General features: G+C 40.8%; 1 non-coding gene and 1 pseudogene across 1 annotated transcript; one reads left to right on the forward strand and one right to left on the reverse strand.

The window, feature by feature from the left end:
• Positions 1-18,184: 18,184 nt before the first annotated feature.
• Positions 18,185-32,539, reverse strand: LOC110138906 (neurabin-2-like; annotated as a pseudogene).
• TRNAC-GCA (transfer RNA cysteine (anticodon GCA)) lies at positions 27,797-27,868 on the forward strand. Its single transcript has one exon. It is a non-coding gene; the product is annotated as a tRNA-Cys (tRNA).
• Positions 32,540-72,089: the final 39,550 nt, after the last annotated feature.

Genomic DNA, 72,089 nt, shown 5'->3' on the forward strand with positions numbered 1-72,089 from the left:
ATAAATAAATTAAAAAATTTAAACTCCCTAGGTATTTTAAAATTTATAAATCACTTACTAAATAAGTGTAGGTTCAAAAAGGTAATCACAATGAAAATGGCCAGCAATTTAGAAGATGGAAACAAAGCTTATGGACTCCAGCCAAAAATAGTATATCAAAGAAAATATTTTATTAAATTATAATTCAGAAAGATTTTCTTTAAAAAACTTAGATAAAACTGCAGAAATTAGACAAATGAAAAAAGATTAAAACCAAAAAAATGTAAAAACAAATGATTTAGAACTGATAATCAGCTTCTTTGAGCAAAATTAATAAATTTAAAATAGAAAAACCTGAAGAAGACACATGTACTTCTTTAAATTGAAAGAATGCATAAATATAGAAATAAGGAATGTGAAAAAATATCTGGAAAAATGGCCAGAGCCAGAGAAATTGTTGTTGTTCAGTTACTCAGTGATATCTGACTCTTTGCAACCCCATGGACTGCAGCATACCAAGCTACCCTGTCCTTCACTATCTCGAGGAGTCTGCTCAAACTCATGTCCAACCACTGAATGACCTAGTAATTTTCCCTATCTTCTTCAATTTCAGTCTGAATTAGGCAATAAGGATTTCATGATCTGAGCCACAGTCAGATCCTGGTCCCTTTTTCGCTGACTGTATAGAGCTTCTCCATCTTTGGCTGCAAAGAATATAATCAATCTGATTTCAGTATTGACCATCTGGTGATGTCCACGTGTAGAGTCTTCTCTTGTGTTGTTGGAAGAGGGTGTTTGCTATGATCAGTGCATTCTCTTGGCAAAATTCTGTTAGCCTTTGCCCTGCTTCATTCTGTACTCCAAAGCCAAATTTGCCTGTTACTCCAGGTGTCTCTTGACTTCCTACTTTTGCATTCCAGTCCCCTATAATGAAAAGGACATCTTTTTTGGATGTTAGTTCTAGAAGGTCTTCGAAGTCTTCATAGAAACCATTCAACTTCAGCTTCTTCAGCATTACTGGTCGGAGCATAGACTTGGATTACCATGATAGTGAATGGTTTGCCTTGGAAATGACAAGAGATCATTCTGTCATTTTTGAGATTGCATCCAATACTGCATTTCAGACTCTTTTGTTGACTATGATGTCTACCTCATTTATTCTAAGGGATTCTTGCCCACAGTAGTAGATATAATGGTCATCTGAGTTAAATTCACCCATTCCAGTCCATTTTAGTTTGCTGATTCCTGTAATGTCAATGTTTACTCTTGCCATCTCCTGTTTGACAACTTCCAATTTGCCCTGATTCATGGACCTAACATTCCAGGTTCCTATGCAATATTGCTCTTTACAGCATCGGACTTTACTTCCATCACAAATCACATTCACAACTGGGTGTTGTTTTTGCTTTGTCTCCATCTCTTCATTCATTCTGGAGTTATTTCGCCACTGATCTCCAGTAGCATATTGAACATCTACCGAATCAGGGAGTTCCTCTTTCAGTGTCCTGTCTATTTGCCTTTTCATACTGTTCATGGGGTTCTCAAGGCAAGGATACTGAAGTGGTTTGCCATTCCCTTCTCCAGTGGACCACATTTTGTCAGAACTCTACACCATGACCTCTCTGTCTCGGGTGGCCCTACACAGCATGGCTTATAGTTTCATTGAGTTAGATAAGGCTGTTGTCAATGTGATCAGATTGGTTAGTTTTCTGTGATTGTGGTTTTCATTCTGTTGGCTTTTTGATGGATAAGGATAAGAGGCTTATGAAAGCTTCCTGGTGGGAGAGATTGAGGGGGAAACTGGGTCTTGTTCTGAGGGGTGAAGCCATGCTCAGTTCAGTTCAGTTCAGTCATTTCATTCACTCTTTGCGACCCTATGGACTGCAACACGCCAGGCCTCCCTGTCCATCACCAACTCCCAGAGTTTACTCAAACTCATGTCCATTGAGTTCGTCATGCCACCTAACCATCTCATCCTCTGTTGTCCCCTTCTCCTCTCACCTTCAATCTTCATCAGGGTCTTTTCAAATGAGTCAGTTCTTCACTTCAGGTGGCCAAAGTATTGGAGTTTCAGCTTCAACATCAGTCTTTCCAATGAACATTCAGAATTGATTTCCTTTAGGATGGACTGGTTGGATCTCCTTGCTGCCCAAAGGACTTTCAAGATTCTTCTCCAACACCACAGTTCAAAAGCATCAGTTCGTCGCCAATCAGCTTTCGTTATAGTCCAACTCTCACATCCATACGTGACCACTGGAAAAACAATAGCCTTGACTAGACGGACCTTTGTTGGCAAAGTAATGGCTCTCCTTTAAATAAGCTGTCTGTGTTGATCATATCTTTTCTTCCAAGGAGTAAGCGTCTTTTAATTTCATAGCTGCAATCACCATCTGCAGTGATTTTGGAGCTGAGAAAAATAAAGTCTGTCACTGTTTCCATTGTTTCCCCATCTGTTTACAATGAAGTGATGAGGCCAGATGGATGCCATGATCTTTGTTTTCTGAATGTTGAGCTTTAAGCCAACTTTTTCACTCTCCTCTTTCACTTTCATCAAGAGGCTCTTTAGTTCCTCTTCACTTTCTGCCCTAAGGGAGGTCTCATCTGCATATCTGAGGTTATTAATATTTCTCCTGGCAATCTTGATTCCAGCTTGTGCTTCATCCAGCCCAGTGTTTCTCATGATGTACTCTGCATATAAGTTAAGTAAGCAGGGTGACAATATACAGCCTTGAAGTACTTCTTTTCCTATTTGGAACCAGTCTGTTCCATGTCCAGTTCTAACTGTTGCTTCCTGACCTGCATACAGGTTTCTCAAGAGGCAGGTCAGGTGATCTGGTATTCCCATCTCTTTCAGAATTTTCTACAGCTTATTGTGATCCACACAGTCAAAGGCTTTGGGATAGTCAATAAAGCAAAGATAGATGTTTTTCTGGAACTCTCTTGCTTTTTTGATGATCCAGCAGATGCTGGCAATTTGATCTCTGGTTCCTCTGCCTTTTCTAAAACCAGCTTGAACATCTGGACCTTCAGTGTTCACGTATTGTTGAAGCCTGGCTTGGAGAATTTTGAGCATTACTTTGCTAGTGTGTGAAATGCATGCAATTGTGTGGTAGTTTGAGCATTCTTTAACATTGCCTTTCTTAGGGGTTGGAATGAAAACTGACATTTTTCACTCCTGTGGGCACTGCTGAGTTTTCCAAATTTGCTGACATATTGAGTGAAACACTTTCAAAACATCATCTTTTAGGATTTGAAATAGCTCAACTGGAATTCCATCAGCTCTACTAGCTTTGTTCATAGTGATGCTTCCTAAGGCCCACTTGACTTCACATTCCAGGATGTCTGGCTGTAGGTGAGTGATCACACCATCGTGATTATCTGGCTCATGAAGATCTTTTTAATACAGTTCTCTGTGTATTCTTGACACCTCTGCTTAATATCTTCTGCTTCTGTTAGGTCCATACCATTTCTGTCCTTTATTGAGCCCATCTTTGCATGAAATGATCCCTTGATATCTCTAATTTTCTTGAAGAGATCTCTAGTCTTTCCCATTCTATTGTTTTCCTCTATTTCTTTGCATTGATCACTGGGGAAGGCTTTCTTATCTCTCCTTGCTATTCTTTGGAACTCTGCATTCAAATGGGTATATCTTTCTTTTTCTCCTTTGCTTTTCACTTCTCTTCTTTTCACAGGTATTCGTAAGACCTCCTCAGACAGCCGTTTTGCATTTTTGCATTTCTTTTTCTTGGGGATGCTCTTGATCCTTGTCTCCTGTACAATGCCACCAACCTCCATCCATAGTTCATCAGGCACTCTTTCTATCAGATCTAGTCCCTTAAATCTATTTCTCACTTCCAGTGTATAATTGTCAGGTATTTGGTTTAGGTCATACCTGAATGTTCTAGTGGTTCTCCCCACTTTCTTCAATTTAAGGCTTAATTTAGCAATAAGAAGTTCATGATCTGAACCACAGTCAGCTCCTGGTCTTGTTTTTGTTGAGTGTATAGAGCTTCTTCATCTTTGGCTGCAAAGAATATAATCAATCTGATTTTGGTGTTGACCATCTGATGATGTCCATGTGTATAGTCTTCTCTTGCATTGTTGGAAGAGGGTGTTTGCTATGATCAGTGCATTCTCTTGGCAGAACTGTAGTAGCCTTTGACCTGCTTCATTCTGTACTCCAAAGCCAAATTTGCCTGTTACTCCAGGTGTCTCTTGACTTCCTACTTTTGCATTCCAGTCCCCTATAATGAAAAGGACATCTTTTTTGGATGTTAGTTCTAGAAGGTCTTTGAGGTCTTCATAGAACTGTTCAACTTCAGCTTCCTCAGCATTACTGGTTGGAGCATAGACTTGGATTACCATGATAGTGAATGGTTTGCCTTGGAAATGACAAGAGATCATTCTGTCATTTTTGAGATTGCATCCAATACTGCATTTCAGACTCTTTTGTTGACTATGATGTCTACCTCATTTATTCTAAGGGATTCTTGCCCACAGTAGTAGATATAATGGTCATCTGAGTTAAATTCACCCATTCCAGTCCATTTTAGTTTGCTGATTCCTGTAATGTCAATGTTTACTCTTGCCATCTCCTGTTTGACAACTTCCAATTTGCCCTGATTCATGGACCTAACATTCCAGGTTCCTATGCAATATTGCTCTTTACAGCACTGGACCTTGCTTCCATCACCAGTCACATCCACAACTGGGTGCTGTTTTTGCTTTTTCTCTGTCTCTTCATTCATTCTGGAGTTATTTCGCCACTGATCTCCAGTAGCATATTGGTCACCTACTGACCCGGGGAGTTCCTCTTTCAGTGTCCTATCTTTTTGCCTTTTCATACTGTTCATGGGGCTGTGAGGATATACCCCATGTCCACGGGCAAAGGAGAAGCCCCAGGAAGATGGTAGGGGGGCGGGAAAGTAGCATTTAGAATCAAACCCCATTCCCGCCAGAGATGCTCAGAGCGGTGAAACAAACCTTGTGGGCACCAGGACCCAGGGACCCCACAGAGACTGAGACAGAACTGTGTTTGAGCATCTGCTGTGGGGGTGTGGGTTGGCTGTGGTCTGCTACAGGGACAGGGTATGGGTATGGCAAAAGACCCCTTGGAAGAGGTGGCCATTAACCCCACCATAGAGCTGCCAGAACTTACACAGGACTGGGAAATAGACTCTTGGAGGGCACAACAGAACCTTGTTCACCAGGACCCAGGAGAAAGGAACAGTGACCCCACAGGAGCCTTGCCTGTGTGTGTCCAGGGGTCTTCAGAGAAGGCGTGGGCTGCTGTAGGGTTAGGGGCACTGGGTGTAGCAATACATGCATAGGGTCTTTTGAGGGAGGTCACCATTACCTTCATTACCTCCTCCATAATTTGGCCCCAGGTAAATATCAGGGAGAAATCACAGCTTCACCTATCAACCGAAAATTGGATTAAAGATTTACTGAGCATGGCCCCACCCATCAGAACAAGACCCAGTTTCCCCCTCAGTCAGTCTATCCCATCAGGAACCTTTCAAAAGCCTCTTATCCTTCTCCATCAGAGGGTAGACAGACTGAAAACCACAGTCACAGAAAACTAACCAATCTAATTACATGGACCACAACCTTGTCTAACTCAATGAAACTGTAAGCTGTGCCGTGTAGGGCCACCCAAGATGGACGGGTCATGGTGGAGAGTTCTGACAAAATGTGGTCCACTGGAGAAGGGAATGGCAAACCACTTCAGTATTCCTGCCTTGGGAATCCCGTGAACAGTATGAAAAGGCCATGCTCAGTAAATCTTTAATTTAATTTTCTGTTGATGGGTGGGGCTGTGTTCCCTCCCTGGTGTTTGACCTGAGGCCAAACTCTGATGGAGGTAATGAAGATAATGATGACCTCCATCAACAGGTCCCATGCATGCATTGTGGCACTGAGTGCCCTTGAACCTGCAGCAGCCCACTGCTGACCCACACCTCTGCTGGACACTCCTGCACACTCACGGGCAAATCTGGGTCAGTCTCTTGTGGTGTCACTGCTCCTTTCTCGTGGGTCCTGGTGCACACAAGATTTTGTTTGTGTCCTCCAAGAATCTGTTTCTCCCGTCCTGTGTAAGTTCTGATGGCTCTAAGGTGGGGTTAATGGCGGCCTCCTCCAAGAGGGCTTATGCCATACCCAGGTCTGCTGCACCGAGAGCCCCTGCCCCTGTGGCAGGCCACTGCTGACCCATACCTCCACAGGAGACACTCAAACACAGTTCTGGCTCATACTCTGTGGGTGTTTTGGGTCCTGGTGTGCACAAGTTTTGTGTGACCTTAGGCAAGCTTTAATCCTTGTGAGACTATATTCTTATCTGTAAAATAAATAATAACACCTCAAAGGGTCATTTTAAGAATTACTTGAGATTTTTACACGTCACATGCTTGGCACAATGTCTTGTTGTTTGTTCAGTCACTAAGTAGTGTACAACTCTTTGCGATCCCATGGGCTGCAACACACCAGGCTTCCCTTTCCTTCACTATCTCTCAGAGTTTGCTCAAACTCATGTTCACTGAGGCAGTGATGCACAATGTCTAGTACATGGTTAAAATTCAATATGCAATAGCTGCTATTATGTGTACCAGACTGCTTTTACAATTATGAGAGCAGTGATTGTAATTTTACACTTAATATACTTCAATATCAATGAATACACATTATTAAAATGGCAGATTAGGCAAATAATGTGAATATTACTAAGTTGATTATTGCCACTATTAAAATAGTATAACTCAGATGGTTTGAGGGGGGGTTATTTCCCAAGAAAAAACAATTCCCAGTAAATTATTGACTATTCCAAAGCATAAGAGAGACAACACACTAATTTTCTATAAAGCTAGCATATCTGTAAAGCTATCATAGAAGATTTTAGCAAATGCTAGTAGAAAAATTTTAAAACCCTGCAAACTACTTTTATTTATGAATATTACTACAAAAATCCTAAGTAAAATTACTAGAGTACAAGTTAGAAATTTCTTAGTTATAAAAGGCAGACTTACTACTACTTAATACTTACCACAGATTTACCACTAAAACCTGGCTTAAGCAGAAAGTGGATTCAGGGTGACACACAATAAATTAGGGGTAAGTGAGATTTCAGGCATGACTAAAAACAGAAATTCATACCGTCATCGGGGTCAGTTTTTCTGTTTCTCCATCTCTCAGATTTACTTCTGCATTGAGTAAAAGCAGAATTGGTAATTCAAACTAAGTTGCTTACTATAGACAACTTTAAAAACTGGTCAAAATATCAAGCACCATTTCTATACAAGTATCACAGAGCTAACAAGATAGTGAGGAATGGCTGGATTAACATTCTGGGGAAAAAAAGGAATCCTGAAAAGTGGAGGGGGACCTATCAATCAGGTTTACTTCTGTCCTGCTTACATTTGCCAAAGTAAAGAGGTACTTAAGAAGACTGGACTCTGCCTTTTGAGATTAGGGGGACAAATGTTCAGGAGTTCAGGGCACACTGAGGATGAGAATTCTGGTAAACGATAGCCCATTTGTTTTGGCAGGAAAGCAGAAACCTCTTCACATATTTACAACAAAGGGAACATACTTCAGGGAACTGGCACACAGGTGATGGAGCATCTGAAATCCAAATGGGATACGACGGATTAATAGAACAAGATGCCACAATCACTCTTGGGCTGGAGATACAGAAGTAAGAGACAATGTCACTGGGGCTCCGGGGTGACCTAGTGGAAGCTAGAACTGTAGCAGGCCTGTCCAGTTGGAGCCACAGAGAAAATGGAGCCACTACCAGAGAAGATGCCCAAAGCAGAAAGAAATGCTCTGACCTCTTTCTTCCTCCCAAACATGGAGGCTTGTCTCCAAGAGGTTGGGAGTCAGGGAAGGTAGAAGAATAGTTTGAGAACAAACACAGCCAGAAGAACACAGACCCCGAAAAGCTGCACTCCAAGGATGAAAATGAAGCAGAACTAAAGCATCCTCTTCCATTATAGCTTATTAGACTACTGTTCCACTTTAATGCAGATAACTCAAGGCATCAGGCCACTTTATTCATAGAAGAATACTAGTTAGAACATCTGGTACTAATTAGAAGACCTAGTTTTGTGATTATTAAGATGACTGACCCAGTATCATACATTTTCCCCAACTTTGCTCCTAAATATATATTCATAGTCATGTATTTACCATGTTACACCTTAGATAACTATTGAAAAAATTTTCCAGGAGTTTTTAAAGTTGTGATTAAAAAAACACACAACATAAAATTTACCATCTTAGCCATTTTAACTGTATAGTTCAGTAATGTTAAGTATATTTACATTGCTGTGAAACAAATCTCCAGAAAATTTTCATCTTACGAAACAGAAATTCCATTCCCTTCAACAAGAACTTCCCATTTCCCTCCTTCCCTAAGTCCCCAGTAACCACCATTCTACTTTCTGTTTCTATGAATTCTCAAGAGACTTTCTGTGTGCACATGTACATGTACACACACGAATGCAGACGTTAAATTGAATATGACAAGATGTTAACATTTGTTGAATCCACATCATGTATCTATAGAGTACACTGAACTATTTTTTCAACTTTCCTGTGTGAATTTTTTCATAATAAAAAAGATAAAAAGTAAATGATTAGGCAAAACAGAAATACCAAATAAAAATGGACATTTTCAGGCAAACAAAAACTAACAGATTTTTTGTTCTCAAAGAGGGAAAATGATACCAAATAATAGGTCAACTATACAGGAAGAAATGGAGAGCAGTGAAAATGGTGTGTGCTGCTGTGGAAATAATGTCGTTGACACTAGAGATGAGCAAAATGTATTATTTGAGGGAAGAAATGACTCAGTTTTAAATTCAATGAATGCCTAAGATTAAGAAAGTTCTCTACATCGACTGGTGATGAAAAACCTTTGTGTTCTAGAGGCAATAATTATCTGAGCTTTCAGGATGAAGATGAACACTTTTGAATACTAAAATAAAAAATAAAAGTATAAGCATGGCAGTTCCTCAAACAATTAAAAATATTACCATATGATTCAGAAATTCCACTTTTGGGTACATAACTAAAATAATTGAAAGTACTACACTGAAATCAGGTTGATTATATTCTTTGCAGCCAAAGATGGAGACGCTCTATCTAGTCAGCAAAAACACGACCAGGAGCTAACTGTGGCTCAGATCCTGAAATCCTTATTGCCAAATTCAGACTTAAATTGAAGAAAGTGGGGAAAACCACTAGACCATTCAGGTATACTGCTACTGCTGCTGCTAAGTCACTTCAGTCGTGTCCGACTCTGTACGACCCCATAGACGGCAGCCCACCAGGCTCCCCCGTCCCTGGGATTCTCCAGGCAAGAACACTGGAGTGGGTTGCCATTTCCTTCTTCAATGCATGAAAGTGAAAAGTGAAAGTGAAGTCTCTCAGTCGTGTCCAACTCTTAGTGACCCCATGGACTGCAGCCCACCAGGTTCCTCCATCCATGGTATTTTCCAGGCAAGAGTATTGGAGTAGGGTGTCATTGCCTTCTCCAATTCAGGTATGACCTAAGTCAAATCCCTTATGATTATACAGGTGAAGTGAGAAATAGATTTAAGGGACTAGATCTGATAGAAAGAGTGCCTGATGAACTATGGATGGAGGTTGGTGGCACTGTACAGGAGACAAGGATCAAGAGCATCCCCAAGAAAAAGAAATGCAAAAATGCAAAATGGCTGTCTGAGGAGGTCTTACGAATACCTGTGAAAAGAAGAGAAGTGAAAAGCAAAGGAGAAAAAGAAAGATATACCCATTTGAATGCAGAGTTCCAAAGAATAGCAAGGAGAGGTAAGAAAGCCTTCCCCAGTGATCAATGCAAAGAAATAGAGGAAAACAATAGAATGGGAAAGACTAGAGATCTCTTCAAGAAAATTAGAGATACCAAGGGAATATTTCATGCAAAGATGGGCTCAATAAAGGACAGAAATGGTATGGACCTAACAGAAGCAGACGATATTAAAAAGAGGTGGCAAGAATACACAGAAGAACTGTACAAAAAGATCTTCATGAGCCAGATAATCACGATGGTGTGATCATTCACCTACAGCCAGACATCCTGGAATGTGAAGTCAAGTGGGCCTTAGAAAGCATCACTATGAGCAAAACTAGTGGAAGTGATGGAATTCCAGTTGAGCTATTGCAAATCCTAAAAGATGATGCTGTGAAAGTGCTGCACTCAATGTGTCAGCAAATTTGGAAAACTCAGCCATGGCCACAGGACTGGAAAACGTCAGTTTTCAGTCAGTGACTGAAATCACTGAACTGATAATCCTGAAGAAACATTGGTACATAGCATATATAATTCATACCAGAGTTATTCACATCAGCCAAGAGACAGAATCAACCACAGTGTCCATTAACAGATGAATGGATAAACAAAATATGTTATGAATATGCTATGAATGGTTATTCAGCCATAAAAAGGAAGGAAATTCTGATACATACTATAACATTAATGAACCTTAAAGACATTATGCTCAGCAAATAAGCCAGACACATAAGAGCAAATATTGTATGATTCCCACAGTATGAAAAGCCAATCTACAGAATGGGAGAGAATATTTGTAAACTGTATGTCTGATAAAGGGTTAATAAAAAATATATAAGGAACTTACAGAATTAATTCAATAGCAAAAAGAATAACCTGATTAAAAATGGGCAAAGGACTTGAATAGACGTTTTTCCAAAGAAGACATTCAAATGGCTAACAAGTATATGAAAAGGTGTTCAACATCACTAATCATCAGTCAGTTCAGTTCAGTCACTCAGTCGTGTCCGACTCTTTGCAACACCATGGACTGCACCATGCCAGGCTTCCCTGTCCATCACCAACTCCCGGAACTTTCTCAAACTCATGTCCAACGAGTCAGTGATGCCACCCAACCTTATCTCATCCACTGTCATCCCCTTCTCCCACCTTCAATCTTTCCCAGCATCAGGGTCATTTCAAATGAGTCAGCTCTTTGCATCAGGTGGCCAAAGTATTGGAGTTTCAGCTTCAGCATCAGTCCTTCCAATGCATATTCAGGACTGATTTCCTTAAGGACTGACTGGTTTGATCTTGCAGTCCAAGGGACTCTTAAGAGTCTTCTCCAACACCACTGTTCAAAAACATCTGTTCTTTGCCAATCAGCTTTCTTTATGGTCCAACTCTCACATCCATATATGACTACTGGAAAAACCATAGCTTTGACTAGACAGACCCTTGTCAGCAAAGTAATATCTCTATTTTTTATTATGCTAAGTTGGTCATAGCTTTTCTTCCAAGGATCAAGCATCTTTTCATTTCAAGGCTGCAGTCACCATCTGCAGTGATTTTTGGAGCCCCCCAAAATAAGGTCGGTCACTGTTTCCCCATCTATTTGCCATGAAGTAACAGGGCCAGATGCCATGATCTTAGTTTTTTGATTGTTGAGTTTTAAGCCAGCTTTTTCACTTTCCTCTTTCAGTTTCATCAAGAGGCTTTTTAGTTCCTCTTCGCTTTCTGCCATAAGGATGGTGTCATCTGCATATCTGAGGTTATCAGGGAGATGCAAATCAATAACACAATGATATATCACCTCACATCGTTAGAAAGTCTAATATAGAAAAAACAGAAGATAACAAGTGTTGCTGAGAGAATGGAACCCTTGTACAATGGTGGAAATGTAAATTGGTACAGCCTTTATAGATACACTATGGAGTTTCTTAAAAAATTAAAAGTAGAACTATTATATGATCCAGCAATACCAGTTCTGGATATACATCTTAGGGGAAAAAAAAGCAGAATCTCAAAGAGATATCTGCACCCCCTGTCCATTGCAGCATTATTCACAATAGCAAATTTATGGAAACAACCTAAATGTTACAGTATCTATATACCATAAAAATGGTATATTATTGGTATAATGGAGTATTATTCAGTCATGAAGGGAATCCTACTGTTTACATCAACAAGGATGAACCTGGAAGGCATTATGCTAAGTGAAAAAATCTAGATAAGGAAAGACAAATACTGAATGGTATCACCTATATGTAAAATCTAAAAAAAGTAAAGAAAAGTTGAGCTAATAGAAATAGAGAGTAGAATAGCTGTTACCAAGGACTTGGGTGTGGGGGATATGGAAAGATGTTGGACAAAGGGTACAAACATACAGTTATAAGATGGCTAAGTTCTGAGGATCTAATGTACAGAATGGTAACTATAGCTTAATACTACTGCTGCTAAGTCACTTCAGTCGTGTCCGACTCTGTGCGACCCCAGAGATGGCAGCCCACCACCCTCCCCCATCCCTGGGATTCTCCAGGCAAGAACACTGGAGTGGGTTGCCATTTCCTTCTCCAGTGCATGAAAGTGAAAAGTGAAAGTGAAGTCACTCAGTCGTGTCCGACTGTAGCCTACCAGGCTCCTCCTTCTATGGGATTTTCCAGACAAGAGTACTGGAGTTGGGGCCATTGCCTTCTCCTAGCTTAATACTACTGTATTGTATACTTTAAATTTGCTGAGAGAGTAGATCTTAAGCACTCTTACACACAGAAAAAGGTAACTGTGATGTGATTAGCTTGATTGTGGTGATTGTTTTACAATGTGTATAAATTATCAATTTGTACATTTTGAATATATATAATTTTATTTGTCCATTATACCTCAATAAATGGAGAAATAAATGGCAACCCACTCCAGTATTCTTGCCTGGGAAATCCCATGGACAGAGGATCCTGGCAGCTGCAGTCTATGAGGTTGCAAAAGTGTTGGACATGACTTAACAACTAAACAACAACCTCAATAAAGCTGGGGAAAATTGTTAAGATAGTAAATATTATGTTATATGTATACTACCACAGTTAAAAGTAAATAATAGTAAAAGTAATATCTCTAATTGTATCTCTAGTAGTGAGTAAATATTGATTTGATATTATTACTTAAGCTATACATGTTATATGTATGAAATACTTAATGATATTTTTCAGAAAGCTAGTAATTTATAAAGATGTTAATTTCACCTAATTTATAAATTTAACAGAATCCCAACAGATAGACCTACATGGTTTTTTATTTGATTGTTAGTTTTTAAGTAGACAATCTGATTTCTTAGGGAAAAAAAATATATATATATGTAAAAAAATGCAGAAAATCTCTGAAAAAGAAAAGCAACTAGGAAGAAATTTTTACTCAGTGCTTTTATTGTTAAAGGGTGTTGGACTTTGACAAATAGCTTTTCTGCATTAATTGAGATAATCATGTGCTTTTCCCTTTAATTATCTTAATATAAATTATGTTAGCTTTTTTGTGTGTGTTGAACCACTCTTGCATTTCTAGAATATTTCCTACTTGGTCATAGATATAATCATTTTAATACCATACTGGATTATTTTACTGAGGATTTTTGGATCTATACTTATATGGGATATTGATCTGTTATTTTTGTTTCTTGTAATGCTTTTATCTGGCTTTAGTGTCAGGATAATGCTAGCCTCATAGGGTGATTTCCAAAATGTTCCTTCCCTTTCTCTTTTTGGAAGGATTTGAAAAGGATTGGTGTTATTCTGTTTTAAATGTTTGATAGAATTCACTAGTGATGTCATCTGGTCCTAGACTTCTCTTTGTTTGGAGGTTTTTATTACAAATTCTAGCTCTTTATTATTAGGACTGTTTAGATATCCTATGTCTTCTTGAGTCAGTGTCTATAGTTTGTGTGTTTCTAGGAATTTTTCTATTTCATCTAAGTTATCTATTTTGTTGGCATATAATTGTCCATAGTATTTCCTTATAAATCTTTCAGTTTCTGTAATGTCAGTACTAATGCCCTCACTCTCATTTCCAATTTTTTAGTAATTTGAGTATACTTTCATTTTTCATAGTCAGCCTAGCTAATATTTTGTCAATTTTATTGAGTTTTTGAAAAAAAAAACAACTTTAATGTCTATTGATTTTCTCCATTCTCTCTTCCATTTATCTCTAACCTTTATTATTACCTGGCTTCTGCTATCTTTGGATTTAGTTTTCTCTTCTTTTTCTAGTTCCTTAAAATCAAGCAATGAATTTGAGAACTTTCTTCATTTTTAACATAGGCATTCATAGCTATAAAATCTCCCCTGAGCACTACTTTAACTAAATCTTATAAATTTTTCTATTTTTGCATTCATGAAAGTATTTTCTAATTTCTTCTTTGAATCCTTGATTATTTAAGAGTGTGATCTTAATTTCCACAGAGTTGTGATTTTCGAATTTTATTTGTTATTAATTTCTAATTTCACACTATTGTGGATAGAGGAGATATTTTGAATGATTTCAAACTTTTGCAATGTATAAGACTTGTTTTGTGGTCTGACATGTCTATCCTGGAGAATGTTTCATCTACACTTGGGAAGAATGTGTTCTTGTGTTGTCAGGAAGAATGTTCTGTATACATTTTTTGGTCTAGTTGGTTTATAGTGTTGTTAAAACCCTCTATATCTTTATAATTTAGCAGCTGTCCTATTCATTATTGAGTGAATTATTGTATTCTTCAACTACTTTTGTAGAAGAGTCTATTTCTTCTGTAAGTTTTTGCTATGTGTTTTTTGGACTTCGTTATTTGGTATATGTATGTATTTATCATTGTTAAATCTTCTCAATAAATTGACCATTTTATCAATATATAATGACTTTTTAGACTCAGAAATTTTTATTCTTAAAGCCTACTTTGTTTTATATTTCAAAACTGAAACTCTGTACTAATTAAAGAATAACTCCCCATTTCCCCTTACCTCAGGTCCTGGTAACGATTATTGTACTTTCTGAATTTATGAATTTAATTCTTCTAGGGAGGGAGGCCTGGCATTCTGTGATTCATGGGGTCGCAAAGTGTCGGACACGACTGAGCGACTGAACTGAACTGAACTGAACTGAGGTACATAAATGAAATCATATATTATTTGTCCTTTTAAGTCTGGATTATTTCACTTAGCATAATATAGTCAAGGTTAATCCATGATGCAGCATGCATCAGAATTTCATTCACTTTAAAGGCTGACTAATATGTCATCATATGTATATACCTCATCATATGTATATACCACATATGTACATATGTGAGGTATGGACATAACAGAAGCAGAAGATATTAAGAAGAGGTGGTAAGAATACACAGAAGAACTGTACAGAAAAGATCTTCACGATCCAGATAACCACAATGGTGTGATCACCCACCTAGAGCCAGATATCCTGGAATGTGAAGTCAAGTGGGCCTTAGGAAGCATCACTATGAACAAAGCTAGTGGAGGTGATGGAATTCCAGTTGAGCTATTTCAAATCCTAAAAGATGATGCTGTGAAAGTGCTGCACTCAATATGCCAGCAAATTAGGAAAACTCAGCATTGGCCTTAGGACTGGAAAAGGTCATTTTTCACTCCAATCCCAAAGAAAAGCAATGTCAAAGAATGTTCAAACTACTGCATAATTGTACTCATTTCACATGCCACCAAGGTAATCCTCAAAATTCTCCAAGCTAGACTTCAATGGTACTTGAACCGTGAACTTCCAGATGTTCAAGCTGGTTTTAGAAAAGGCAGAGAAACAAAAGACCAAATTACCAAAATCCGTTGGATCATAGAAGAAGCAAGAGGATTCCAGAAAAACATCTACTTATGCTTCATTGATTACGCTAAAGTCTTCGTGTGGATCACAACAAACTGGAAAATTCATAAAGAGATGGGAATACCAGACCATCTTACCTGCCTCCTGAAAAATCTGCATGCAGGTCAAGAAACAACAGTTAGAATTATACATAGAACAACAGACTGGTTCCAAATTGGGAAAAGAGTGTATTAAGGCTGTATATTGTCACCCTGCTTATTTAACTTATATGCAGAGTACATCATGTGAAATGCTGAACAGGATGTAGTTCAAGCTGGAATCAAGATTGCCGGGAGGAATATTGATAACCTCAGATATGCAGATGGCAGAAAGTAAAGAAGGACTAAAGAGCCTCTTGATGAAAGTGAGAAAGGAGAGTGAAAAAGTAGGCTTAAAACTCAACATTCAGAAAACTAAGATCATGGCATCTGGTCCCATCACTTCATGGCAAATAGATGGGGAAGCAATGGAAACAGTGACAGACTTTATTTTTGGGGCCTCCAAAATCACTGCAGATGGTGACTTCAGCCATGAAATTAAAAGATGCTTGTCCTCAGAAGAAAAGTTATGAGCAACTTAGACAGAATATTAAAAAGAAGAGACATTACTCTGCCAACAAAAGTCTGTCTAGTCAAAGCTATGTTTTTTCCAGTAGTCATGTATGGATGTGAGAGTTGGACAATAAAGAAAGCTGACTGGTGAAAAATTGATGCTTTTGAACTGTGGTGTTACAGAAGATTCTTGAGAGTCCCTTGGACTGCAAGGAGATCAAACCAGTCCACCCTAAAGGGAATCAGTCCTGAATATTCATTGGAAGGCCTGATGCTGAAGCTGAAACTCCAATAATTTGGATACCTGATGTGAAGAACTGACTCATCTGAAAGCTGAAACTCCAATACTTTGGCCACCTGATGTGAAGAACTAACTCACTGGAAAAGACCCTGATACTGGGAAAGATTGAAGGCAGGAGGAGAAGGGGACGACAGAGAATGAAATGGCTGGGTGGCATCACTGACTAGATGGACATGAGTTTGGGCAAGCTCCAGGAGTTGGTGATGGACAGGGAAGCCTGGTGTGCTGCAGTCCATGGGGTCGCAAAGAGTCAGACATGGCTGAACTACTGAACTAAACCAAACTGATACACCACGTTTTGTTTATCCGTTGATTTATCAGTGGAAATTTGGGGTGTTTCTACTTTTTGGCCATTGTGAATAAATGCTCTATGAACATTGGTGTGCTAATGTCTGAATCTTTGCTTTCAGTCCTTTTGGATATATACCTAGAAGTGAATTTGTTGAATCATGTGGTCATTCTATATTTGAATTTCCTAGGAATTGCCATACTGTTTTCCTGCACCACTTTACATCTGCACTACACACAAGGATTCCAATTTCTCTATATCCTCACTAACACTGGTTATTTTCTGTTTTTATTTATTTTATTGTTTTAAAACAGTATTCATCCTAATTGTTATGAAGTGGTATCTAATTGTGCTTTTGATTTGTACTAATCTAATAATTAGTGATGTTGAGTGTATTTCTGTATGTTTATTGGCCATTAGTATATCTTCTTTAGAGAAATGTCTAATCAGGTAATTTGCCCTGTGTATTTGTCTTTTAAATTATGTCAAAAAATGTCAAGGTTCAAGCCTAAAATACAATACTGACTCTTATTTCTACTTATATCACACCTTTACCAGTGTTTTTTTATCTCTTTGTAGTCTTAGGTTACTATCTTTTTTTTCAGTCTGGGTGACTCCCTTTAGGCTTTCTCATAGTGCAGGTGTGCTAGTGACAATTCTCTTAGCTTTTATTAAAGAATGTCTATTTTCTTTTTTTGTTGTTGTTTCCCTCTTGGGCCTGCTTTTATGAGGGCACAGCCTGTAGAAAACTAGGAACAATACATACATATATATTATACATAGAGAAGCAATTCTGTAAAGTCAGGCCCCGCCCCCTCCACCTGCTGAGGCTGAGGACTTAGGCACTGAGTCAGTCAGCAGCCCTTTCGGTGGGTACGCGCACATCTGAGGGAAGGAAGAGGGTGCTGAGAAATGCTGATCAATGGCATGACCTATTTACAGGAGATGAGGAAAAGCCAAAATGAAACAAGGGTTTTTTTGTTTTTTTTTTTTTTTTTTAAGAAAGAACAAAAACCCGGCTGAGGCAGGGATGTGAGGAAAAGGTAAAATGAGAGATGGATTCTGAAAGGGAAGGGGACCTGAGAGGGGTCTCACTTCCCTTGGTCAAAGCCCCTTTAACTTTAGGGTTAAAGTGGGGAAATGGAGTTGATATCACTTGGAAATCAGGCTGCCAGCAACACAGCCCTGGTCTCCAAAAGATGAAAAGTAGTAAAATTTTGCCCTCCAGTCAAAACATTGGAATACTGTGTGTGTGAGTGGAGTGAGGCTGAATCTCTGGGGTGTCAGTACAAGGCTTCCAAGGTGTGGGCCTGGTAGGGCAAGAAATCTGTCTCTAGGCTGGTAGAGGGCAGGGTGAAGTATTGATGACAGGGGAGGAAGGACAATCAGAGGGGATTAATTATTGTTCAGTCAAGGGATGATTCCTGTTAAGTAGAATTGGAATTCCTCAGTGTTTGCAAGTTTCCTTCCAGTTCCAAGATCTGAAAAATAAAGGAAAGAAGGAGTCAGGCTTAGGTATGGACATGGGCCCCGCCCCTCCTACCCCCCTGGAGGGGACATGACCTTGAGCTCCCAGTCAGCAGCATGACTTCTCTTTCTCCCTCCAGGATCCACAGGATGGGTGCTAGAGAAGGGCTGACTTGCTGCTGCCTCCTGCCCCTAGGGCACCCCTGGGCCTACTTTGTCCAGGAGCTTTTCCATCTCCTCCTTCCTTGGCAGCTCTGACTCCTCCAGAACCCAGTGCTATGCTGTCTTCTTTTTTAGGAAATTGGTCTCCTTGTGCTGGTAGTCCTTGATGAGGCACTCAGCCTTGCTGTACTTGTGCTCTAGGGCCTGGTACTGGGCCTGAGTCTCCTGCAGGTGCTCACTCACAGCATTTCATGGGCCCTGGGCCTTGCCCCCGTAGCCCTCCAGCCTTTCCATGTGATCCTTTTTCTCCTTCACACTCTGTTCCAGCTGGGCCTTCTCCACCCACCAATGCCCCTTCTCCTGCTCCAGGCTCTGCAGTTTCCTTTTCAGCTGCTGGATCTGTATCTCAGTCACAGCATGCTAGATCTGGAGCTCCTTTAACTTGTGCACAGCTTCTCAGGCTCCATGCCCACAGGGGACAAGGCATCCTGATTCTCTGCCAGCTGAACACCTCAATGGCCATGTTGCCACCTGGGAACATGGGGCTCAGCTCCTCAACCTCATCAGTGGCACACTCTCCCATCTCCTTGTTATCCTTCCCCTCCCCATACTGGGCTTATCTCTGCTCCATCATTTTCTGCTGCCATTGCACCTATTTCCAGGGTCTGCTAAGTTAGCTGGGCCACCTCACCTGACTGCTTCTGGCCAATCATAAACTGTATGCAGCCCTTGGTGTTCCAGAGCATGGAGGCTGCAAAGTTCTGGGTCACTCCCACCAGATTCATTCCATCCATCTCCATCAAGAGATCGTTCACCTGGATCCTGCTGCCCTGATGGACCACACTGCCGTCAGTCACGGTCTTCATGAACATGTCCACCTTCTCCAGGCCCATGTCTGTCCATGCCCCAGGCCAACAATGCAGATGCCCAGGCCCTTGGCGTCCTTCTCCCACTCCACAGGATACAGCTCTAACCTTTCTACCTGCTTCTCCAGCTGTACTCAGCAGAGGCCACCATGGGATCCACGTCCTTGTTGCAATGATGGTCATCCTTGTTGGAGTAGGTGCTGTACACTTGAATGGTCTCCGTGCTGAAATGGGCCTTCTGGCTCAGGGATGGGTCCTTCTCCTCTGAGAGTCCTGGGATCTCCATGCACCCTGATTTGGCTCATAGAGGGGCTTCCCTTCCTCCTCGTCTTCTTCATTGTCCTCCTCCAGGGTATTGCCCCCCAGGAGTCCTCCCCAATCTCACTATAGGCACTCATGTCCACCAAGTCCTCCTTCTTGGACTCGTACCTCTTTGGGGATCATGTCCTGGCTCAGCCATCACCTACCCCTCTCTCAGAAACCACCAGGGTCGCCACCTCCTCCTCAGGGGTTGCCTGGGCCATCTGCCCCTCTGGCAGGTGCTGGCAGTAGTTGCCAAGGTACAGCCATTCTCCAGGGCTGCATGGGCTGTAACCTCCTCCTGGATAATTTCCACGGGTGTCACCTCGGCCTCCAACTCCCTGCTTCCCTCCAACTCCACAGGCTTAATGAAGCCCCTCCTGGGGCTTGAGAGGAACCAGGCAGGGGCCACTCGGTGCTGCAGAGGCTGTTGTCCTTCAGAGACACACTCCTGGGCTGGGATATTCCCCGATGGGACAGGCAGTAGCAGAGGAGGCTGAAACACAAGGGACCACTTGCTAACCAGCTTCAAGTTGACCTGGGGAGCCCCCTTGGCCCCTGCCCTGGGCAGCCTGGACCCACAATGGAGCCCAGTCCTTGAGTCAGGCTCAAGGTCTCTATTTGGTTTATTTTTATAATTTTGATATTCTCTATCTGGTGACACATCATTCTCCTGGGTTTCTCTAGTTCTTTATTTATGGTTTCCTCTAGCTCTTTGAGCATATACAAAACAATTAACTTAAAAATCTTTGTCTAGTAAGTCCAATGCATGTGCTTTCTCAGTGCTATTAATTTCCTTTTTTTCTCCCTATGAATGTGACTTTTCCCCCTATGAATGCAGGCTTCCCTGGTGGCTCAAATGGTAAAGAAACTGCCTGCAATGCAGGAATCCCAGGTTCGATCTCTGGGTCTGGAAGATCCCCTGGAGAAGGAAATGGCTACCCACTCCATATTCTTGCCTGGAGAATTCCATGGACAGAAAAGCCTGGCAGGCTACAGTCCATGGGGTTGCAAAGGGTCAGACACAACTGAGCACCTAGCACTTTCACTTCCATAAATGTGACCTACTTCACTGTCTCTTTCCATAACTTGTCATTTTCGTTGTTGAATACTGGACATTTTGAATATTATAATGTGGTGACTCTGGAAATGAAAGTAATTCCCTCCTCAGGATTTATTTCCTGTTTTCTGTATATTCTTTGTTGAGTATGGCCTCTGAAATCTCTGTTCTGTTAGCCTGTGGTCAGCTAGTGATTTAACAGAGATGTCCTTAAACTCTCAGAGTTGAAAGAACGATAGTAAAAGGAGAAAAGAAAAAAATCTACCCTGGTCTTTATAGATTAGTTCTGTGTCAGGACACTCCTTTAACTCTTAGCCAGTCCATTTACAACTCTGGCTTAGTTTTTACTTCCCCCTTTCTATGAGCCTAAAGATCAGTGGGAAGTAAACATTCAGGGCTTTCTCAGGTGTTTTCTGAGATATGACCAGCCCTGGGCATGGGATGTTGTTGTTCAGTTGCTAAGTTGTGTCTGACTCTTTGTGACTCTATGGACTGCAGCATGCTAGGCTTCCCTGTCCTTCACTGTCTCCCTGAGTTTGCTCAAACTCGTGTCCATTAAGTTGGTGATACCATTCAACCATCTGAACCTCTTTTGCCCCCTTCTCCTCCTGCCCTCAATCTTTCCCAGCATCAGGCTCTTTTCCAATGTGTGGGCTGTCTGCATCAAATGGCCAGAGTATTGGAGCTTCAGCCTCAGCATCAGTCCTTCTAATGAATATTCAGGGTTGATTTCCCTTAGGATTGACTGGTTTGATCTCCTTGCAGTCCAAGGGACTCTCAAGTATTCTCCAACACCACAGTTCAAAAGCACCAGTTCTTCTTCACTCAGCCTTCTTTATAGTCCAACTCTCACATCTGTACATGGCTACTGGAAAAACAATAGCTTTGACTAGTCAGACCTCTGTTGGCAATGATGTCTCTGCTTTTTGATATGCTGTCTTGGTCTGTTATAGGTTTTCTTCCAAGGAACAAGCATCTTTTAATTTTGTGGCTGCAGTCACCGTCCACAGTGATTTTGGAGCCCAAGAAGATAAAGTCTGTCATTGTTTCTATTTCTCTCCCATTCTACTTGCCATGAAGTGATGGGACAATATGCCATGGTCTTAGTTTTTTGAATGTTGAGTTTTAAGCCAGTTTTTTCATTCTCCTCTTTCACCTTCATCAAGAGGATCTTTAGTTCCTCTTTGCTGTCTGCCATAAGGGTGGTGTCATCTGCATATCTGAAGTTATCAATATTTCTCCCAGCAATCTTGATTCCAGCTTGAGCTTCATCCATCCAGCCTGGCATTTTCATAATGTACTCTGCAATAAGTTGAATAAGCAGGGTGACAATATACAGCCTTGACGTACTCCTTTCCCACATTTGAACCAGTCTGTTGTTCCATGTCCAGTTCTAACTGTTGCTTCTTGACCTGTATACAGGTTTCTCTGGGGGCAGGTAAGGTGGTCTGATATTCCCACCTCTTGAAAAATTTTCTACAGATTGTTGTGATTCACACAGTCAAAGACTTTAGCCTTATCAGTGAAGCAGATATTTTTCTGGAATTCGCTTGCTTTTTCTATGATCCAATGGATGTTGGCAATTTGATCTCTAGTTCCTCTGCCCTTTCTCAATCCAGCTTGTGCATCTGAAAGTTCTCGGTTCACATACTGTTGAAGCCTAGCTTGAAGGATTTTGAAAATTACCTTACTAGCATGTGAAATGAGCACAATTGTGCAATAGTTTGAACATTCTTTGGCATTGCCTTTCTTTGGGATTGGAATGAAAACACCTTTTCCAGTCCTGTGGCCACTGCTGGGTTTTCCAAATTTGCTGGCATATTAAGGGCAGCACTGTCACAGCATCATCTTTTAGGATTTGAAATAGCTCAACTGGAATTCCATCACCTCCAATAGCTTTGTTTGTAGTGATGCTTCCTAAGACCCACTTGACTTCACACTCCAGGCTGTCTGGCTTTAGGTGAGGTGATCACACCATCATGGTTATCCAGGTATTAAGACCTCCCCCCCCCCTTTTACAGTTCTTCTGTGTATTCAGAAATGGTAATGATGTAACAGAAGCAGAAGGGCATGGGCATGACTTTTCATCTCCTGTTTATAAGTGGATGCTTTTGAAGGCCCTATTTCCCAAAGTTGTTCCCTGCCCCAGCTTTTCCTCCCAGACTTTTAGCATGCGTATTTTCTAATGGAATTGTACTCTTTTGTCACAGATAACAACAACTTGCTCATTTACCTTTCAATACTTTCCAGGAATGACCTCTATTTAGCCACTTTTCCAAACTGAGATTGTTCTGAGTTAGGAAAAATAAAGGCAATGCCTGCTCTGTTCCTTCCAGAACCAGATACCCACAAGAGGAACACAGACTGTCATCAAGACAGTCACTGCACCTGGGAGGAGTTTGGAGCAAGGCTAAGTTAAAACTAAAGAGTTCTTCTACAATGTTAAAATGGACTTTTTCCCGATTCATCATTCACTTGGTTGCTGCAATCCATTGACTACTTTCCAGAGTTCTGACAAAGTTGATTCAGACAACTTTGCCTAGTTTTCTTTTGGTGTTTCCAAGAAGTGATAGGTGCTTGAAGCCTTCTACTTTTCCATTTTCACTAACATTTGAAATTCTTTTTTCTTTAATTATTTAATTTATTTTAAGTGACGGATAATTACTTTACAATATTGTGGTGATTTTTGCCATACATCAACATGAATCAGCCACTGGTACACATGTGTCCCCCCATCCTGAGCCCGCCTCGCACCTCCCTTCCCACCCCATCCCTCTGGGTTGTCCCAGAGCACCAGCTTTGGGTGCCCTGCTTCATGCATTGGTCATCTATTTTATAAATGGTAATATACATGTTTCAATGCTATTCTCTCAAATCATATCACCCTTGCCTTCTCCCACTTAGTCCAAAAGTCTGTTCTTTACATCTGTGTCTCTTTTGAGGCCTTGCATATAGGATCATCATTACCGTCTTTCTAAATTCCATACACATGCATTAATATATTGTATTTGTGCTTCTGTTTCTAATTTCACTCTGTATAGGCTGCAGTTTCATCCACCTCATTAGAACGGATTCAAATGTGTTCTTTTTTATAGCTGAGTAATATTCCATCATGTATGTGTACCACTACTTCTTTATCCATTCGTCTGCTGATGGACATCTAGGTTGCTTCCGTGTCCTAGCTATTGTAAACAGTGCTGCAATGAACATTGGGGTTACATGTGTCTCTTTCAATTCTGGTTTCCTTGGTAACACCTGAAATTCTTAATAATATTTGAATTGTGAGTCTCCCACTTTCCTTTTGTATTGGGCCCTGCAGGTTAGGTAACCATCTTTGCCCCTAAAACTTTCTAACCATTTTAATAATTTTTCTGCCTCTTATTCTTGTCACTATAGAGCATTCTTATAAGTAAGTCCATGCGGTCATCTTTCCCTGGTGCTAGATTAATACTCAACTGAGAATCATCACAACTATGACAATGAATGCCCTCAGTAATAGTGTGGATAATATCAACAATATTTATTCTTATGTCCAAGACAAATTTTGGGAATTTTTAAGGTATCTTCTGAAACTAAAGAGTAACCCTCAACTGAATTTGCTAATTCCAACTAGGATCCTGGATATCCTCTCAAGGAATGAGGATTTTTAATTTAATGCTATTATATGACTTTATAGATCAGCTTTCATAGGCCTCTGTGTTCAGCAACTTCCCAGGGAATTCTTTTATGTAACTGATAATCCAAGACACTTCAAATAAAAGAAAGTCTTACCCTCCTGATTGTTCATCTAACTCCATACCACACATTCTTCCCTCCTTCTCCCCAAAATATTTAAAGGTTCAAATTTTTCTTTGAGTGTCTCCAGCCTTTTCATTAACTTAGTCACAACCAGTGACTACCACCACCATCACCAGCAACAAATTATAGCATGAGATGGGTTAATTTCGACTCCACTTTGTATCAGTTAAGATACTTTCAGCTGAAAATAGGAGAAGACCAACTCAAATGCCCTACATGATGAGGAAATTTAGTATCTCACATACCAAAGTCTTCAGAGATAGGATGGTCTCAGCACTGGTTAACTGAGTGATTTATGACATTATGAAATACCCAAATTCTTTCTGTATTTCTGCTATGTTATTCTTACTCTGTTGATTTGTCTTCTAAAACTGACTTTCATCATGACCCCATAATAATTGCTACCAACATAGGCATAGCATGTAGATGGCAATATCTCAAAGTAGAAAAAGTTTTTTCTCCTCAATCTTGGTAAGCTCAGGGAAATTGTACCCAGAAACCACTTCCTTAAACCAATCACTGACCAAGGAAATGAAGTTACCATGATTAGTTTAGATGAAGCAAAATTTATTCCAGTTTTTTAAAGAATCTCCACACTGTTCTCCAGAGTGGCTGTACTAGTTTGCATTCCCACCAACAGTGTAAGAGGATTCCCTTTTCTCCACACCCTCTCCAGCATTTATTGTTTGTATACTTTTTAATAGCAGCCATTCTGACTGGCATGAGATGGTACCTCACTGTGGTTTTGATTTGCACTTCTCTGATAATGAGTGATGTTGAGCATCTTTTCATGTGTTTGTTTGCCATCTGTATGTCTTCTTTGAAGAAATGTCTGTTTAGTTCTTTGGCCCATTTTTTGATTGGGTCGTTTATTTTTCTGGAATTCAGCTGCAGGAGCTGCTTGTATATTTCTGAGATTAATTCTTTGTCAGTTACTTTGTTTGCTATTATTTTCTTCCATTCTGAAGGCTGCCTTTTCACCTTGTTTATAGCTTCCTTTGTTGTGCAAAAGTTTTAAGTTTAATTAGGCCCCATTTGTTTATTTTTGCTTTTATTTCCATTACTCTGGGAGGTGGGTCATAGAGGATCCTGCTGTGATTTACATCAGAGAGTGTTTTGCCTATGTTTTCCTCTAGGAGTTTTATAGCTTCTGGTCTTACATTTAGATCTTAATCCATTTTGAGTTTGTTTTTGGGTATGGAGTTAAAAAGTGTTCTAGTTTCATTCTTTTACAAGTGGTTGACCAATTTTCCCAGCACCACTTGTTGTTAAAGATATTGTCTTTTCTCCATTGCATATTCTTGCCTCCTTTGTCAAAGATAAGGTATCCATAGGATTTAGGTGCATGGATTTATCTCCGGGCTTTCTATTTTTACAATGAACAAAATCCTCTGGTGAGCATTTCCTTTTGTAGAGCATGAGCAATAAATAAACTTTTGTTATACTAAGATACTTAAATTTTGGGCTTAAGTATTTGTTACAATAGAATAATTAAACCTGTCCTGAGTAGTAATAAGTATAGTAACAGGGTGTATATTGTCACCCTCTGTATTTAATGTATATGCAGAGTACATCATGAGAAAGGCTGGGCTGGATGAAGCACAAGCTGGAATCAAGATTGCCGGGAGAAATATCAATAACCTCAGATATGCAGATGACACCACCCTTATGGCAGAAACTAAAGAAGAACTAAAGAGCCTCTTGATAAAAGTGAAAGAGGAGAGTGAAAAAGTTGGCTTAAAGCTCAACATTCAGAAGACTAAGATCATGGCATCTGGTCCCATCAGTTCTTGGCAAATAGATGGGGAAACAGTGGAAACAGTGGCAGACTTTATTTTTTTGGGCTCCACAATCACTGCAGCTGGTGATTGCAGCCATGAAATTAAAAGACGCTTACCCCTTGGAAGGAAGGTTATGACCAACCTAGACAGTATATTAAAGAGCAGAGACATTACTTTGCCAACAAAGATCCATCTAGTCAAGGCTGTGGTTTTTCCAGTAGTCATGTATGGGTGTGAGAGTTAGACTATAAAGAAAGCTGAGCACCGAAGAATTGATGCTTTTGAACTGTGGTGTTGGAGAAGACAATCTTGAGAGTCCCTTGGACTGCAAGGAGATCCAACCAGTCCATCCTAAAGGAGATCAGTCCTAGGTGTTCTTTGGAAAGACTGATGCTGAAGCTGAAACTCCAATACTTTGGCCGCCTGATGCGAAGAGCTGAGTCATTTGAAAAGACCCTGATGCTGGAAAAGATTGAGGGCAGGAGGAGAAGGGGACAACAGAGGATAAGATGGTTGGATGGCATTACTGACTCAATGGGCAAGAGTTTGGGTGAACTCCGGGAATTGGTGATGGGTAGGGAGTCCTGGTGTGCTGCGGTTCATGGGGTCGCAAAGAGTTGGACATGACTGAGCAACTGAGCTGAACTGAACTGAGTAGTAACAAGGGAATGGAAGCCAATCCCCTCCATGTTGTTGAAAGGGTTCCAGAGAGAAACTGAAAGTGAAAGTGAAGTCACTCAGTCGTGTCCGACTCTTTGTGACCCCATGGACTGTAGCCTACCAGGCTCCTCTGTCCATAGGATTTTCCAGGCAAGAGTACTGGAGTGGGTTGCCAACTGAGGCACATTCTAAAACTGGGAAAAAATCCTACTAGAAAGGATGATATCTTCTTAATTTTCTTTGCTATGCATGATACTCACTCCTTAGATCTAAAACTGAAAGCCTCTGGCTTTCTTCCAGACAATTTACTGAACACAAATAATGGTATCTTGATCAGTCTTAGCCTACTTGGTTAGTGTATAATATTCCACTACTAGCTTACCTTCCCAAGCTTTCTATGCATTGTGTTTAAATTAAGAATGCATAAGAACTTTAAGATTTGAGTTTAATGCCCTAAATAAAAACTTTAAAAATGTACTTCCTTAAATGATTCTTGAACGTTCCTGTAAAGGTAAGGACCATATAATGCTATTTGTACTGTTCTAAATTCTATTCATGGATGGAGTAAACTTTACTTCTAGCTCATAGCTTACCTTTTTTTTTTTTAGAAAAACTATTTTTTTGAATTTTGAAAGTGTGATAACACATTTACAGGAGACTTGGAAAATACAGAACACGGTTACATATAATTCCACTGTGTGTGGGTGTGTGTGTGTTAGTCACTCAGTCGTGTCTGACTCTTTGCAACCGCATGGACTGTAGTCCATCAGGCTCCACTGTCCATGGGATTCTACAGGGAAGCATCCTGGAGTGAATTGCCATTCCCTTTTCCAGGGAATCTACCCAACTCAGGGACTGAACCCGGGTCTTCCACATTGCAGGCAGATTCTTTACCATCTGAGCCACCAGGGAAGACATAGGTCCACTATATATTACAATAGGGCTTCCCGTGTGGCTCAGGTGGTAAAGCATCTGTCTGCAATGCAGGAGACCCGGGTTCGATCCCTGGTTTGGGAAGATTCCCTGGAGAAGGAAATGGCAGCCCACTCCAGTATTCTTGCCTGGAAAATCCCATGAACTTAGGAGTCTGGTGGGCTACAGTCCATGGGGTCGCAGAGAGTCGGACATGACTGAGCGACTTCACTTCACTTCACTTCACTATATACTACAATTGTTTTTTTAAGTAGATAAATTAAGATTTTTAGCTGGAGTTTCAATACCAAACTCTCAAAAAATAATAGAATGAATATACAGAGAAGTAGAAGGATATAGTAGACCCCAAAATGTCTGTGAACTAATTCAGCATAAGTAAGACATAGAATTTTCACACAACAGTAGGATACAGATTCTATTCAAGTTCCCATAGACTATAAACCAGGAGACACTGGAACATATCCAGGGACATAAATTAAGGTGCAAAAGTTTCACAGTCTAAAGGTGTTGAAATCATAGAGTCTGTTCTCTTATCATTGTGGAATTATGTTAGAAATCAATATCAAAATATACTTGAAAATAACCCACATACTTTCAAGTACAATGTGACATTTACCAAGGGAGATCTTCGACTTAGCTGTCAAAAGCCTCAGTAAAGTTAGACTGAAAAAAACAGAGAGTGATTACAGAGAAGAAAGCATTTAAATGAGAAATTAATATCCAAATGAGAAATTAATGTTAAGTATATTGTAAACTAAATCCTATGTATTTGGAAATTAAACGTCCACTTTTAAATGATGGGTGTATCTAAGAAGCCATAACAAGGAAAATTTAAAAATACTTGTAATAGAATGAAAATGAAAAGAGAATTAACCAGAATTTGTTGCATGTAGCTGAAGCTGCTCAATGCAATTAAATATACTGTGAAGTCTTAAATAAGGTATAAAAACAAATAATGGACACTAGCATAAAATTTTGTAAAATTTGAACAAAATCTGTAGTTAGTAATACTGTGTTGCTGTGCTTGTGCTGTGCTTAGTTTCTCAATCGTGTCTGATTCTTTGTGACCCCAGGGACTGCAGCCCGCCAGGCTCCTCTGTCCATGGGGATTCTTCAAGCAAGAATACTGGAGTGGGTTGCTATACCCTCCTCCAGGGGATCTTCCCAAACCAGGGATTGAACCCAGGTCTCCCACATTTCAGGTGGATTCTTTACTGACTGAGCCACCAGGGAAGCCCCAGAATTTATCACTTGTTAATTTCTTGTTTTTGTTTTTGTTTTTTACAACATAGTATTTCTTTATATTCCCAGAATTGGATTAGAAGTTTCCTTCTTCTCTCTCTTCTCCTTCTGGGACCCCTAGAATATGAATGCTGGTGCATTTAATATTGTCCCAGAGGTCTCAGGCTGTCTTGGTTAATACAAGATTTTGTTTGTGCCCTCCAAAAGTAGAGTCTCTCCCCCATCCTATGGAAGTCCTTTAATCAAATCCCACTGGCCTACAAAGTCAGATTCCCTGGGGATTCCCAGTTCCTTTGCCAGATGCCCAGGCTGAGAAGCCTGATGTGAGGCTCAGAACCTTCACAACAGTGGGAGAACTTCTTTGGTATTACTGTTCTCTGGTTCATGGGTGGCCCACTGAGCAGGTATGGGATTTGATTTTATAGTGTCTGGGCCCCTCCGATCATCTCATTGTGGCTTCCTCTTTGTCTTTGGATGTGGGGTATCTTTTTTTCTGTGGGTTCCAGTGTCCTTCTGTCGATGGTTATTCAACAGTTACTTATAATTTTGGTGCTCTTGAAGGAGATGAGTGCATGTCCTTCTACTCTGCCATACTGAACTATAGAAAAAGCTCATAGCTTACCTTTTAAAATTACTTATTGTTGATTTTGAGTCATTTGTATGTGTGATGATAGTATTCTGATTATGTTTTAAAAGGGGAATCTTTGCTTTACATGTGGATATATTCCCAAATATTTACAGATGAAATAATAAAATTTCTTGAATTTGCCTCAAAATAACCCAAAGGTTGGAGTGGGGCAGAGGGAATGAGGAGGATGAATAGGGATATAGAAGAACTAAGATTGGCTGTGACTTGAAAATTGCTAAACTAGGTGATGGGATTCATCTGATGCTCTCTTTGTGTTTCCATACTTTAGTGAGTAATCACTAACATGTTCTAAACTCAGTTCTTTGTCAACCTTTCCCCACTCTCTTCTCCAAGAGCCTCTTGTGCTACATTACTTCAGTTGTGTCTGACTCTTTGCGACCCCATGGACTGTAGCCTAGCAGGCTCCTCTGTTCATGGGATTCTCCAGGCAAGAATGCTGGAGTGTGTTGCCATGCCCTCCTCCAGGGGATCTTCCCAATCCAGGGATTGAACCCATGTCTCCTGCATTGCAGGCAGATTCTTTACCACTGAGCCACCAGGGAAGCCCAAGAGCCTTCTGGCTGGGCATATTAGAAACTGCCTCATGCTGAGCAGGGTATGCACTAGTCAGTTCATGGAGTATATAGAATGCAACTAAATATATGGAGGTGCACGCGTCAACGAGCCAAAATACTGAGTTGAAAGTGTTCCCATTGAATGTAGCACATCCTGTTCAGCCTGTGGAAACTGACTTGTCCAATAGAAAAATGTTCACACCTGCTCTCCCCTAAATAACCCCTTCTACACCTTAACCCCAAGTTATCTGCACTTATGCCACAAGCTCCCAATTCTAGTGTGTTTTGGAAGGGGCAGATGCCATTCATAAAATGATTGAAAAATGTTAGATAGTATCTGAGGATTTCAGTCAAAGATGGTAGACTAAATACCTTAGAAAACTCACAAAAATTACATTAACGGGCTATTATGAAGGCACAAATCTACTAGAACCTAGAGGAAGAGGGAAACAGTGAAGCTGACTTGGCACATATGAGAAAGCTGAATCTCAAGCATGGAGAAAACTGAAATCCCATTCACCCTGAGAAACCCCTGAAAAGGTCAGGAATTTGGTAACACTGAGTACTTCTAAAAGTGGGAATGAAGATAGTGATAACAATGAAGGGTTGGTTGTTTAAATTTTATCTGAAATCAGTTAGGTTCCTGGACCCCATGCCACAGAGCACAGCCAGTCAACTATCTTTCTTTTCACTGGCCTAAAGATTAGTGATTCATTCCCTGAAAAGACTAATACAATTTCTGGACCAGGGAACTCTGACACAGTTGAAGTGAGGAGTACTATATTTAAAACAATATAATCAATTTATATGAAAGTTTACATACTCAATAATAACAGCCACCTCATCCTACTCTCTGAGATTACTTCCATTTAGACTTACCACAGGGGAAAGTTTGGAAGACTTGCAAGGAATCTGAACACCTCAACAGAAAAGGCTAAAAGATGCAGAGTTACCCAAAGAAATATGCAGACTTACCCAAAGAAATGGAGCAATCAGAACACTCCACAGTGTAAACTAGTCTTCAAGTCCCATCTACATGCACAGAGCTTTCAGCTTTCTAGTACTCAAATCTTAAATACAAATAGACAACCAAGAATCATCATTCACTTAAGAAAATAAAAATATGAATGATATGAAAGAGACCAAAATTAAAAAGCAGAGGAAGTAATTTGGAGGAAACAGAGTCCATTCATGGAAATGGAAACTTAAACCCAAGCATTCCATTTCTCTAACATTTCCTTAGCATATTTATTTCATAGTTCAGTCTTCCTCCTCTGGAATTCACTTGATCATGTTAGCAAAATCCTGAGCTGCCTCCAGATCTGGTGTGTGCCAGTGTTAGGGGAAGCACACTGACTGAAACCGCCCACCCTGGCCAGGCACCATAGTAACCATTTGCATGAGTTGTTTTACGACAGGAGGTCCTGATGAGGAACACAGAACTAATAAGCCACCACCAACCGGAAGAGTTCAGGAAAGGTCAAAAGGAGACACCACATGTCCGACCACCTCCCAGAATCCTTCTCTCTGGCATCCATCTTGGCTGAACAAGGCGTGCACCACCAGGAAGGACTCTGAGTCAGAAAGATTAGTTAAAGACAACCTGGAAACTAACCCCATCACCATAAAACCTGAAACTGCGAGCCATATGGCAGAGCTGTTCTCCTGGGTTCCCTTACCCCACTGCTCTCCACTCAGGTGCCCTTTCCCAATAAAATCTCTTGCTTTGTAAGCATATGTGTCTCCTTGGACAATTCATTTCTGAGTGTTAGACAAGAGCCCAGTTTTGGACCCTGGAAGGGATCCCCCTTCCTGAAACAAATGGCGACTCTGGCGGGGACTCTTCTTTGCTGCGACTGACATCCTGACCACTCAGGGTACTCAGGGACCAGCTTGCACGCTGTTGGACCAGACCCAACAGTCGTGACTGGGACCCTTTTGTCCCTGGTTTCCGCCTGTCATGGACAACTGGCCAGAGTGCTCCGACCAGTAAGGAACGAGAGACTTATTGACCTCTCTCCCCTTCCCTCTCTCTTTCCTCTCCTTAACCTTTCCTATCCTTCCCTTTTTTTATAGTCCCCCGGTCCTAGACACAGGAATCTGGTCGAAGGGCCTCAGCTTGAGCTGAGGATTGGAGACCGGTCACCTCCTCTTGACAGAGAACTTGAATTCTGGTTCTGTGCTGGTCTGGTTTCTGGTAGGGCCGAGTTCCAGTCCTCCCTTCTCTGGAGGCTCAGGGTAAAGTCCCGTAATGCCTGGATATCTGCAGGTGGCAGGAGACGTGTGTAAGGCCACCCCTTTTGCCCCCATCTCCCGCCTCCTCCCCCTTCTTCTTTCAGCCCGGCTTCCTTTCCTCCCTTTGAAATCTTTGAAGACCTGAGATATTTTCATTTACTCTGTTAGTACTTGGATCTGAAGTTCTGTGTCTCTATAGGAGGTTTTCTGAGAGACTGCATTCTTGTATTTAAGTGAGTGTCTGATGAGGACTGCCAGGTCTATGTGTGTGTTTTAACTCTGTGTTCAGTGTTGTGACTTTTGATGGCCATTTTGCTTTGTCTGGCCACCATTTGGTTTAGACCTGCCACCATTTTGTTAGAACTTGATTTTCTTTCCCTGTGCCTTGAGACCAGGGCTCCAGCTCTGTTCTCAGGAACAATTATCTAGACCATCTCTAACTACTGAGACTGAGGGAAAATGGGGAAAAGCCTTTAAAATTTTTATTTATTCCAACTGTTTTTTATAAACTAGTTAATTTTATATTGTAATATCTAATTTATGACTAAGCTTAGAAAATGAAGATAGATCTTGTGTTGTATCTGTCTAAATATGTCTTGGTATGTCTTTGTCTCTGGGTAATATTTTTGATGTGAGAGTTGGACTGTGAAGAAAGCTGAGCACCAAAGAATTGATGCTTTTGAACTGTGGTGTTGGAGAAGACTCTTGAGTCCCTTGGCCTGCAAGGAGATCCAACCAGTCCATCCTAAAGGAGATCAGTCCTGAGTGTTCATTGGAAGGACTGACGCTGAAACTGAAACTCCAATACTTTGGCCACCTCATGCTAAGAGTTGACTCATTGGAAAAGACCCTGATACTGGGAGGGATTGGGGGCAGGAGGAGAAGGGGACAACAGAGGATGAGATGGCTGAGTGGCATCACTGACTCGATGGACATGAGTTTGGGTAAACTCTTAGAGTTGGTGATGGACAGGGAGGCCTGGCGAGCTGTGATTCATGGGGTCGCAAAGAGTCAGACACGACTGAGCGACTGAACTGAACTGAACTGAACTGAGTATTTTTGAGGTTAATTTCTAAATGAGCTCTATTTAATTGGCTTAAAGAGAAGTAAGCACTTGCAAATCAAATAATTCTAAATTAATAAATTCCAGGTTCATGTGAACTGGGAAATATTCAGTATTAAGTACCTGATATTAACGTTTGTTTATTGACCTATCTAATATAGACATGTCTTAGAGTAATTAACATTAAGTAGAATATTTTCATTGTACCTAGGTTTAATACATAAGTTAGATATTATCATATCTGTTACAAGTTTGTCAACAAGGAAATTACCTCGAGTGAAGAAACTTCTAAACAATGTAAATGAGATATGAGCTTTTAGATAAACTCTATTAAGAGTAATTATGCTTTAGGAATATCAGTTTAAAATAGTCAGTTTAAAATAGATTGGGGTGACTTGAATTTCTAAGGGTTGTGCTAAACGAAGTGTTGAAAGTCTATTGAATAGTTAGGTCATTTCCAAATAAGATTTTGAAACATTTACTACTAAACACTAATTTCCTTTTACAGAGAACCTAAAGAGATTTGGGACTATAAATGAATAATGTTTGGTGCCATCCTAAAATGTTCTAAGAAAACAAGGGTTTTAAAAATTATCACTGGTATTTATGCTCACCAATCTATAAAATGCTGATATAAAAGTTCTTAGTTGCTAAAGGAAAGTAGGAAGTGTGTTTTCAGTAAAAAAAAAAAAGGTATGATAAAATACTAAAAAGAGTTATGCATGATCAGGATTTTCTAAAATTGGATTACAATTAGTTAGATAAATGGATTTTGTTAGGAATGACACAGCCATAGGAAAACTGGTTAGAGCTAACTAGGTCCAAGATGGCGAAGCTGACTTTCACTAGACCTTGAGCTGTATTTATACCCATTGTGACATATCAACAAACTAAATGATGCACCCATCAACATTGACTAAATTTGACCAAATGTTCTAAACGCTTTTAATTAATTTTTTTGGACAAAACTTCCTAAATCGAATTCTTTTGATGTTCCTTTGACCTCTAGCTAACTTTGGGGTGCTTCAGAGGGCCCCTGAAACAGCCCAAAGAGAGATATTAAACTAACTGTGTTTATTTGGTTGATTAAATTACATAAAAAATATTATCAAATGAGTAATAAATCCTCTCATGTTATAATGTATGGTAAAAGTACTAATACAGATATCCTAGAAATTATATGGAGTTCTTAACATTCTGATATGTCCTGGTATTCTAATGGAGAACCTGATGACTTCACAAAAGTTAACAAAAGGACTGAATGAACCAGCGAATATCCCTGTAACTTTTATGGTTTCTATCTGAAAACTTATGGGTTTAAATCTTGTGTTTTCTGGGAGTAGGGAAAATCTTCCTCTCAAACTATGACAGTAATTTGGTGAAAATATATGTAATAAACAAAACAATTATATTTTCTCTCTATCTGACTCCTCCAGGTTTCCAGTAAGTTTATTAAATGAGTTAGGAAGGTTATATCACTAACAGGTAGAAAAATCTCAAGGAATTTTTGAGACCTTAAAAAGGGGAGAATTCACCTAGATTTGTTAGGTGAAACCTGTGATAAACCTTCAGTGTGAGTTTCCCAGTCCTGTTTTATTTTAAAAGTTCAGTCTGAGACTCTATAAATGTTTCAGTGAATCAAAAAGTTTATGATCAGTTATGATTATATAAATCGTCAGGTCAAAATTAGTGACAGCAGGCCTATTTTGCAGACAAGCTAGTCTTAATTTGGTCATATTTGATAAAAATGAGGGTAATTTTAGGCAGAAAAAGATGTTTCAATAAATGTTAAATCCCAGTTTGTTAATGGAGGTCTGCATCTAGTAAGACTCATTTCTTGGATAGTTCTTTGTTATTATGCTATGTTAATGCAAAATTTAATTGAATTCTTGAAGAACACCCTAAGTTTGTTTCTGAAGCTTATCTCAGTAATCTATCTTTGGATGAAGATCAGATGCCTCATGATCTGCAAGCAGGACTGGAAAAAGACATAATTTAAGGTACCGTCTCCAACCTGGATAGAAGGACCTTCTTATAAGGAGAAACTACACTATACCAGGATGAGAAGACGACGACATCAGAGATAGACAGCTTGCCCAAGATGCTAGACCTGATTCGTATGACCATTTATAATGTTTTCTTGACTTCTTAGACCTTTGCATATAAATCAAATGCTTTTCTATCACAGGCCTGATTATATGCTAATTTTAGAAATCAATCCAATTGTTGAATTTGTGACTAATTACCTGTATCTAGTTCTGGGTTACCTTGGTAAATTTCTCTACTACAAGGTTCTAACTGGTTGGCCCTGAGAAAATTTACTTTAAATAAAATTTTAGTCATATTCAGGTCACTATTGATATTACTAGATGGGATTCCCTCACCTGGCCAATTAAGAATGCCTGCTCTGACTCTGGCCATAAATTTGATTTTCTTCTATTACTCAAGTCCAATCAGAGCAACAAGCAAAGTTTCAGCAAAGGAAAAAAAATTTCCCACAATTATGGGATGAATTTATATAGATAACACCAGGCTATGGTAATTTAGGTTTAAAGTCTCCTCTATGTTGGAAAAAATTAAATCATACTAAGGATAATCAGTCTAGTAACACTAGAAAACTGGGCTATGTGCCTTATAGACAGTGCCAATATATAATTTCCCTGGAAGATAAAGATTCGTACAGAGTAGACTAAGTCAGATGACCTGGGATATACTAGGCTACATCTAACGGAAGCTCTTAAGTCTTACTTGTGACTTTACTAATACTGCTGGCTATGTTATTCATATTTCACCTGTTCTATACAATTGCTGTTTCTTTCATTGCCAAATATGTGATTGAGGCCTCTGATAAAATAATATATAGTTCCATATGAGATCGATGATGGTAACAGTGTAAGTCTATATATGGGAAGAAGCAACAAGAGGGAATGTTTTCCTGGACCAAGAAGCTAGTAAGACAGGTAGTCCAGAGAATTTTGGTTACTGTTTTATGACCTAGTCCAGTAACAGCACATTGAGTGGCCAGTCAACAAAATCTTTGCCAAGCCTGAGAATGGACATTCTCAGCACCATGGGATAAAATGGTCATGAAATGCCCCCCTCAAAATCATGGTCAAGTTTATAAGCAAAAAGGGGCTCTGCCAACTGAAAACTGACATTTGCCATCTATGTCTACAAAGATTAAATCATGGCCACTCCAACTGCTGATCTTCAATTCCCCTGAAAGAAGTTCAGGGTGAAAATCAGGAATGAGGCACTCTGTGCTCTGGGAAAAACTGGCAAAACAGGCCTTCAGATAGTTAGATCTTTTCAGGAAAGATTTTATGAGTCCCAATTCTTGCATCTTCTTATACCTAGAGAAACACTGACATCATTAATGGTGACATCTACTTTGGCTATTAAGGAAAATTTTACAGTTAATTTACAGAAAAATTTACAGTCAAGATAGATTAGCTATGGTTCAGACATCCTGAGGAATAACTAGGTGATACTATTTTCATGAATGGATGTGAGAGTTGGACTTTGAGGAAAGCTGAGCGCAGAAAAATTGATGCTTTTGAAATGTGGTGTTGGAGAAGACTCTAGAGAGTCCCTTGAACTGCAAGGAGATCCAACCAGTCCATCCTAAAGGAGATCAGTCCTTGGTGTTCACTGGAAGAACTGATGTTGAAGCTGAAACTCCAATACTTTGGCCACCTCAAATGAAGAGTTGACTCATTTGAAAAGACCCTGATGCTGGGAGGGATTGGGGGCAAGAGGAGAAGGGGACGACAGAGGATGGATGAGATGGCTGGATGGCATCACTGACTTGATGGACATGAGTTTGAGTAAACTCTGGGAGTTGGTGATGGATAGGGAGGCCTGGCGTGCTGCGATTCATGGGGTCGCAAAGAGTCGGACACGACTGAGCAACTGAACTGAACTGAACTATGGATGTAATTTCAGACTAGACCTTGTATTTAAACACTTGAGTTTTCTGAGTCGTGTCAGGCTTGGATGCCACCATTCTCAAAACAATGTCTGTTAGAAGCTACTAACTGCAACCTTACTTTTTATAAAACTAGGCAACTGGCTACATGGCTACAAGTCTCCCTGAAGTTCCAAGTCTAGACTGGGTTTCAGGTCTATTCTTCTAAAAAGAAATGAGATTTATTTTGTCTATTAAAATTCCAGTTCTCACTCCTCCAGCTACTTCTAATTGGGTCTGTTACACCAAAATGGCAGAACAAGGGATTGAGATTTTAATCATACAAGGCTCAGATCTAGGACTTGGAACTCAGGAATACTTCCATTTCAGTGTCTATTCTCTAAATTGAGGCAGTCCTATGCCCCATTTTGACAGGAAGTTATCACAGTCATGGTTGCCCAGTTCCCTAAATTAAAACTGAGCAGGACTCTGTGGAGCTCTGGAGTACAAGTCTGTTCTGTGTTCTCCATTTCTTGTCTGTAGGATATAGGCTTCATTCAGCCTCCTTGACCTTCCCCAAGTTCCAAAGAGTGGATTCAAACAATTGCTAATCGGGGAAGGGAGGGTATACAGAAACAGAGGAGAAACAATCAAATGGTGGTACAGCTTTGAGACAGGGTCCTGGTTCCTATTCAAAAAAAAATATGCATAACAATGTCTTTGAGTTCTTCTACAGAACTGCTCCCCACCCCCACCCCCCACCCCCAGGTGGAGGATGGTAACTTCAGACTGAACACAAGATTCCTGGAGCACAGCTCTGTTGCCTCAACACTAACCAATCAACAAAAGTCATAAACCCTGCAGCCCTCACCCCAAATGTTGCCTTCTGTTTCTGTGGACCAGTGATGACCATCCTGTTAGGTTTCCTGTTTGGCCCCTGTCTATTTCATCTCTGAGAGGAGCCAAAAGTTTCAAACTAAATTGCCGTTGTTACAAGGGTGAATGCTGGTTTCAGGCAAAAAAAAAAAAAAAAATAAATAAATAACTTGACTTAGATCAGGTGGAGAGAGACTTCTGCTCTGCTAGGCAGGCCTACGACCATGCACAGCAGGAAGAAGTTATAGAAGAAGGAGACCTCCATTCCAATTCCCAAGAGGTATCTTGAGTATGAAGTCTCTCAGAGGGGAGTTGTTAGGGAAAGCACACTGACTGAAACCGCCCACCCTGGCCAGGCACCATAGTAACCATTTGCATGAGTTGTTTTATGACAGGAGGTCCTGGTAAGGAACACGGAACTAATAAGCCACCACCAACTGGAAGAGTTCAGGAAAGGTCAAAAGGAGACACCACATGTCCGACCACCTCCCAGAATCCTTCTCTCTGGCATCCATCTTGGCTGAGCAAGGCATGCACCACCAGGGAGGACTCTGATTCAGAATGGTTGGCTAAAGACAATCCGGAAACTAACCCCATCACCATAAAACCTGAGACTGTGAGCCATATGGCAGAGCTGTTCTGCTGGTTTCCCTTACCCTACTGCTCTCCACCCGGGTGCCCTTTCCCAATAAAAGCTCTTGCTTTGTCACCACATGTGTCTCCTTGGACAATTCATTTCCAAGTGTTAGACAAGAGCTCAGTTTTGGGCCCTGGAAGGGGTCTCCCTGCCTGCAACACTAGGGTCTTCCTACCTCTACTAAAATGCTTGTGTGTGTGTCTTACCTCTCTCAGTTCAGTTCAGGCACTCAGTCGTGTCTGATTCTTTGCAACCCCATGAACCACAGCATGCCAGTCCTCCCTGTCCATCACCAACTCCCAGAGTCCACCCAAACCCGTGTCAATTGAGTCAGTGATGCCATCCAACCATCTCATCCTCTGTCGTCCCCTTCTCTTCCTGACCTCAAACTTTCCCAGCATTAGGGTTTTTCAAATGAGTCAGCTCTTCACATGAGGTGGCCAAAGTACTGGAATTTCAGCTTCAGCATCAGTCCTTCCAATGAACACCCAGGACTGATCTCCTTTAGGATGGACTGGTTGGATCTCCCCACAGTCCAAGGGACTCTCAAGAGTCTTTTCCAAAACTACAGTTCAAAAGCATCAATTCTTCAGCGTTCAGCTTTCTTTATAGTCCAACTCTCACATCCATACATGACCACTGGAAAAACCATAGTCTTGACTAGATGGACCTTCACTGATAAAGTAATGTCTCTGCTTTTTAATATGCTGTCTAGGTTAGTCATAACTCTCCTTCCAAGAAGTAAGCGTCTTTTAATTTCATGGCTGCAATCACCAACTGCAGTGATTTTGGAGCCCAGAAAAATAAAGTCAGCCACTGTTTCCACTGTTTCCCCATCTATCTGACATGAAGTGATGGGACCAGATACCATGATCTTAGTTTTCTGAATGTTGAGCTTTAAGCCAACTTTTTCACTCTCCTCTTTCACTTTCATCAAGAGGCTCTTTTGTTGTTTTTCACTTTCTGCCGTAAGGGTGGTGTCATCTGCATATCCGAGGTTACTGATATTTTTCCCAGCAATCTTGATTCCAGCTTGTGCTTCTTCCAGCCCAGCGTTTCTCATGATGTACCCTGCATATAAGTTAAATAAGCAGGGTGACAATATACAGCCTTGACGTACTCCTTTTCCTATTTGGAACCAGTATGTTTTTCCATGGTCAGTTCTAACTGTTGCTTCCTGACCTGCATACAGGTTTCTCAAGAGTCGGGTCAGGTGGTCTGGTATTCCCATCTCCTTCAGAATTTCCCACAGTTTACTATGATTCACATGGCCAAAGTTTTGGCATAGTCAATAAAGCAGAAATAGATGTTTTTCTGGAACTCTCTTGCTTTTCCAATGATCCAGTGGACGTTGGCAGTTTGATCTCTGGTTCCTCTGCCTTTTCTAAAACCAGCTTGAACATCTGGAAGTTCACGGTTCACATATTGCTAAAGCCTGGCTTTGGAGAATTTTAAGCATCACTTTACTAGCGTGAGATGAGTTCAATTGTGGTAGTTTGAGCATTCTTTGGGATTGCCTTTCTTTGGGATTGGAATGAAAACTGACCTTTTCCTGTCCTGTGGCCACTGCTGAGTTTTCCAAATTTGCTGGCATATTGAGTGGAGCACTTTCACAGCATCATCTTTCAGGATTTTAAATAGCTCAACTGGAATTCCATCACCTCCACTAGCTTTGTTTGTAGTGCTTCCTAAGGCCTACTTGACTTCACATTCCAGGATGTCTGGCTCTAAGTTACTGATCACACTCTCTAGAAGCAATTTAACTTTCTTTTAAACGTTTGCATCTTAACTAAATGTTTTAGAAGCAAAGACCATGACATCTATCATTTATCCTCAAATGGTTTAGTAACAATAATAATGACAACAACAATAATAATAGGATAAGATATACAGGAATTCCCTGTTCTATTATTGCAATTTTTCTACAGAAAACTTAAAAGTTTCATATTTATGTTACATTAACATTTACAGGAAAACTTAGAAGTTTTACCTTTTTTAATGACAAAAGGTAAAGATATATTGTGTTAGACAACACATGTGTACACACAGCCTTATGTGGTCCACCTTTCCTTGGGATCTTATTTAGATATTGCTCAGCAACAGTTCCAACTTGCTATTTGAAGCCCTCCCTCTTTTTTTTTTTTTTTTGTTGGAGAAGATTCTTTTTTTTTTTTTTCATTTATTTTTATTAGTTGGAGGCTAATTACTTTACAATATTGTAGTGGTTTTTGTCATACATTGACATGAATTAGCCATGGATTTACATGTATTCCCCATCTCGATCCCCCTTCCCACCTCCCTCTCGACCCGATCCCTTTGGCTCTTCCCAGTGCACCAGGTCTGAGCACTTGTCTCATGCATCCAACCTGGGCTGGTGATCTGTTTCACCCTAGATAATACATGTTTTGATGCTGTTCTCTTGAAACATCCCACCCTCGCCTTCGCCCACAGAGTCCAAAAGTCTGTTCTATACATCTGAGTCTCTTTTTCTGTTTTGCATATAGGGCTATGGTTACCATCTTTCTAAATTCCATATATATGTGTTAATATACTGTAATGGTCTTTATCTTTCTAGCTTACTTCACTCTGTATAATCGGCTCCAGTTTCATCCATCTCATTAGAACTGATTCAAATGAATTCTTTTTAATGGCTGAGTAATATTCCATGGTGTATATGTACCACAGCTTCCTTATCCATTCTTCTGCTGATGGGCATCTAGGTTGCTTCCATGTCCTGGCTATGATAAACAGTGCTGCGATGAATATTGTGGTGCAAGTGTCTCTTTCAGATCTGGTTTCCTCGGTGTGTATGCCCAGAAGTGGGATTGCTGGGTCATATGGCAGTTCTATTTCCAGTTTTTAAAGAAATCTCCACACTGTTTTCCATAGCGGCTGTACTAGTTTGCATTCCCACCAACAGTGTAAGAGGGTTCCCTTTTCTCCACACCCTCTCCAGCATTTATTGCTTGTAGACTTTTGAATAGCAGCCATCCTGACTGGAAGCCCTCCCTCTTGAAGGTCACTTCCCCCAGTGACTCTAAGGGAAAGAATTCAACTCTCTCTCATATCCCTTTCCACTTGGGATAATATTTCAGACACCGTTACTACTTACGCTGAGTTTATCTAAATTTTTTTGCATGATTTTTCTAACAATATGGATGCCAGAAATGGACATTTCTTGGCTCAGACGGAAGGCATATTTAGATTTGGATAGAGTTGAAGTTAACTTCATTTTTCTATTATCATGGAAAAGCCTCCAGAAGGTAACCAATATGAATACTGGACGCAAGTGGTCCAATTGCTGCAAGGAGTTATACTCAAAGACGTATGTTCAGAACAGCTTAAATGATTTTAAAATATTTCCATTTTTATCTTATGTTCCTTTTGGAATATGAAATAGAATCCAGTTTATACCAACAATACTTTTCTATATCCTATTTTATCTTTCAGTTTTCTTACACCTCCCACCCTAATATCTCTGGAGCCTCTCATTTGCAAAAACGCCTTCAAATAGTTTTCCCTCTCTTTCTGCCGAATATCTTTCCTTTCTTTATTATGTAGATTAGTTTACCTTCTTCTCTTTACATACTTCCTCTTCTTGGCCCACCTTTGAGACATTGTCTTCCTCAGTTCATTATCTATTTCTGTATCACAAAAACTCCAGAACTCACCAGGTACTCAATTGGCCTCCTGGTGGGGACTGCTAAATTGGAAAGACTACATCTCTTTACTTCCTTGAAGGAGAGAAGAGAAGAGATTGAGAACCTTGACACTTTATTAATTCACTTTTTGCCCTTTCACCTAGGCAATAGGAGAAAAGGCATCCAGGGACCAACCCCTAGGATGATCCATATAATTCCTCCTGGCATCTCTTTCCCCCTTGGGGCTGCTTTTAATAGACCAAACTTGCAGTAAAAATTTTTCCATATCACTCTTTAAAATATTATTAGGTTTGAAAAGCAGAAAAATATAAAGAAGAAATGAAAGACCTAAAATTCACTGGCCAGATAAATGTCTAATGACAGTATTTTTTTTTATTAGTGTATAATTGCTTTACAACGTGTTAGTTTCTGCTGTACAACAATGTGAATCAGCTACATGTATACATGCAACCCACTCCCCATCCCAACCTTCTAGGCCGTCACAGAGCACTGAGCTGAGCTCCCTGTGCTATACAGTAGCTTCCCATTAGCTATCTGTTTTACATATGGTAGTGTATATATGTCAGTGTTACTCTCTCAATTCAACACAGTGTGTTGAAAAGCAGAGACATACTCTGCTGACAGAGGTCCGTATAGTCAAGGCTATGGTCATGTACGGTGGTGAGAGCTGGACTGTAAAGAAGGCAGAGCACCAACGAATTGATGCCTTTAAACTGTGGTGCTGGGGAAGACCCTTGAGAGTCCCTTGGACAGCGAGGGGATCAAATCAGTCAATCTTAAGGGAAATCAACCCTGAATACTCGTTGGAAGTGTTAGGGGAAGCACATAGATTGAAACCGCCCACGCTGGCCAGGCACCATAGTAACCATTTGCATGAGTTAGCTAAAGACAACCCAGAAACTAACCCCATCACCATAAAACCTGAGACTGAGAGCCATGTGGCAGAACTGTTCTCCTGGGTTCCCTTACCCTGCTGGTCTCCGCCTGGGTGCTATTTCCCAATAAAATCTCTTGCTTTGTCAGCACATGTGTCTCCTTGGACAATTCATTTCGGAGTGTTAGACAAGAGCCCGGTTTTGGGCCCTGGAAGGGGTCCTCCTTCCTAAAACAGAAGGACTAATGCTGAAGCTGAAACTACAGTATCTTGGTCGTCTGATGTGAGCAGCCAGCTCATTGGAAAAGTCCCTGATACTAGGAAAGATTGAGGGCAGAAGAAGAGGGCATCAGAGGATGAGATGGCTAGATGGCATCACTGATGCAATGGACATGAACTTGGGCAAACTTTGGGAGATGGTGAGGGACAGGGAGGCCTGGTGTGCTGAAATCCATGGGGTCTCAGAGAGTCAGACATGATTGGGCGACTGAACAACAACAATAGGGTTTATGCCCAGTAGTGGGATTGCTGGGTCATATGGTAGTTTTATTTTTTAGTTTTTTTAAGGAATCTCTATACTCTTCTCCATAGTGGTTATATCAACTTACATTCCTACCAACAGTGTAAGAGGGTTCCCTTTTCTCCACACCCTCTCCAGGGTTTACTGTTTGTAGTTTTCTTGATGATGGCCATTCTGACTGGTGAGAGGTGATACCTCACTGTAGTTTTGATTGCACTTATCTAATAATGAGTGATATTGAACACCTTTTCATGTGTTTGTTGACCATCGGTATGTCTTCTTTGGAGAAATATCTATTCAGGTCTTCTGCCCATTTTCTGATTGGGTTGTTTGTATTTTTTGATATTGAGCTACACTAGCTGCTTATATATTGTGAAGATTAATCTTTTATCAGTTGCTTCATTTGCAAATATTTCCCCCATTCTGAGGGTTGTCTTTTCATCTTATTTATGGTTTCCTTTTGTGTGAAAAAGCTTTTAAGTTTAATTAGGTCCCATTTGTTTATTCTTTTTTTAAATTTTCATTGCTGTGGGAAGTGGGTCAAAAAAAAAAAAAAAAGAGTCTGGTTTTACACTTAGGTCTTTAATTCATTTTGAGCTTAATTTTGTGCATGGTATTGTTAGAGGAAGCACACTAACTGAAACCACCCAGGCCAGGCACCATAGTAACCATTTGCATGAGTTGTTTTATGACAGGAGGTCCTGGTAAGGAACACAGAACTAATAAGCCACCACCAACTGGAAGAGTTCAGGAAAGGTCAAAAGGAGACACCACATGTCCGACCACCTCCCAGAATCCTTCTCTCTGGCATCCATCTTGGCTGAGCAAGGCGTGCACCACCAGGAAGGACTTTGAGTCAGAATGATTAGCGAAAGACAACCCGGAAACTAACCCCATCACCATAAAACCTGAGACTGCGAGCCATATGGCAGAGCTGTTCTCCTGGGTTCCCTTACCCTGCCGCTCTCTGCCCAGGTGTTGTTTCCCAATAAAATCTCTTGCTTTGTCAGCACATGTGTCTCCTTGGACAATTCATTTCCGAGTGTTAGACAAGAGCCCAGCTTTGGGCCCTGGAAGGGGTCCCCCTTCCTGAAACAGTATTAGGAAGTGTCCTACTTCCATTATTTTACATGTAGCTTTCGAGTTTTCCCAGCACCACTTAGTGAAGATACTGTCTTTTCCCTATTGTCCTTTTTTGGTCTTTTTTCTCCATGGTCTGTCTTTTCCCCATTCTTGTCTCCTTTGTCAAAGATTAGGTGTCCATAGGTGTTTAGGTTTATCTCTGTGTTTTCTATCCTGTTCCATTGATCTATATTTGTGTTTTTCCAATGATAGTATTTTTAATAATACAATTAATACATACATATGGCCAGAAAATTCACACAAAATATAAGGATATAAAGAAAGAAATGTTTCCCTTCATCATCATGCTCCCCAGTTTCCTCCTCAAAGGTAAAGGAACTAATAATAGTTTCTTGTGTATTCTTCCAGAAACATGTTTGTGCATATGTTAGCATGTGTGTACTCCATAGTATCATCTCAAAAACTCTGGACAATAATGCAGCCTGAAAATAATTTTCCTAAATCAAGATGATAGGAGAAAACTAGTAACAATGTTTAATTATATTTGAGATTTGTGCTCTGGAATCGCAGACACAATTTAGAAATCCCCTCACCATTTTGTGTTCTGAGAAATGGCTAACCACAAAGGGCCAACCTTTCCTCATATATTCTCCTCCACTCTTCACAAGTTAAACAAAATTTATTATTCACATTTCCTCCATAGTTCCCTTGTTTATCTGTCTCCATAAATTTATGTTCTCTTCCATTTCTTTGAAACATTCTTCCACAGAAATGAACATTCTCCCTATTGCAATAGCATGAATAAAAGCATTTCCTTAATTGTCTAGTGCATTTTGTCTTTCATGTTATTGTTAAAGAAAAACTGTTCTGACACTTTACTAAGGAATAGTAATGATGATTTTTTCAAGGGACTACTGCAGTGGGGTTTGCACCAGGAGGGAGAGATTGGGCTCAACTCTGACTAAAGCAAGGACAAATAGAGATTTATAGCCAAGGAGCAAGGCAGGGGTCAGTGGGTAGAAAATTACTGAGAGGAAACATCAGAGGTGAGGGGGGATTCTGACTTGATAGGATTCTTGCTGAAGGCAGGCCAGAGTGACCAGATGCCAAGGATGAGGGATGAATTTAATCTGATATTGAGGGTGATCAGATATTGAATGTGGTAATCCTTGCTAATCCATTTTAGCAGGATTTTTGCTAAAAATGAGTAATGCAAAGATGGACACAAAAGTCCATCTTTAAAAAGTTCAAGGCCTAGTTGTGAAGAGTGCTCAGAAGAGCCTGACTAAAGTTTGGTCAGAGAGTCTTGATCATTAACAACAGAGAAATTCTGCTTTCTTTCTATAAGCAAAAAATATACACTAACCCCAACATTAGCCAAAGTCCATGCATAACTTTTATTCTTTTCTCTTTCCCATTTCCAAATTTAAACTTGAGAAGTGAGGTGTCAAAGAATCCTTTTTGTTCTTGACCAGGATGTCCAAATTCCTAAAGATGAATTCTTAAAGCCTTTAACATTATCATTTATCCATAGTAGTTCTCCAGAAATGGTTACTGATCAGCAAGTCCAATATCTCTCAGCAAACTAATAAAAATCACCATTATTTTTTAGAGGTGTTTTGTTGAAATTTACCCTCTTCCTTTTTTTTTTTTTTTAAGTGTTATTCCTAAACCTCCAGAATCAGTCTTCAATGTTGCCTGTTCCATCACTTTTTCTCACCTTATTGGCAACGTCAGTGAAAGGCTATGTAGGGCAAGACCACATGGCTTGGAGCCTAATCCAGGTTCCAATACTGCCTTTGATGGCAATACAAATGAAGAGGGTTAAATTATCAGGCAATGTAAGTTGCCAAGTTTAATGGCAGGGGAATGTCAATAAGACTCTCATGACAATAACATTCTGAGTGGTCTTATTACTTTGATCTTGCCTGCAAACAGCCCATTCTTGGCACAATTACTACAGTGATTCACTTAATGACTAAATGTAATTTTGCTTGTATCCTGATCATGTAATTCCTCCCACCTCATTGAATAAAAGCCAAAGTTTTTAATCACAGCTGGCAAGGATCTATATAACCTGATTCTCACTCCAATTCTTTGCCATCATTCTCCCAACATTCGAACAACCTCATTCTCATAACAAGCACACCAGTCTTCTTACTATTTTTCAAATATAACTCAGGAAATTATTATTCCTCCTACCTGAATATTTTCCCCCAGATAATCACACAGCATATTCCCACACATACTTTAAGTGATTTCTCAAAGATAATTTCCTCAAAGAGACCTCTCTTTAGGGCCCTAAAAAAGATAAATGCATATATATATATGTACATATATATACATATGTAGATGGAGACTAGCATTATATTGTCTCATTCAAAAATATTTAAGCTTATCATTAAATTCATTAGGAGTTACCTGTGTTCCCTGGAACTCAGATCTCATCCATACCATGCCAAACTTCATATGAATTTTAATTTCAATAATAAGAATGGGACAACATATATAAATTATGACATCCAGTTATTTTATTTACAAAGGTTAGGTATTACTAAGAAAAGAGTTTCATTGTGCAGATGATCACTGTGGGACACTGAGCAAATGACTCCAGAATTTGTCTATCTATGAAATAGAATAAATAAAGTACAGGCTCAGAATTATATCGATGTTTATATTGATGTTTTGATGTTTATATTGATATACTGATGTTTATAAATGTTCCTTTCAGATTCATCAGGATTGTGCATTTTACTTCAGAATATTTAAAATTCAAAGCACTGGTGTAAATCACTAATAACTAAGTAAAATAGAGACTTTCAGCTTTCTGATCACTATACAAACAGCAACTGCCCTGTGTTCCCTGGGTCTCAGTTCGCAGCTCTGACAAATAAGGGGCTAGATGCCAACACACCTATGCTTCCTCTCTTATTCCAAAATCTGACAGGGGTGGGGTATGGCATGGGGGCAAGAGGGGAGGTGTGGCCCCCAAAAGGACTGAAAACACACAGGGATCATTGCTTTTCATGATGATGGGACACAGGCTACATACCAGGGTCAGTGGCATAGACAGACCATATGGACAGAGTCTGTGGGAGTGGGCCCCAGGGGCCAGAGGGCCCTTCCTCTTGTTTCCAGAACACATACAGCTTCTCAACACCTCAGTACTTATGAAACAGCCTGGAAACCAGAAGACTCAGAAGTCAAACAGCAGGGATGAATAGGCAGGTAAAATAAGGTGTTTTCTTTTTTTTTTTCCCTGAAATTTTCACTTAAACATCTCTGTGTGTCCCTGAGCTCAGTAAGAATCCACAAGACATTTTCCCATACTTTCCCCCTCTTCCTTCCTGTGTCACTTCCTCCACAACCCCCCCCCCCACACACACACTCCCACATACATAGGAGAAGAGCAGCAGGGATGGAGAAAAGGGGCAGCCTTGTTTCCTACCCATTGTGTCAATTGTCAAGGTCGATGGAAGCTAAATCACACACACACGTTTGAAGAAGGAAATACCTTGGCGCTCTGCAAGGGGTAAGGGGTGGGGGAGTGGGAAGGAAACTTTTTTCAGAACAGTTGAATTATTGCCATTCTTGGAGGCCTTACAACCCACACTTGGCATCACAAAAGCCAGCAAGAGGAAGGGCACACCGCTAATATGCAACTTCTGCTCAGAAGAGCCACTGAAGACTCAACAGAGAGCTTGGGGGTCCCAGGCCACTACTTTGAGAACCCCTGGTCTGATGAAGGGGAGCCTCACCTCTTCTCCAAGCCCCAGAAGTTGCCGGGTTATCACTGACATGACAAAATGTTCCAGGGGGTCATCTGCAGCCTTGACCATTTCTGCCTGGCCTGAAGAGAGAAGACCAATTGCTCCTCAAGGCTACCTTCCCAATCAACCAGAATTGACTGTTCCAGAAATGGGCACAGACAGCCAGGAAAGGGCCTGCAGCACTGATGGTCCCTGAGCCCCTGAGGTGGGCTCTGCTGGATTCCCACTGCCCCTGGGGTGGGGCAGTTCCCTGGGTTGGACTCTCCTCTGGAGCACTTGCCCACCTGGCTAAGCTGCAGGCTCTGAGAGGACAGGACCACATCCCATTTGTTCACTATTCACTTCCCAGTCACGCGGGTCACTATTTGTTGAATAAAAGAAGTAGCTAAGATACTCAGTGGCTCCTGGTGGGTATTCAAGTTAGAGTTCCAGCTCAGGCACTTGGGAAAGTGATGTGCTTATGACCTCTTTATGACTTATGTGGTGTGCATGCATGCATGTTTGCATGTGTGCCTGTGGGTGTGTCCTGTATTTGCCCAGGAGAACCCAGGAGCTTCCTGAGGGTGGTTTCATAAACTGGTTTTAGTTCATGCCACAACTCTGCTCCTTAGTGGGCTGGCTCTCCACTTTACCATCAGCCACCCTGCCCAGGAAAGATCCCTCCTGAGGAGGTCCCCAGCTCTTTCCAACCCCAAGAGCTCTTCTCCTTCCTGTCCCTGTTTCCTTATCTGGAAGGTGAGGATGTTGGGCTACATGAAGGGCAAGGAGCCACTTGGTGCCACAATTGCTCGTCTCCATGATGTCTGAACACTGCTGCTTCTTGAATACCTCGGGGATTGGGAGCAGGGCCTTGAGGGTTAGAGCTCACTCTCCTACCGTTGAGACTGAGTTGTGATGGAAATGGCTGTCACCGCCCAGGTACTTCTGGGTCAATCAAGAAGCTTAGCTAGATCCAGGCCTTGGCCGGACAAATGAGGTTCAGAGACAGTGGGACACAGGCAGGAGGACCCTCTTGACTGTAAACATAATTAAAACCAGCAATCATTTACTGAGGAATGTTGTGGGTCTCCCTTTCCTGGAGATCACAGAAACATGGAAGCTAATGGACCCCTGGAGATGGACGGGTGCAGCCCCCTCATTGTATAGATGAGGAAGCCGAGACCCCCAGGGAGGAAGTATCCCGCCCAGGGTCATGGAGCAGCGTAGTGAAAGAGCAGAGACCCAGACCTGTGACCAGGGCTCTCTGGCAAGAGCCAATTTCCCCAGACTCCAGACTGAGAGGCTTCCTTCAGCAGCAGGGCAGCCCAGGCAATTCTCTGGAGTGTATTCTCTATACGTGTGAAGACTTCCTGAGGTCTTGAGGGTAAATGACCTATGGGAGGCAGGAGTGAGGCCAGAGACCTCTGTCTTCATGATGCCCAAGTACAGGCTGCTCCCTAGACAATCCCTTTCCTTCTCTGCAGGCAAGAAAGACCCCCTATCACTGTGGAGTGTGTCTGATGGCTGCTCCAGCCTGGGATCCGGGATCTCTCCTCAAAGCCTCGCCAGTACATCCAGCCCACTCACCCTCCAGAAGGCCCTTCACTCAGGCAGCCAGTCAGTCAGCTACCCTTTGGGGAGCACCTTCCAAATGACTCTGGGTGAGGCTCAGCTGGGGCAGGTCACATATATCCAGAAACATCCCTGTACTTGGGGTGCTTCTGGGTGAGAGAGAGACTGAGGTACATGCACCCAAGGGCAGACACCTGGGAACAGAGAGAAATGGGCCAGGGTGGTCAGAGGAGGTGGGAATGTGTCAGTCTTTGACACATTCTGGGTAGGACCTGGACTAGGAGGTGGGCTCAGTGTGGAGGCCTTCCCTGCCTCTGGAGGCAGGATGGGTGGAGTGGCAGGGCATGGTTGCTATGAGTTTAGGCTCTTGATGTGAGTTACCAGCCTGGCCTAGTGCCTCAGTAGCTGGGTGACCTTGAGCTCTTCATTTCATCACTTTGAATCTCAAGGCTTGGGAATTAATAATGACTCACATAACTCAAGGCAGATCTCAAAAGAGGCCTCTTGGGAAGAGCCCGGAGTTAGTGGTTTGCAGGGTAATTTCACTTCCTTGTGATTTCAGCATACTGTATAGACTGACTTTGGACCCAGAGTTGGTGTAAAGATTATTTTAGCTGAAGACGTTTGAAGACAACAGGATAAAAAGCCTTTTTGGAGCTTGCTTTATCTGACTAAAAGCAGCAACTCTAGGAAATGAAGCTACCAAAAATTCCTTCTCGGGATCCACTTCTGGAAGGTAGAATAAAGTCTACCGCAAATCTTTTCTCTGAGTAAGTTTGTGGCCCTGAAAAAGAAAGATCACTCACACCTATATAGACAAACATTACAGCCTCTCCTATCAAGTGTTTGTTCTCCTGAATATTTGTGTGTGTTTCCAAAAATCATTTATATTCCTGGCAAGTACCTTTCTCCTCTATTTCTTCTAGTAAGTTGGCAGGTAAGCCCCAAATTCCAACCACACCCTTGAGTTATCATCACTGAGTTCTTCTGTGTATATGGAAGTTGCACATGTAAATAAACTCTGGGTTTTTTTCCTCCTGTCAGTCTGTCTTTTACCAGTTTTCATTCACAGGGCCTAGGAGCTAAACCTAAGAGAGTAGAAGAAAAGGTTTTCCTCCCCCCAAATATTCACAAATGGGAACCTCTAGATTTCTGTGTGTCCTTTTTTTAGACCTTGACTCAAGTAAACTGTGGAAAAAAAAAAAAACAACAGTCAACACCTCATGACATTGATGAGGTGTTTGAACTTTGAACACTGCCTGGATGTTTGATGACATTATGGAATTATTAATTACTTTAGGTGTTGTAATGACATTGTAGTTCTGTTAAAAGAGAGTTCTCATGTTTCAAAGCTACATACTGAAATGCAGATTCAATGATATGATATCTGGCCAGGGGCTGCTAATTGTTGATGCTGGGCGATGTCCACAGGAGGTTCATTATGCTATTCTACTTGTATATAGACTTGAAATTTTCCACAACAAAAAGCTTTTAATATGAAATAGAAAAGGGTGGATCAAGGAGATGTTTACCCAAATGTGGCTTAGCTGCCACCCTGCCTTTGGAAGGGTTTTCATTATAGAGAGCAACAATTGCAAACTTAAGAAAAGCCTGGTATCTGTTTTGTGAGCAACAGCGACATATGACTAGAGACTGATTTCACCCCCTCACTTCAGCCCCCTCATTAGGCAGCATCTGTGCTGCTCCTCTCAGCCTGTGGCAGCCCAGTTTGGTTGCCAGGAGTTGGAAGCCAGAAGCCCTTTTCTTGGGAGGGAGAAAAGGGAAAGGGAGGGAGAGAAGCAAGGAGAGGGGGAAGGTAGAAAGAAGTTGCCCAGAGGAAAGCTTGTCCCTGTCTAGCAGCCTGGCCCAGGGGGAGAGATGGGGGTGGGGCCTCTTGTTGGATGCTGTTTTCCCACAGCTCCCACTTTCCATGGTTTATTCCTGGGGGCAGCCTTACCATCCGAGCTTGAGGCTCCACAGAAGCAGGGTGGGGGTGGGGTGGGTGTACATGTGCACCTCCTGCAAAGATTAGGGAGGTCTGTGATTAAGTAAGATACCAGTTAGCACCCATGCAGAGTCAGGAATTTCAGACAGACCTCCTCTGGGGGATGTTCCTGAACTCTTATTGAGTCAAAAACAATCCTGGGAAAGCAGCTCATCAAATGGAAATTCTGCACTGGTGATCACCCTCTGTTGGGGCCATTCCAGAAGGCAGGAAGGCAGGAGGCTTCCTCTTTGGAGTGGAGAAATCTGTCCTCTCTGTCCTTTGGGGAGAGAAGGCAGAAGCCTATGGTGCTGCACAGTGGCCTGGCAGTCTGGTGGGCGCTGACTGTGTTGGGGAGCCCTGTATTCTGATGTTGATTCAGACCCACCTCTCATTGGAAGGCTGTGTGGGCCTGAGCCCATCTCTGAGTCTCAACTTCCTGATCTTTAGAAGCCCTGAGTGTGGACCCCTGCCTCCCTTCAGACTCAGATGGTCTGGGATTACAATGCACTCCCCACCCCCTATTCCTGGGCAGGAATTGCTCTCACCTGGGGTGGGGCAAAAGGAGCCTGGCCCTCTCTACTTCCACCCACCAGGCCAGACTGGAAGAACCAACATAGCCAGCGCCCTCTGAGAGACAGAAGGAGGGCCTTTCCTAGGGCCACCTTGCTGTGATCATGAGCTACTTCCTGCTGGCCTGGAAGGTGGGATTCAGAGAAGCTCTAGGCAGGTGGGATGGGGGGTGAGGTCAGGCAGCTGGCCGGGAGATCAGCCTTTCAAGACCCAGCATCTGAGAAGGCTGGCTATATTCAATGAGAAAGACATCAGGGAGGCAGCAGTCAGGAGCTGAGCAGGCACAGGGCCCAGACAGCCCCTTTTCTCTGCAGCATCTTTGTGGCTCCTGGTTGCTAGGAGAAGGCTCTTCCGTTGCTAAGCAACTGAAGCCTGGTGGATTAAGACCAATTTTCTGAGCTCACTGGAAGGGGAGGGAGAGAAGGTGAAATGCAGATGCCCTGGGGAAGCTCATCCCTGCCTCCAACCTTTGTTGGTGGATGTGAGTGGAGGTGAAGGGACTGTGAGGGGCAGCTGGGGGCTGATCTCTAGGGAGAAGGTCGTGGGTGGGGCAGCTGGGGGCAGGCTGTGCATCAGGTATTCATTATGAAGACCAAAAACCCAGAGTAAAACTGGCAATTAAATGCCAGTTAGAGCACTAATAAATGCTAATACTGTTCCTTTTTGAAACCCCAGAAAAGGCCTGCAGTCCCTGGGCTGTTTCTGAGCCACCTGACTAGGCCAGATGGGATTGGGCAAGGTCTGTCCTCCAAAGATGGGAGGATTGGAGCATTTTATGGTCCATGGGCCCCCAACAGTCCTGGGGTCCTACCTCCTGGTGAATAACAGAGGCCCCTCGACACACTGCCCTCTGCTTAGATAATAACCCCCAGATGTCAGGGAACTACTTCTTCCTGCAACAGCCCTTTCTGTAGCTTGCCCTTAGAAAGTGCTTTGCTCGACATGGCCCAAGTCTGTCTTCCTATGGTTCTTTCCCGCAGGGGTCAAGGGTGTCATCCCAATCTACTTTGCTGCGGGGACCTGTAGCGTCTCTCTTCCATAAGGCCTACCTCCTACTCTTGCCACCAGTCAGGGAACAGAATGGCTGGGACCTCACCATTACTTAGTGCTTTCTGATTCCCCACGCTCAGCCTAGTCTTTATCCTCCTTAAGGAAGAAGCTACTAGGATGGACAAATTTATAAGGAGGTCCTATCCAATTCCTGTCTCAGGGTCCAGGCTTCTCCCACTGTTATACTTACTGCAAAGACCTCCTTTCCCAGGACTTCATCAGTCAGGATGCAGGCATTTCCTCCCTCTGGTAGGGTTTCTGTTTTGGGAAGAGCTGGCTCTGGTCAGGGGAAGAGAGCACTGTCTTCTCCCTGCGCGGTATCTGTGCTCTGATCCAGAATGTCTTCTGGCCTCAGCTGTGTCTACTGGCCTCAGCTACTTCCTGAGCTTGGCTGCTCCCTAGACTTGAGCCTGATTGAGTTTTGCTAGTTCAACCTGACTGGCAGACAACCTCCCCATGTAGGTGCCTCCCAGTGATCAAGGGCACATTCAGCTAGTGCTGAACAAACATTTTCTTTTTCTCTATAACACTTTGCATCACATAACATATGTTTTATTTATATATATTTTTTCTGTTTCTCCACATGATGACATAAGTTCCATAAAGGCTGAGATTTTTTTGTGTTTCATTTATTGTCCTATCTCAGTGTGTAGAATAAACCTGACATCTAGTAGGTATTCAACAAATGTATGCTAAATAATCAATATATGCTTTCACATATCAACAAGCTGTTTATGTATTCATATCTCATGATATCCAAGCTAAATTGATGAATAAAAACAAGCAAGGTACAGAACTGTATGTATCATTTGGTACTTTTTATGTGGAAGGACAAAAGTATATAAAAAAGAAATTTATTTTTGTAAATTCTCAGGATATCATTGAGAAGATAAAGAAACTGGTAACCATGGAAGGAGAATTGGCTCGCTGAAAGGAAAGGCATAGAATACTTATTTCTCATGATGTACATTTTTGTGCCTTTTGAATTTTGGACCATTAACATGTTTTACTGAAATGTTTTTATTAAAAATTTAAAATTTAGAGACAATTTTTAAACCTCAAAAATAAAAGCCAACTTACCAAATCATCTCCAGCAACCTCAGTTATTACCGTATATCTGTCAACTTGACTTAGTCATATGCGCCTATGTCATGTGATCACCTAACTCCCTTTCTTTCAGGCATTCTGTATTTAATTATCACTGATAAATTGCCCATGTCAAATTGTTATATTGAAAACAGATAATTTCATATTATATGCCAAACATTTCCAGCTGCATTAGCTTTAATCGGCAGGATCTCATTCTTTCATTCTTCCCTATCAAGACTACCAGTATTTTCCCTTTCTGCAACATGAGGCTGTGTATAACTTTGACAAGTTCTCTCATTCACTGCCCATGGGATTATAAATTAGCATGGTTTTCCTCAAAGGTGGTGTATGAATATGTACTAAAGCTTAAAAGTATTCATCCTCGTGAGCATCCACTTCTGGGTAGCCTAAAGAAAATATTAGAAATGTGTATCATGTTTTATGCATAAGGATATTTGTCATGACATTGTTTATAATGGAAAAATATTTGCAGTCATAAGAAGTTCCAACAAGAGGAAAATAGTGTTAAAATAAATTATGGCATGGCCCTGTGATAGAGTATCATGCAACCATTTTAAAAATCATGTTTTTTGGGGGAGAAAAACTGAATTTAACCTTATGGAAGAAGATTGAAGGATGTGATGAATTATATGTACAAGATATACTGTCAGAGACAACCATTGGAATTAGTCGTCCCCTTCTCCCACCTTCAATCTTTCCCAGCATCAGGGTCTTTTCAAATGAATCAGCTCTTCGCATCAGGTGGCCAAGGTACTGGAGTTTCAGCTTCAACATCAGTCCTTCCAATGAACATTCAAGACTGATTTCCTTTAGGATGGACTGGTTGGATCTCCTTGCAGTTCAAGGGACTCTCAAGAGTCTTCTCCAAAACCACAGTTCAAAAGCATCAATTCTTCAGCGCTCAGCTTTCTTTACAGTCCAGGTCTCACATCCATACATGACCACTGGAAAAACTTTAGCCTTGACCAGATGGACCTTTGTTGGCAAAGGCATGCCTCTGCTTTTTAATATGCTATCTAGGTTGGTCATAACTTTTCTTCCAAGAAGTAAGCGTCTTTTAATTTCATGGCTGCAATCACCATCTGCAGTGATTTTGGAGCCCCCCAAAATAAAGTCTGCCACTGTTTCCACTGTTTCTCCATCTATTTGCCATGAAGTGATGGGATCAGATGCCATGATCTTAGTTTTCTGAATGTTGAGCTTTAAGCCAACCTTTTCACTCTCCTCTTTCACTTTCATCAAGAGGCTCTTCAGTTCCTCTTCACTTTCTGCCATAAGTGTGACGTCATCTGCATATCTGAGGTTATTGCTTTCTTTATTTATATTTATATAAGACATACATTTATATTTATGTAAGATATGTTTGTATCTTGCTTTCTTTATTTTCCTGCTAATAATTTAGCAATAAGGCTAAGATTCGTTGAGTGAGACATTCTTCTGGATGAATTTGTCAGAGGATTTGTGGCCATTTTTGATCACGTAAGACTCTGCTAACATTCTCCCTTTAATTATTTTGGTTCTGTGGGTTTGGGTTCCTGGGGGAAATGCCAAACCCTGCAACAAAATTTGAGTTACTGCTGAGCAAACTAGAAAATACAGGTTCTAAGAACCTATTTGCTTCAAAGGTAGAAAAATGTGGGAAGCCCAGAATGTTGCTGGCAAGTCTTTCTCTTAAAAGATTGGTTTCACTCTGTCATGTTTGGGATGGGGATACTTATTAAAACTCTATATTTCCATACATTGACATGAATCAGCCATGGATTTACGTGTATTCCCCATCCCGAGCCCCCCTCCCACCTCCCTCCCCACCCCATCCCTCTGGGCCTTCCCAGTGCACCAGCCCCGATCACTTGTCTCATGAATCCAACCTGGGCTGGTGATCTGTTTCATCCTTGATAATATACATATTTCGATGCTGTTCTCTCGAAACATCCCACCCTTGCCTTCTCCCACAGAGTCCAAAAGTCTGTTCTGTACATCTGTGTCTCTTTTTCTGTTTTGCATATAGGGTTATGGTTACCATCTTTCTAAATTCCATATATATATATATGTTAATATACTATATTGGTCAGTAATTAGCCTCCAACTAATAACAATAAATGGAAGGGGGAAAAAAAGCAAAAAAAAAACCAAAACCCAACCAAACCTCTATATTTCAATGGCCAGAGGAAGACTCTTTTGATGTAGACAAATTGGTGTACTTAAAGGGATTTTGGGGCTTCCTTGGTAGCTCAGATGATAAAGGATTATCCTGCAATGCAGGAGACCTAGGTTTGATGCCTGGATTGGAAAGATCCCCTGGAGAAGGGAACGGCAACCCACCCCAGTATTCTTACCTGGAGAATCCCATGGAAAGATAAGCCTGGTGGGTTACAGTCCATGGGGTCACAAAGAGTCGGACATGTCTGAGCAACTAATGCTTTCACTTTCATAGGAATTTTTAGAAAAACCCGACCCAACCAAATGGATTATTGATATCTCTGAGATGAATATTTCTCAGGAAGTAAAGACAAGAATGAGTTGGGTAGCCATAAACAATTAATTAATATATTGGAGGAAGAGATTAATAAATGGAAAATTGTTTCTCCAAGTTCACAATTCTTCCCTACTTGTGCCCCTTCTGCTCCTTCTGTTTCCTTTTACTTTTCCTTACTTCAGTCCAAGACTTGGGAGAAGGTAGGCAATGACCTCTTGAATGGATGGTTTCTAGTGGCTCTGAGACCCCGAGATGACTTCTTTTTGGAAGGGGAAGAATTGCCAGCCCTATTCAATATCCTGATATGGGCTGCCTAAGTCTCAATTTCACCTCTGAGATTCTCAGAAAACCAAACATATAAAACATAGTTAGGAAAAAAAAACATAGTTAGGGAAGCAAAAATGATTAAAGGAAAAAACAAGGAGTCATTAAGAATTTGAATAAGAGACTGTGCCTTAGAATGAAGATGTTGGATTGGTAAATGGTTACCCTGGTAACTTGTAAGAAAAATTTTTAAAAAGCAGTTAGGCTGACTCAGGTGGCCTTGGCCTAAAGTGGCTTGAAGCAAGATTTTGGTTCCTGGCCAGAGATTGAAGTTAGGTCCCAGCAGTGAGAATGTTGAACTAACCACTAGACCACCACAGACCAGTAGCCAGTGACAAGGCCCTGGCCTATCAGCTGTATAGAAATGAATTTCAATATGGAGATGAAAAGTAGTGAAACAAACAGAGTGTTTGTTAGGAGGGAAAGGATATGTGTGTATAGACACACAGTTGTGTTCAGAGGGACAGTCATGCCCCTATAGTAGTTTGAATAACTTATATGGGGACATTTCTTCCAGGTTTCCTTTGGTCAATCATCTTCCTTTGCCTGGTTCTGAGTCAATATTTGGTTTATCTCAGGGTCCTCCCGTGTGTGCATGCACATCTCTCAGCCAAGATGGATTCTAGTAAAGAAGCCTATATATATAAAGACATCATTCCCTTTATGACCTTCATGGAGCCGTTCTGCAAATGTGTAGTCAGGGAGGTCTCCTTGACCTGGACAATGAGAAATATGTGGTCTTTTATCTGGGCTGGGCTTAGCTTCTCCTCCTCTTCATCTTGGAGTATCTATCCACAAGGGACAAATTTTAACTGTTCAGCTTGGGGCCCATCTACCTCCTGCCTCAAGGCTACTAAAATGACAAAATGAGAATGGACTCTAGAATGCCTTCCAAACCTCTCTATGTCTTTAAATAAAATTTTTAATTTAATTAATTTTAATTGAAGGCTAATTACTCTCTATTTTTTAATCTCAACATGAAGAAAATAAATCCTACTCTTTTGGAGCTCCAAAGACTCAAATGTTTCTTGTAAGTTATCCAGGACTACTAGGAAGACTAGAAATGATGAGTGCATATGTCCTTTTACCAGCTGATATTACTATTTTAAGAGCTATTTTCCAGTGGTCCAGGAAGATCTGTGATTTTTCTCTGAGGAGCTCCATGGAGTGCTTTCAATCCACAGCCCTATGCATGGAATGTACACAGGCTGCTGCATAAACTATTGATATTGGCTGACTTGCTCAACTAAAGTAATGAGCATAATGGGCCTCTGTTAAGTTTCCTAGGGATACCATAACAAAGTACCACAAATTGAGTGGCCTAAAGCAATAGAAATTTATTCTTTCACAGTTCTGGAAGCTAGAAATCTGAAATAAAGGTGTTGGCAGGGTCACACTCTCTCTGAGGCTGAAGAGAATCCTTCTTTGTCTCTTTCTAGCTTCTGCTGGTGACTGTCAATCCTTGGTGATCTTGGATTGCAACTACATCATTTTAATTTCTGCTCCTGTCCTCACATGGCTTTCTCCCTCTGTGTCTCTGTCATCACACGCTGTTTTCATCTTCTTAAAAGGACACCAGTTACATTTAATTAGATCCTGCCTTTTGCTTGTTGACATTTACAAAGACCCCAGTTCCAAATAAGGTTACATTCACAGGTTACTTGGGGTTAGGATTTCAACATATCTTTTTGGAGGGCATAATATAACTCATAATAGGGACCAAATAATAACTCCTGTTATCAAGGACTACCATGCCTCAGGAAATCTTGTTTGCCTCCTCCAACAACTTGGGCTACTCTTCATACCTTTGAAACTTAACATAAGGGATTAATGTTGGCAATCCTTGAAGCTTTACTGCAGAAGGTGAACTGGAAGGAACTATAGTGCTGCACTCAAGAAACTGGATAAATCCTTACTTATTTTCACCAGTAATTTATTGGACATTATCTAAATTTACAAGGATGGATCCAGGGGAAGGTCAAAAAAAGCCCTTGGTCCTCTCTACTTTTGTAGCAGCCTTTTTGCCTAGCAATCAAGCACAAGTCAGAGAAAAAGTAGATGGATGGCAAGGACAGTTTCTAAGATATTGGCAGCATTCAGTTTTGGGAAAATATGGAGAAAGATAAAGAAGACAAAAAGAAATTTAAGACCTCAGTGTTAGCTTTTCAATTTTAATTATTCATAAAGGGAAAAGACCCTTATCTGAAGTCATTCATTCATGAGAGGGAGCCCCCTAATGTAAGGTCAATAAGGTTATAAGGTCAATAAGGTTATAAGAAGACAGGGCATCAGAAAAATGAATGCCTGAAGAGATTGAAGAATATGTAAGGAGTAGAAACCAGCTCTGAGGCTTTACAATTGTCTCAGAGATATTACCCCCAGAAAATCACACAGGAAATAACTGGTAAGTAGTGCAAACTAATGAGCAAAACTGGCATACTGGAGGAAACTTTGGAGCTGAGAATGGGAAAAACTTATGCCTGTTTCTTTTCCCTACCTTAATCTTACCCTAACTGTTCTCATGGATACTGGAGGCACATATTCTGTATTTTCAGATGATCTTTCTCATTTTTCCTTTACCCATACAAATATGCAAGTTGTGAGTGTCTTCACACAAACTTTTGCCTCTTTTTCTCCTGTTTCCTGTGCAAATAAGTCATCTGTTAGAGGAACAGACCTTTCTCTTGTCTCCTGTTATGCCTGTTAATCTGATGGGAGGGGACATGGTCTGTAAACTAAGGGCTACCATATTCTTTACTCTGGATGGAGATTTTGGTAAATATGTCTTTCTGAAACAAAAAGATAGGAGAGAGAGAGACAGTTTTGCCTAATGCTGGAAAAGCACTCAGAATATAGGGAATAGATTCATCTTTAGGAATTAGGAACTAAAAATCCTAGGAACAAATGATACAATAATAATAAAATGGATTAATATTAATGTTAAAGCTTACAACAAATGAAAACCATGGCCATGGTCACAATAGCCTTTCTGTCTAGCTCAAATACAAGAAATAGAAACTGTAATTAGATAACTAGAAACATAGGTCATAAGAAAAAAAATGGGGACATTTGCTATGTACCTATAAAGAAGGAAAATTTGACATGAAAGTTCGATTTATAGATTTGTACAAGAAGTTAGTCATTTCTTTGTTATCTTTTATATACATCTATGCTACTACATTAACATTTGTACTGCACCAGCTAAATATTTTTCTGTGATAGACTTATATTCAGCTTTCTCTTCTCATCTTTAGTTGAGTAATCATGGTTCTTTGTGTTTACCTATGGAGGCTTTTAATATTTGTGGCAATAAATGTCTCAGATTTGCATATTATATTCTCTAGACATTTATAAATGAACTTGAATATTCACTGTGGTGGCCCATGTTAGTTTAATATGAGAATGGTTTGATAATTGTTAAGACTTTCTGGAGAAGGAGATAGCAGCCCATTCCAGTATTCTTGTCTGAAGAATTCCATGAACAGAGGAGACTAGTGGGCCCTAGTCCATGGGATAGGTTGGACGTGACTGAGAGAGTAACACACACATACACACAAGACTTTACTTATCTATAAAGAATATATGTTGGCTTTATTAATATTTTTAGCTGCTGAAGAACATAAAATCTTCCTAGATAAATTGTAGTATCACCAAATTGAAGTCAAATATTTGGGACATTTGATATTAGTCAATAGACAAAAGGTAGTTCCAGTCCAAAGTCATCCTATTTATAAATGAAGTAACCTACCATGAAAAAAAAACAAAACAAAACACCAATGTTGGGGGTTGGTTGGGTATTGCAGACAATGTATCTCTACCTTTTCTGAAAATATTAACCAGATATTGAGATATCACATGATGCATCACGAGAATCTTTACTATAGTCCAAACAAGCTAGAGAAGGCTTTTAAACCCTCAGAGTAACCCAGTGGTATTTGGAGTTTCTAACTTTGACAAAATATTCCACCTTTTTTGTAATGATAACAAGGGAGCTACTAGTGGTGCACTTTCTTAAAAGTTAGACTCCGATCATAGGCTAATTGCTTACTTTTATATGTTGTTGGATTCTTTTGTTCTGGAAATGTCAGGATGTTTATGAAACTTAGCAGCCATTGGTATTCTAATTGAAAAGGCTCAGGCTTTGACTCTGGAATATTTAATTTACTTATATGCACCTCATGCTGTTACTGCTATTTTATAAATTCATAAGATATAACATTTTTGGGAGGGATGTGGGAGTGGGTTCAGGATGGGGGGACACATGTATACCAGTGGCTAATGTATGTTGATGGATGGCTTCCAATTAAAATAAATAATTTTTAAAAACTAAAAAAAAGATACAGCATTCTTACTGTGTCACTGGACTAGGTATGAGCAAGTCTTATTGTTTAACAGACTGGTTCCAAATAGGAAAAGGAGTATGTCAAGGCTGTATATTGTCACCCTGCTTATTTAACTTATATGCAGAGTACATCATGAGAAACACTGGGCTGGGAGAAGCACAAGCTGGAAGCAAGATTGCCAGGAGAAATATCAATAACCTCAGATGTGCAGATGACACCACCCTTATGGCAGAAAGTGAAGAGGAACTAAAGAGCCTCTTGATGAAAGTGAAAGAAAATACTGAAAAAGTTGGCTTAAAGCTTAACATTCAGAAAAATAGGATCATGGCATCTGGTCCCATCACCTCATGGGAAATAGATGGGGAGACAGTGGAAACAGTGTCAGACTTTCTTTTTTTTGGGCTCCAAAGTAACTGCAGATGGTGACTGTAGCCATGAAATTAAACAACGCTTACTCTTTGGAAGGAAAGTTATGAACAACCTAGATAGCATATTAAAAAGCAGAGACATTACTTTGCCAACAAACGTCTGTCTAGTCAAGGCTATGGTTTTTCCAGTGGTCGTGTATGGATGTGAGTGTTGAACTGTGAAGAAAGCTGAGCGCTGAAGAATTGATGCTTTTGAACTGTGGTGTTGGAGAAGACTCTTGAGAGTCCCTTGGACTGCAAGGAGATCCAACCAGTCCATCCTAAAGGAGATCAGTCCTGGGTGTTCATTGGAAGGACTGATGCTGAAGCTGAAACTCCAATACTTTGGCCACCTGATGCGAAGAGTTGACTCATTTGAAAAGACCCTGATGCTGGGAGGGATTGGGGGCAGGAGGAGAAGGGGACGACCGAGAATGAGATGGCTGGATGGCATCACCAACTCAATGGGCGTGAGCTTGAGTAAACTCTGAGTGTTGGTGATGGACAGGGAGGCCTGGCATACTGCGATTCATGGGGTCGCAAAGAGTCGGACGTGACTGAGCGACTGAACTGAACTGAACTGAATGTTATTCTAGGAAGGTGTAACCTTTTGAAACCAGCTACTCTGTTGCCAAATCCTGACCAAATAGGTGAACATGATTCCCTCACAGTTAGAAAAGATATTCAAACTACTTGATTTATCTAATATTCGTCTTCCTAATCTTGATTGAATATTGTTCACTGATGAAGTTTGAGTGAGAGACTCACAGGGAAATAGAAAAGCATCACATACAGTAATCAGTCTTCAAGAGGTTTTTAGAGGCTTATCCTCTAAGTCAGCACAAGAAGTAGAACTCTTAGCAAACTTGTAAAGTAGCCATAAATCTTAAAGTGAATATCTATACTGAAAGTAAATATGCATTTAGTGTCTGTCATGCTATGGAGCAAATGTGGAGGAATAGAGGGAACTTTCTCACAGCTGTGGTGACTGAAGTATCACACTAGAAACATAATTGCTGATTTATTAGGGTCACCCCAGCTTCTCCAACAGATTTCTGAAATTCATTGTAGAACTCATATCAGACAACAAGATGACATATCTAAAGGAAATTAATTTACCCACCAAGACTCAGAAAGTGTTACTTAGGTTTTAACTGGGTAGATTGAAGGCTCATTATTTCTATCCAGGAACTCTTATTCACACTTTCAGAAATACACAACTCCATAAGATTTAGAAAATTGGAAACCAAGGGGAGCTATGAAGAATATCATATGAATATGGGACTCATGCTATAGCAGTAATTTTGTATCTCACTTGTTATATGCTTGGATGGATTTTTCATGCCATGAACAAAAGGAATATACTGAAAACCTTGGAATCCTACCACATTTGGAGAAAGGATTATATAATTCAAGAAATAATACAAAGGTGTGCTGCTTGTCAGGAAAATTATTTACAGAAAACACCTAAGGTAAGGCAAAGAAGTCTACTGAGTAAATGGTTACCTGGGATCTGGTGGCAAATGGACTTTATATAGAGTGTCCTAATCCATTTGGGCTGCTATAACAGGATACTCTGCAGACTGGGTGGTTTATAAACAACAGAAACTTATTTCTCACAGGTCAGAAGGCTAGGAACTCCAAGATCAATGTGCTGGCAGATTCTATGTCAGGTGATGGTCCACTTCTTGCTTCATAAACAGCTCTCTTCTTCCTGAGTCCTCATGTGGCATTAAGGGGTGAGAGAGCTCTATGGGGTCTCTTTAATAAGGGCACTAATTTCATTCATGTTGTTTTCACCTTCATGACATAATTACCTCCCAAGGACCCTACTTCCAAATACAATCACATTGGTAATTAAGTTTCAACAGAAATTTTGGGAGAGAACATTCAGTCAATAGCGTAGAACTCACACCTTCAGAAGGTAGGAGAGATTAATCAGTAATGTTTGGTATGATGTCTGGATTGCCAGAAGTGTTCCTAACAGGTATAGCAGATGTTTAGTGTTTCAAGGACTTATTGAATTATATCATCTTAACCATTGGAATTCCTGAACTATCTGGAATCTGATAAAGTCATTTCATTTCTATCATAATTTAGGAGCTCTATAAAATCTTAGCCAGCAACCTGGAGAATTCCATGGACTGTATAGTCCATGGGGTTGCAAAGAGTCAGACACAACTGAGTGACTTTCACTCTCGCTTTATCACACTCTTTATCATGTCTTCTGGACAAGAGGAACAAATGAACTACACTCTAAAGAATTCTTTGACTAAATAATTTCAAGAAATCAGCTTACAATGGCCCAGATCTTCTCCTTGGGTTTTATTAAAAATAAGGTTAACTTCCTCTGGCAGGTATCATATATCTTTCTTCCTTTGACTTATTGCTTGGAAAATTTATAAACTTAGAGTTCCTTATCTGATATAATGGGAAAAAACTCATGATCAAATCCAAAACTTAAAAGGTTTGCTCTTTCTCTGGCATCATTAACTAGTGCATGTGACCAAATGCTGGAAGAATCTCCTGAAGAGGTTTGCCATTGAAATCAACCATGAAATAAAGTTTATACAGAAACAGGATTGTCACAACTGTTATATAAATAAAGTAAAGATGGCCCCTATGTTTACTTCTTCACAGCAATCTTGGACCATAAGCTCAAAAGCCTTCCATCAGTTCAGTTCAGTCACTCAGTCATGACTGACTCTTTGCAACCCCACCAACCACAGCACGCCAGGCCTCCCTGTCCATCACCAACTCCCGGAGTCCACCCAAACCCATGTCCATTGAGTCGATGATGCCATCCAACCATCTCATCCTCTGTCATCACCTTCTCCTCCTGCCCTCAATCTTTCCCAGCATCAGGGACTTTTCAAATGACTCAGCTCTTCGCATCAGGTGGCCAAAGTATTGGAATTTCAGCTTCAACATCAGTTCTTCCAATGAAAACCCAGGACTGATCTCCTTTAGGATGGACCGGTTGGATCTCCTTGCAGTCCAAAGGACTCTCAAGAGTCTTCTCCAACACCACAGTTCAAATGAATCAATTCTTCAGCGCTCAGCTTTCTTTATAGTCCAACTCTCACATCCATACATGACTACTGGAAAAACCATATGCTGTCTAGGTTGGTCATAACTTTCCTTCCAAGGAGTAAGCATCTTTTAATTTCATGGTTGCAATCACCATCTGCAGTGATTTTGGAGCCCAGGAAAATAAAGTCTGACGCTGTTTCCACTGTTTCCCCATCTATCTACCATGAAGTGATGGGACCAGATGCCATGGTCTTAGTTTTCTGAATGTTGAGCTTTGAGCCAACTTTTTCACTCTCCTCTTGCACTTTCATCAAGAAGCTCTATAGTTCTTCACTTTCTGCCATAAGGGTGGTGTCATCTACATATCTGAGGTTATTGATATTTCTCCCAACAATCTTGATTCCAGCTTGCACTTCCTCCAGCCCAGCATTTCTCATGATGTACTCTGCATATAAGTTAAATAAGCAGGGTGACAATATACAGGCTTGATGTACTCCTTTCCCAATTTGGAACCAGTCTGTTGTTCCATGTCCCATTCTAACTGTTGCTTCCTGACCTGCATACAGGTTTCTCAAGAGGCAGGTCAAGTGGTCTGGTACGCCCATCTCTTTCAGAATTTTCTACAGTTTATTGTGATCCACACAGTCAAAGGCTTTGGCATAGTCAATAAAGCAGAAATAGGTGTTTTTCTGGAACTCTCTTCCTTTTTCAATGATCCAGTAGATGTTGGCAATTTGATCTCTGGTTCCTCTGCCTTTTCTATATCCAGCTTGAACATCTGGAAGTTCATGGTTCACATGCTGTTGAAGCCTGGCTTGGAGAATTTTGAGCATTACTTTACTAGGGTGTGAGATGTTTTCAATTGTGTGGTAGTTTGAGCATTCTTTGTCTTTGCCTTTCTTTGGGATTGGAATGAAAACTGACCTTTTCCAGTCCTGTGGCCACTGCTGAGTTTTCCAAATTTGCTGACATATTGAGTGGAGCACTTTCACAGCATCATCTTTTAGGATTTGAAATAGCTCAACTGGGATTCCATCACCTCCACTAGCTTTGTTCATAGTGATGCTTCCTAAGGCCCACTTGACTTCACATTCCAGGATATCTGGCTCTAGGTGAGTGATCATACCATCATGATTATCTGGGTCATGAGGATCTTTTCTGTATAGTTCTTCTGTGTATTCTTGCCACCTCTTCTTAATATCTTCTGCTTCTGTTAGGTCCATGCCATTTCTGTCCTTTATTGTGCCCATCCTTGCAAGAAATATTCCCTTTGTATCTCTAATTTTCTTGAAGAGAACTCTAGTCTTTTCCATTCTATTGTTTTTCTCTATTTGCACTGATCGCTGAGGAAGGCTTTCTTACCTCTCCTTGCTATTCTTTGGAACTCTGCATTCAAATGGGAATATCTTTCCTTTTCTCCTTTGCTTTTCACTTCTCTTCTTTTCCCAGCTATTTGTAAGGCCTCCTCACACAGCCATTTTGCATTTTTGCATTTCTTTTTCTTGGGAATGGTCTTGATCCCTGCTTCCTGTACAGTGTCACAAACCTCGGTCCATAGTTCTTCAGGCACTCTGTCTAACAGATCTAATCCCTTGAATCTATTTCTCACTTCCACTGTATAATTATACGGGATTTGATTTAGGTCATACCTGAATGGTCTAGTTGTTTTCTCTACTTTCTTCAATTTCAGTCTGAATTTAGCAATAAGGGGTTGATGATCTGAGCCACAGTCAGCTCTCAGTCTTGCTTTTGCTGAGTGTATAGAGCTTCTCCATCTTTGGCTGTAAAGAATATAATCAATCTGATTTTCATGTTGGCCGTCTGGTGATGTCCATGTGTAGAGTCTTCTCTTGTGTTGTTGGAAGAGGATGTTATGGCCAATGCGTTCTCTTGGCAAAACTCTATTAGCCTTTGCCCTGCTTCATTCTGTACTCCAAGGCCAAATTTTCCAGTTACTTCAGGTGTCTCTTGACTTCCTACTTTTATATTCCAGTCCCCTATAATGAAAAAGACATCTATTTGGGGTGTTAATTCTAGAAGGTCTTTAGAGGTCTTCATAGAACCATTCAATGTCAGCTTCTTCAGCATTACTGAGGCATAGGCTTGGATTACTGTGATATTGAATGGTTTGCCCTTATGGCTGTTAGCATTTGCCATAAATGTTGAGGTGATCCTATTTTGCATGCATATGTGTTTACAATTGTTACATCTTCTTCTTGGCTTGATCCTTTGATCATTATGTAGTATCCTTCCCTGTCTCCTGCAACAGTCTTTATTTTAAAGTCTATTTTGTCTGATATGAGTGTTGCTATTCTATTTTGCTTTCATTTCCTATTGCATGGAATGCCTTTTCCCACCCTCTCACTTTCAGTCTATATGTGTCTCTAGATCTGATGCATATCTCTTGTAGATAGCATATAAATAGGCCTTGTTTTTGTATCCATTCAGCCAGTCTATGTATTGTGGATAAAGCATTTAATCCATTTGCGTTTAAGGTAATTATTGCCATTCATGTTCTCCTTGCCTTTTTGTTAATTGTTTTGTATTTGTTTCTATATATCTTTTTTCTTCCTGTCCTCTTTTGTTCTCTTCTCTTGTGATTTGATGACTACCTTTTGTATTGTGTTTTCATTACTTTTCCTTCTTTGTGTTTATATCTATTGTACATTTTTGGTTTGTGATTTCCATGAGATATTGATGTAGCAGTCTATATATACAGATACAAGATTTTTTAAAGTTGTTCATCTCTTAATTTCAAATACATTCCCAATATCCTGCATTTGTGCTCTCCTTTTCTCGCAATTGCTTGTTTTGACATCATACCTGTATGTGGATGATTTCTTACCTTTACTGTACATTTGCATTTACTGATGAGCTTTCCCATTTGTAATTTTCTTGTTTCTAGTTGTGGGCCTTTTTTTATGCCTAGAGTTCCTTTAGCATTTGTGTAAAGCTGGTTTGATGATGCTGAATTCTCTTAGCTTTTCCTTGTCTGTAAGGCTTTTGATTATTTCATGGAATTTGAATGAGAGCCTTGCTGGGTAGAATATTCTAGACTACAAGTTTTCCTGTTTTATCCCTTTAAATATATAGTGCCACTCCCTTCTTTCCTGCAAAATTTCTACTGAAACATCTGTTGATAACCTTATGGGGATTCCATTGTATGTTATTTTTGTTTTTCTCTTGTTGCTTTTATTATTTTACTTATTTATTGGGCACACCATGTGACTTTGGGATCTTAGTTGCCTGACTAGGGGTTGAACCCCAACCCTGACCTTGATAGTACCAAGTCCTATCCACTAGACTGCCAAGAAGTGCCCCTCTGTTGCTTTTCATATTTTCTGTCTTTAATTTTTGGCAAGTTATTAATATGTGTCTTTGTGTGTTCCTCCTTAAGTTTATCCTGCCTGGTATTCTCTGTGCTTCTTGGGCTTGTGTGTTTTTTTCTCATGTTAGGGAAGTTTTTGGCTATTGTCTCTTTAAATATTTTCCCAGGCCCCTTTTTTTCTCTCTTCTCCTTCTACAACCCCTAAAATGTAAATGTTGGTGTATTTAATATTCTCCCAGAGGTCTCTGAGACTGCCCTCTCTTCATTATTTTTTCCTTTATTCTGTTTCATATCAATAATTTCCACCAGTCTATCTTCCAATCACTTACTTCTGCCTCAGTTATTTTGCTATTGATTTCTTCTAGTATTGTTTCATTTCAGTTATTGTATTGTTCATCTCTATTTGTTCCTTAGTTCTTCTGGGTCTTTGCTAAAAATTTCTTTTATCTTCTCAGTCTCTATTCTTTTTCTGAGATCTTGGATCATGTTTACTATCATTACTCTGAATTCCTTTTTCAGTAGATTGCATTTCTATACTTCACTTAGTTCTTCTGCAGTTAATCTTGTTCCTTATTCTGGAACATATTTCTCTGCCATCTCATTTTGTCTTACTTTATGTGTTTGTGGTCTCCATTCCATAAGCTGCAAAACTGTAGTTTGTGTTGGTTTTTGTGTCTGCCCCCTGTTCAGTGAGGTTGGGGCTTGTGCACCTTCATGGTAGGAAGGACAGATGCCTGCCCATTGGTGGATGAAGCTGGGTCTTGTGCCTCTGGTAGGCAAGGCTGTGTCAAGCAGTGCGCTTAGAGGTGGCCAAGGGCTCAAGATGACTTTAGGCAACCTGTTTGCTAATGGATGATTGTGTTACCACTCTGTTTATTGTTTGGTCTGAGGCATCCCAGCACTGGAGTCTGCAGGCTGTTGGGTAGGGCAGGTCTCGATGCCAAAATGACAACCTCCAGTATAGCTCACACCAGTGAATATTCCCTGTGGCCTCTGCCACCACTGTCCTTGTTTCCACAGTATTCCACAGCCAACCCCTACCTCCCCAGGAGTAGATCCAAGACTTGCAGTTTCATCTGGCCCAAGCTCCTATGGAGTCACTGCTTTGCCCCAAGTCCCAGTGCATGTGTACTCCAAGAGAGGCATCTCTGTTTCCCCTATTATTATGGAGTTCCTGCATTGAAGCCCCACTGGACTTCAAGCCAAATGTTCTAGGGACTTATCCATATGTCAGACTCCCAGGTTGGGGACCCTTAACTGGGCCTCAGAAGTCTCACTCCTGTGGGAGAAACTTTGTGATATAATTACTTTCCAGTTTGTGGGTTGCCCACCTGGAAGATATGAGATTTGATTATATCACACACTCTCCCCTACTCCTGTCTCATTATGACTTCTCCTGTCTTTCAATTCAGTTGCTCAGTTGTGTCTGGCTCTTTGTGACCCCATGGACTGTAGCAAGCCAGTCTTCCCTGTCCATCACTTTTTCATACTGTTCATGGGGTTCTGAAGGCAAGAATACTGAAGTCATTTGTCATTCCCTTCTCCAGTGGACCACGTTTTGTCAGAACTCTCCACCACCCATCCATCTTGGGTGGCCCTACATGGCATGGCTCATAGTTTCTTTGGATGTAGAATATCTTTTTTGGTAGGTTCCAGTCATTTTTGTTGATGGATGTTCAGCAGTTAATTTTAATTTTGGTGTTTTCATAATGAGGTGAGCTCAAATCCTTCTAGCCCACTATCTTGTTTCTACCACTTCCATGACATTCTCCAATTTTTAAAAATATAGAGCAACTAAGTGGGTTTTTACCCATTAGGAGACTGCCTACTTCATATACCTCACAACACTACATCCAGCATCTGTTAGGTATAGACAAAAACTTATTCTGTAGCTATAAAAAAACTCAAGCTGATGCTGCCTAATGAGGCCTTCTGACCCACAGGCTCCCCAACTTATTGCTGAGTGACTTTGCTTAGCTTCATAATCCTGTCTTTGATCTTGCTCTCCCCTGAGAGTTCCCTTGCCCTGTTACCTTTCTGGGTAGTGGCCTGGTGTGATTCTCTCAGCAAGTCACCTGCTGTGAAAGGCTTCCCCTCTCATGTAACCTATTCAGTTGCCACCCAAATTAAGCTCATTAAGTGCTACTGTCACCTCATGGTCATATCTCAAAGTCCTTGAGCTCACTGTAAGTGATGATAAGGATAGGATTCCTATGGTGATTAAGGAATTGGCATTGGGCCTATGTTATCAGTAGGACAATTATCAATTTGGGTCCCTCACTAGGCAGGTGCTGGAAGTTGTAAGACTTGTGGGCCTGAATAGGAAAAGGGGAGAAGTTCATGCTTCTGAACTACAGGTGAGCTGCCTGTGTCTCCATAACAGGCTATCATAGGAAGAGCTCTCCTTAGCAAGGCTGGTGATTTGGGGTACTATGAGTTGAGAGGATGTCCTTGTCATGGCAAGCAAAGAAGCTGTTAAGGTAGACATTAGGGCCAAAGTTCTTCTCTTAAGAACAGTTAAGGGAGAGCTTTTGCAAGTAGCTAGCATGACTGCTGTTGTAACACTCAATTAGGTTGTTGTAGATATTGTCATTCTAGTCATTCCTCAGAGGGATATGGAGATCCCAACCCTTGGACTGAGCTGGCTAATGCATTTCTTAAAGTGACTAAAGGCAAGGAAATGTATACATACTTCTGCCCCTTCTAGGATTCTGAGAAGGGCCACTGTCCTGCTGAAGAGGTGCTCAAAACCACAAGGTTCATGCTAAGCCTTGCTGTAGACAGCTTCTCACCAGCATGCCACCTGTAAAGAAGGTAGAAGCCCAAACTTCCTATAGAGACTAAGTGGAGGGGAGGACTCTGGGGAGGAGGACTGGTGCTCTCTAGAAGAAAGGGCAGCATGATGTTGCCACAATAGTGACTAGAATAATTTTCCCTCTACTGGTGACAACTCACAAAGTAATAAAAACAAAAAAGACAAAATGGGAGGGCCAAAAACCAGAAACTGATTTTCACTTGGTGGAGAAGACACATCATCTCTCTCACTATGAGGTT

This window comes from Odocoileus virginianus, chromosome X (genome assembly GCF_023699985.2).
Source record: "Odocoileus virginianus isolate 20LAN1187 ecotype Illinois chromosome X, Ovbor_1.2, whole genome shotgun sequence".
NCBI lineage: Eukaryota > Metazoa > Chordata > Mammalia > Artiodactyla > Cervidae > Odocoileus > Odocoileus virginianus.